Raw genomic sequence first — 72,089 nt, forward strand, 5'->3', positions numbered from 1 at the left:
CTATGGGAATTGTCGTTAAAGACTGCTTTCCTAGTAGCCTGTCAGGTCTGGGCTCAGCCCTTCCTTCTCTGAGCTGACCGTTCAGTTGTCGGGTAATTGCCAGCTCCTTTCTCTCCACAGTGACTTAGCTGTTGATGATCTGCTCGGCAGTCCTGGCTACTTATAGCGTCCAGCTCACTTCATCTCTGCCTTCGCCTTTGGTCACATCTCAGAGACTTTCTCCTGTGTTCCTGTTGAAGACTTGCTCGGCTGACGTCCCTTCTGGCTCCTGATCCTGCTTGCTGTACTACTATGTTGATCTCTGGCTCTCTGACATTGGCATTGGCTGACTACCGGATCTGGTTACTGAACTCTGGCTATGATTCGACTACGGTTACTCTGCTTACCTTTTTATTGTTATTAAACAAGTGTGATTAACTGTACTTCTGTCTCGGTCTAATTCATGGTTTCCGACATAGCCGTAGCCTCAGCTAGAAGGGTTTCTCATTTGTTGGGTATAAAGAACCCTATAAGTCCTTCCTGATGGACAGAGTTATTCTGCTCCCGATGCTGGATTCTATTCCAAAAGTGGCTTCAAGATTCCATCTAAATCAAGAAATCGTGTGCCTACTTTTCATCTGGAAGATGGACAAAAAGTCCTTTGGATGTCGGGGAGACACTGAAGACGTATATCCATGCTACCTCAACTTTCAGGGCATCAGATTGCCTGTTTGTGGTTTCCAGAGGTTCACGCAAGGGGGCCAGAGCTTCCCGCAGAGCGATTTGCTTCTTGGATTGTGAAAGTGATCTCCCTCTCATATAAGGATGGGGGTTGGCCCTTTTGGAATAAATCACGGCACTCTCCACAAGAAGCCTCACAGCCTCCTAGCCAGCCCGCCCGTAGAGACTCAATGAAGTCAATATGCAAGGCAGAAACGTGGCCATCCATACAAACCTTTATTTCTCATTAACGAATAGATCCCTCATTATTGGCAACTGTTAATTTTGGCAAAACAGTTATCTTTACAGTTAGGCCATGATTAACCGTATTTTGTTTCCTAATTAACCCACCCTGGGTAGCTAGTTCCATGTCGGCACAGGTGTGGAAATAGAGTTATGGAACGCCAGCCTTAGGACGGGAGTCAAAATGATGAGTTAGGTCCTGCAGGTGGGGGCATGGGCGGAGCATACCCAGTAGTAGGCTGACATTGAGTTCGTTGGGAAAAGAAAATTGCGGTAAGTATTTGATATTCAATTTTCCATTTTCCTCTGACTTCCTGTTTCCCCTGCGTCTACAGGACAGGAAGTGATGGTATGAGACAATATGTACCCTTGCTGTGGCTTCCCTCCACCTGCCCTGCAACGGTTTAATGCTCATTTAGAAAAACAAACAGCTACTTCAGCGTTCAAAAGACCAGTCACCAGACCAAGATGCTGCGTATTAGACATGCGCAATGCCAAAAAATGTGTTCGTTTTAGTTTCATTTGTGTTGTTTTTTGTTCTGTTTTTCGGGTCATTCATTATGATCGCAATTCGTAAATGTGAAAATCCGAAAATAAGAAAGAATATCCGAAAACTCGAAAGAATAACTAACTAACTATTAAATTAAATTATAGGTATTGGAATTTCCTTTCAAATCCGGCTGTTAGTGAGCGTAACGAATACGAATTTTACCAAAACAAATCGAAATTGGAAGGGAGGGACTTTGAAGGTGCCAATAAACTGGAAATAACGTGTAATAAAAAATATCACATTTTATTTAATACATCAGATTTAAAAAGATGAAACAAGTAAAATTTTTAAAAAAAGGGGGCATAATGATGAAAGTATTACTACTGTACATAAACATCATTCTTGACATGTTTCGCTAGATTATATAGCTTCTTCAGGAGATTTGTGGTTAACTGTACAGTATAGAAAAAATATATAAGATAGAAATACAATAACAAAAAAGCAGACATGTTCAATTAAACATCTTTATACAGACCAAGAACACAAGATCAACTTACCCCAAAAGAAAACTGCTCCTGGGTTAGTATGCAAGCATATCCGGGTCACCGGGCCGCCATTTCAAGGCATATTAGTAGGTCATAGAAGGACAACAGTGCCCATAAAAAAATCTATGGAAAAAAAAAGAGAAAAACCCACTGGGTGAACCACACAGCTAAATACTGTTTAATGGTGATAATTACCTAATATGTAAAAAAAAACTATTCCAAAGGCTGCAATTACGTTTTTTTAACCACTGGAGGGAGCCCAGTTGAAGGGCTGAAAATACAGCAGAAAGGCAATCTGTCATTGGTTGTATACCCTTTTTTTGTATTTTTACCTACAGGTAACCCTATAATAAAGCTTACCTGTAGGTAAAATGAATATCTCCTAAACCTGTACGGTTTAGGAGATATTCACTTTGCATGGAGCCGCTGACGTCAGCAGCGCATGCAATGTGAAGGTCCGGCAGACGCTGCCGGACCTTGCCGGAAAGAAGACTCCTGCGCGCATTCCCTGGAGTGACGACATCGCGGCTCTCCTTCCCGGAGCTCTAAAATGCTATACGGAGAAAGCATTCAGTACTGTTTCACAGAAGTCTCTCATAAATCTATTTTTTTTCTTAACCTCTTGCCGACCAGCGGCAGAATGGCGCGGCTGGGCGAAACTACGTTACCTTACGTCGCTTCGTGCCCGCAGCCGATGTGAGTGCCCGGCGGATCGCTCGTGACAGAGCGAGAACCGGGATCTGTGTGTGTAAACACACAGATCCCGGTTCTTTCAGGGGAGAGGAGACAGATCGTGTGTTCCTACTAAGTATGAACACCGATCTCTCTCTCCTCCCCCCCACAGTTAGAACACACAGTCAGGGAACACAATTAACCCCTTGATCGCCCCCTAGTGTTAACCCCTTCCCTGCCAGTGACATTTATAGAGTAATCAGTGCATTTGTAGCACTGAATTGCTGTATAATTGTCAATGGTCCCAAAAATGTGTCAAAAGTGTCCGATGTGTCCGCCGCAATATCGCAGTCCCAATAAAAATCGCAGATCACCGCCATTACTAGTAAAGGAAAAAAATAATAAAAATGCCATACATCTATCTCCTATTATGTAGACGCTATAACTTTTGTGCAAACCAATCAATATACGCTTATTGCGATTTTTTTAACCAAAAATATGTAGAAGAATACGTATCGGTCTAAACTGAGGAAAAAAATTGTTTTTTTTTATAAAAAATGTGGGATATTTTTTATAGCAAAAAGTAAAAGATATTGTGTTTTTTTTTTTCAAAATTGTCGTTCTTCTTTTGTTTATAGTGCAAAAAATAAAAAAGGCAGAGGTGATCACATACCACCAAAAGAAAGCTCTATTTGTGGGAAAAAAAGGACATCAATTTTGTTTAGGTGCAACGTCGCACGGCCGCGCAATTGTCAGTTAAAGCGACACAGTGCCGTATCGCAAAAAATGGCCTGGTCATTGAGCAGGCAAATCTTCCGGGGGCTGAAGTGGTTAACCACTTGACCTCCGTAACCAGGACTTTTTTTTTTTGTGATACGGCACTGCTTTATTTTAGAGAAAGTCCAAGAAGGTAACGCCTTTCCAGGTGATTCCAATGTAATGGATCCAGACAGGCTAGGTGCAAGCTAAAAAATGATCCAACGTGAATTTATTAGAACAAACTGGTATACATGACTGCCAAACCAAGACAGGATCAATGGAGAGGCGACGCGTTTCACACTGCACACTGGTTTGAAGTAGCACAATTGCAGTGTGAAACGCGTCGCCTCTCCCTTGTTCCTGTCTTGGTTTGGCAGTCGTGTATACCAGTTTGTTCTAATAAATTCACGTTGGATCTTTTTTTTTGCCGGCATGCATCTGTTTCTTCTTTTACTGCTTTATTTTACCTGACAATTGCGCGGTCCTGCAACGCTGTACCCAAATAAAATTGACGCCCTTTTTCCCCCAACAAATAGAACTTTCTTTTAGTGGTATTTGATCACCTCTGCATTTTTTTATTGTTTGCGCTATAAACAAAAAAAGACAATTAAAAAAAAAAAAAAAACAAAAACATTTTTTACTTTCTGCTATAAAACATCCAATAAAAAAATGAAAATATCAAATGTTTTCATGAATTTAGGCCAATATGTATTCTGCTACATATTTTTGGTAAAAAAAAAAAAAAAAAATCACAATAAGTGTATATTGATTGTTTTTTGCGCAAAAGTTATCTACAAAATAGGGGATATATACTGGAATTTATTTTTATTTCTTTACTAGTAATGGCTGCGATCAGCGACTTATAGCGGGACAGCGATATTGAGGCGGACAAATCGGGACACTAGCTGAAACTTCTGACACTTTGTGGGAACCAGTGACACTAATACAGTGATCAGTGCTAAAAATATGCACTGTCACTGTACTAATGACACTGGCTGGGAAAGGGGATAACATCAGGGGGCGATCAAAGGCTTAACTGTGTGCCTAGCCAGTGTTTTGTGTACTGTGGGGGAGGTGCTTTTACTAGGGGAAGACATGGATCCATGTCTCTGCTTTGCAGGAACACAGGATCCATGCCTTCCCTCCTGACAAGAACAGCGATCTGCCTTGTTTAAATAGGATGATTGCCATTCTGCCTGCATACCAAATGATTGGCGAGTGGCGGCAGACGTCAAATTTGTACCCGCAGATCAGCTCAGCTCAGAGCAGGCCACCGTTGGTGCGCATGCGCGCCCCCCTACTCAGAATTGTCGGATTGCGAACTTAAGTACATGATCCGGCGCAGCGGTGCCACCCTGCTGCCGTATAGGAAAGTTATATGGTTGGCAATAGTGGTTTAAGTGGGTGTAATCCTCGGACATGAAATATAAGACCCCTTTCACACTGAAGCGCTGCTAAAACAGCCGCTAAAGCGCCTGTAGTTTTTTGCGGTGCTTTGGTGGCTTTTCTGGCGCTAGCGGGCGTTTTTTTTTGTCACGTGACCTTAAAAGAAAAAAAAAAAGACCCGCTTTGGGGCTCTTTCGAAGCGCTTTTGTTGCCCTTATGCAGCGCTGCCCATTCATTTCAATGGGCAGGGGCGTGTTTGCAGCGCTTTTTACAGCGCTCCAAACACGCCCCAAAGATGCTGCCTGCAGGACTTTTTCTACTGCCCCGCAAGCGCACCGCCCCCCGGTGTGAAAGCATCCGTTCAAACGAATGGGAGGCAGTTTTCAGGCGCTTTTCAGTTGCTATTTTTAGCCCTAAAAATTTTTCTGACACCAAGAGATAAAAAGGTGACAGGGGAGGGAGCTCCAGCACACACCCTGTGATTGACAGCCTCAGCTTAATTGCTGTGAGAAGGGGGGAGGTGTTCTTTCCCTCCAATCAGCTCTCATTGAGCTCTACATAGTGTAAATTTGGCACCTCACCTCCTGCTTTCTGGAAGCTCAGACACGCTGCATACAATTCTGCACTTTGTAGAGGAGAGAAGGCTGCAGATAAACAGGTACAACTTATGCAGGAGGATTTGCTTCATTTCTGTCTATCGCCTGAGGGCCAGTCACTTCACTGGGGATATGTAAGGCTTTACAACCACTTTAAATATAAAATTTAATCTGGGTGGTGGTGGTAGCAGTAACGGCCTGTGGGCGCATGAGGGTCGCCCCCCCCCCCCCCCCATGCATGCGCCTGTCCCCTTTCAGGATGCCGGACGCATGGATTCCTATGGCGGAGATGGGAGGGGGTGGTACTTTTTAAGCACCTGATTAGAGCCAGAGGATCTAATAGGCTTCATAATAGGGTGGGCTCGGGGAGCATAGAGTGCGCCCTGATCCCACCCAATTGTGTGACGATAGCGAATTAATTTTCGCTATTTTCACACTAACCTTCCTCCCTGACAATCGGGAGGCAGGGCGTCAGACCTGTTTCCTGATTGGCCAAAGGGCCAGGCCATCCTATTGGATGCCTGGCGCTTAGGAAGAGGAGCGGACTCAGTGAGGGAGACACACGCTGGAGCCGAGGTCGCCGCCGTTCTGGTGCATCCCTGCACTGAGAGGAGCTGCTGCCTGGCGGTAAGTGCCAGGGGGTCTGTCAGAGATGCGAGGGAGGGGGTGCTGCCGGAGCCAAGAGGGGGGGGGGTGGTGGGCACAAGTGGCTGCATATGATGGGCACAGTGGCTGCGTTTGGGCACAATGGCTGCATATGATGGGCAAAATGGCTGCATACGATGGGCACAAGTGGCTGCATTTGATGGGCACAGTGGCTGCATATGATGGGCACAAGTGGCTGCATTTGATGGGCACAAGTGGCTGCATATGACGGGCACAAGTGGCTGCATATGACGGGCACAAGTGGCTGCATATGATGGGCACAAGTGGCTGCATATACTGGGCACAAGTGGCTGCATTTGATGGGCACAAGTGGCTGCATGTGACGGGCACAAGTGACTGCATATGATGGGCACAAGTGGCTGCATTTGATGGGCACAAATGGCTGCATATGACATGCACAAACTGCTGCATATGATGGGCACAAGTGGCTGCATATACTGGGCACAAGTGGCTGCATATGATGGGCACAAGTGGCTGCATTTCATGGCACAAGTGGCTGCATTTGATGGGCACAAGTGGCTGTATATACTGGGCACAAGTGGCTGCATTTGATGGGCACAAGTGGTTGCATTTGATGGCACAAGTGGCTGCATAAACTGGGCACAAGTGGCTGCATTTGACGGGCACAAGTGGCTGCATATGATGGGCACAAACTGCTGCATATGATGGGCACAAGTGGCTGCATATACTGGGCACAAGTGGCTGCATATGATGGGCACAAGTGACTGCATTTCATGGCACAAGTGGCTGCATATGATGGGCACAAGTGGCTGCATTTGATGGGCACAAGTGACTGCATTTGATGGACACAAGTGGCTGCATATGATGGGCACAAGTGGCTGCATATGATGGGCACAGTGGCTGTGTTTGATGGGCACAATGGCTGCATATGATGGGCACAATGGCTGCATATGATGGGCACAGTAACTGCATTTGATGGGCACAATGGCTCCATATGATGGGCACAAGTGGCTGCATATGATGGGCACAAGTGGCTGCATATGATGGGCACAAGTGGCTGCATATGATGGGCACAAGTGGCTGCATATGATGGGCACAGTGGCTGTGTTTGATGGGCACAATGGCTGCATATGATGGGCACAATGGCTCCATATGATGGGCACAATGGCTGCATATGATGGGCACAAGTGGCTGCATATGATGGGCACAAGTGGCTGCATATGATGGGCACAGTGGTTGCATTTGATGGGCACAGTTTCAGTATTTTTCAGTTTGTTTGCGCCCCCCCCAAAAAAAATGTTGAGCACCAGCCGCCACTGCATGCTAGTAAGATCAACAGTCAAGCCAGGGAGTTCTCGTGGTAACACTTGGCCTGCTCCTCCCCCTATGAGAGGACATGTCAGGCCTCAATCGCTCCTTCAATCACTTTAGCTGGCAGCTCTGTATTTTTCTTAAGTATTTAATACAATAATCGCCCCCTTTTTTTTTCAAGAAGGTGATCCGCAGCTAAAAGCCTCGGCAGAGCGGCATTCAACGTGGCTCAAAACCCGCAACACTCCAGACTAATCCACTACAAAGAGCGAGCAGGTAATAATGAGGCGGCCCTTTGTATTCCTGTCACCCTCTTCTTGTCAGATAATCCCGGGGGATGAGGAGGGTGACCCAGCCGCTTGTGTGCTCCGTGAAGAGCTGTCTTGGGTAAAGGGTTGGCGCCTCGCTGGCTGGAGGACTGCGTGCCCCGACATGCCAACTTTCATTACTGAAAAAAAAAAATGTTATGTATTTTCAGAGAGTTATTCGTGTAAAGTTCTGAAAGCGGCTTCCCGTCAGATTGTCACGGTTGCTTGCCATATTTTATTGGCATTTTATCTGTAGGCATTCCCTAATGTTTATTTATTTATTTATATATATACATACCCTCACCGGCCACTTTATTAGGTACACCTTGCTAGTAGCAGGTTGGAACGTCTTTACTAGTTACACCTTGCTAGTACTGGGTTGGACCCCCTTTTGCCTTCATTCTTGGTGGCATAGATACAACAAGGTGTTGGAAACGTTCCTCTGAGATTTTGCTCCATAGTGACATGATAACATCACACAGTTGCTGCAGATTTATCCACAGCACATCCATGTCCACCACATCCCAAAGGTGCTCTATTGGATGAGATGTGGTGAGTGTGGAGGCCATTGGAGTACAGGGACCTCATTGTCCAGTGGTGAGATGATCAGAGCTTTGTGACATGGTGCATTATCCTGCTGGAAGGAGCCATCAGAAGATGGGGACACTGTAGTCATAAAGGGATGGACATGGTCAGCAACAATACTCAGGTACCCCATCCCCCACACCATTACACCCCCACCACCAGCCTGAACCGGTGATATCCCATCCCCCACACCATTACACCCCCACCACCAGCCTGAACCGGTGATATCCCATCCCCCACACCATTACACCCCCCCCACCAGCCTGAACCCGTGATATCCCATCCCCCACACCATTACACCCCCACCACCAGCCTGAACCGGTGATATCCCATCCCCCACACCATTACACCACCACCACCAGCCTGAACCGGTGATACCCCATCCCCCGCACCATTACACCCCCCACCACCAGCCTGAACCGGTGATACCCCATCCCCCACACCATTACACCCCCACCACCAGCCTGAACCGGTAATATCCCATCCCCCACCCCATTACACCCCCACCACCAGCCTGAACCGGTGATATCCCATCCCCCACACCATTACACCCCCACCACCAGCCTGAACCTGTGATATCCCATCCCCCACACCATTACACCCCCACCACCAGCCTGAACCGGTGATACCCCATCCCCCACACCATTACACCCCCACCACCAGCCTGAACCGGTGATATCCCATCCCCCACACCATTACACCTCCACCACCAGCCTGAACCGGTGATATCCCATCCCCCACACCATTACACCCCCACCACCAGCCTGAACCGGTGATACCCCATCCCCCACACCATTACACCTCCACCACCAGCCTGAACCGGTGATACCCCATCCCCCACACCATTACACCGCCACCACCAGCCTGAACCGGTGATACCCCATCCCCCACACCATTACACCCCCACCACCAGCCTGAACCTGTGATATCCCATCCCCCACACCATTACACCCCCACCACCAGCCTGAACCGGTGATATCCCATCCCCCACACCATTACACCCCCACCACCAGCCTGAACCGGTGATACAAGGCAGGATGGATCCATGCACCAAATTCTGACCCCACCATCTGAATGTCGCAGCTGAAATCCAGACTCCTCAGACCAGGCAACGTTTTTTCCAATCTTCTATTGTCCAATTTTGGTGATCCTGTGCCAAATGTAGCCTCAGTTTCCTGTTCTTAGCTGACAGGAGTGGCACCCGGTGTGGTCTTCTGCTGCTGTAGCCCATCTGCTTCAAGGTTGGATGTGTTGTGTGTTCAGAGATGGTATTCTGCATACCTTGGATGTAACGAGTGGTTATTTGAGTTACTGTTGTCTTTCTATCACCTAGAACCAGTCTGCCCATTCTCCTCTGACATCAACAAGGCATTTTCCTCCACACAACTGCCGCTCACTGGATATTTTCTCTTTTCCCCACCATTCTCTGTAAACCCGAGAGATGGTTGTGTGTGAAAATCCCAGAAATACACAGACCAGCCCGTCTGTCACCAACCACCATGCCATGTTCAAAGTCACCCAGATCCCCTTTCTTCCCCCATTCTGATGCTCGGTTTGAACTTCAGTAAGTCGTCTTCACCACGTCTAGATGCCTTAAATGCATTGAGTTGCTGCCATGTGATTGGCTGATTGAGCAATTTGTGTTCTCAAGCCATTGAACAGGTGTACCTAATAAAGTGGCCGGTGAGTGCATACAAAAAGTGTAAACTCATTTGTATGTTCCCAATATTTGTAGCAAAATCCTACACGCTGCTGCCAATACTGACACATGGTTTCCACTCATTTCCTACTTCCCGCAGTCATTTCCTGCTGTGCTGAGTGGGAGGGGTCTGCCTGCTGGCAGTCACATGATCCGTCCCCAGCCAGCCAATCACATACCTAGGAATTTACAATCCTAAGAGGGATCTGTGCAAAGAACAGTGTATAAAGCGCCTCCATTTTTGTCATTAAAGAATATGTTAACCCGACACTTCATACTCCTGATAGGTGGCTGCTGTACCATGTACTTGTATGGAGAAGTCTCCTGTTCTCTTTGTATTGCTTCCTTTGTGTGAAATCCCTGCCAGTCCCTCTGCTTTCCTATTAAAACCTGACCACACTAAGCATGAGAGCACAGCATGGTCAGTTTTCCAGCTGTGCTGGGAACTCAGTGTGCTATAGTAGGTGAGGTTGAAAAAAGACACAAGTCCATCAAGTCCAACCTATGTGTGTGATTATATGTCAGTATTACATTGTATATCCCTGTATGTTGCGGTCATTCAGGTGATTATCTAATAGTTTCTTGAAGCTATCAATGCTCCCCGCTGAGACCCCCGCCTGTGGAAGGGAATTCCACATCCTTGCCGCTCTTACAGTAAAGAACCCTCTACGTAGTTTAAGGTTAAACCTCTTTTCTTCTAATTGTAATGAGTGGCCACGAGTCTTATTAAACTCTCTTCTGCGAAAAAGTTTTCTCCCTATTGTGGGGTCACCAGTACAGTATTTGTATATTGAAATCATATCCCCTCTCAAGCGTCTCTTCTCCAGAGAGAATAAGTTCAGTGCTCACAACCTTTCCTCATAACTAAGATCCTCCAGACCCTTTATTAGCTTTGTTGCCCTTCTTTGTACTCGCTCCATTTCCAGTACGTCCCTCCTGAGGACTGGTGCCCAGAACTGGACAGCATACTCCAGGTGCGGCCGGACCAGAGTCTTGTAGAGCGGGAGAATTATCGTTTTATCTCTGGAGTTGATCCCCCTTTTAATGCCAATATTCTGTTTGCTTTATTAGCAGCAGCTTGGCATTGCATGCCATTGCTGAGCCTATCATCTACTAGGACCCCCAGGTCCTTTTCCATCCTAGATTCCCCCAGAGGTTCTCCCCCCAGTCTATAGATTGCATTCATATTTTTGCCACCCAAATGCATTATTTTACATTTTTCTACATTGAACCTCATTTGCCATGTAGTCGCCCACCCCATTAATTTGTTCAGGTCTTTTTGCAAGATTTCCACATCCTGCGGAGAAGTTATTGCCCTGCTTAGCTTAGTATCGTCCGCAAATACAGAGATTGAACTGTTTATCCCATCCTCCAGGTCGTTTAAGAAGAAATTAAATAGGATTGGTCCCAGCACAGAACCCTGGGGAACCCCACTACCCACCCCTGACCATTCTGAGTACTCCCCATTTATCACCACCCTCTGAACTCGCCCTTGTAGCCAGTTTTCAATCCATATACTCACCCTATGGTCCATGCCAACGCACCTTATTTTGTACAGTAAACGTTTATGGGGAACTGTGTCAAATGCTTTCGCAAAATCCAGATACACCACGTCTACGGGCCTTCCTTTATCTAGATGGCAACTCACCTCCTCATAGAAGGTTAATAGATTGGTTTGGCAAGAACGATTCTTCATGAATCCATGCTGATTACTGCTAATGATACCGTTCTCATTACTAAAATCTTGTATATAGTCCCTTATCATCCCCTCCAAGAGTTTACATACTATTGATGTTAGGCTAACTGGTCTGTAATTCCCAGGGATGTTTTTTGGGCCCTTTTTAAATATTGGTGCTACATTGGCTTTTCTCCAATCAGCTGGTACCATTCCAGTCAATAGACTGTCTGTAAAAATTAGGAACAACGGTCTGGCAATCACATGACTGAGTTCCCTAAGTACCCTCGGATGCAAGCCATCTGGTCCCGGTGATTTATTAATGTTAAGTTTCTCAAGTCTAATTTTAATTCCGTCCTCTGTTAACCATGTAGGTGCTTCCTGTGTTGTGTCATGAGGATAAACACTGCAGTTTTGGTTACTGAAGCCCCCCGATTCACTCGTGAAGACTCTCCTCCAATGATCAGACTTGTCCTGACACACCTCCCCCCCAAAAGCCATTCAATGGGAAGACCAGTGTCCTGCTGTTTCTCCTCCCCCAGCTCGTATGCAGCTGAGAACAGAGGAAATGTAATCACTTATAAAAAAAAAGGGAAAACAAGGTATTTAATTTAAGGTTTTTAATTTCTATTTTAAACTGAATGGGTTGTTTTACAAGGTGAGGATTTACATACTTTTTTTTTTCAAATTTTTTATTTTTTTATTTAGTCAGAGGACATGGCTCAGAGAAACATATATATATATATATATATATATATATATATATATATATATATATATATATATATATATATATACAGTATGGTACATACTGTATACTTTAATGCCAATAAGCCATGTTTTAATTATTTTGCCCAATTTATAAACTTACAGCCGCCTGTAGACCAGTAGCGGCTGGCGCTGAAGGATTTTGGGGGTGGGGGCGTGGGTGGGCCCCTCTAGGTCCGCACTCACCTTACTGGCGGAGCCCTCCAGCAGTCCAGGCTCCCCTGGTGCCCGGCGCCACGGCTTCTGCGTTGACCCGGTCTTCAGCCTCCTGTCTCGATTGGCTGGGGCAGGAAGCCGGAATGCCAATTCGCTGGTTTTGCAGGGTGGGTGGGCCCGGGGCGCAGTGCTCTGTGCCCCAAGGACACAAGGAGGAGAACATAAAACAGGCCAATTGGCGCCATAGGCTGGGGTCACGTGCCTGTGAGGGGGTGACGGACCTGGTAGAGACCTGTTGGTCCGGCGCCCTGCACAGTGGACGGCCACACAGATGGTGCAGGTTGGGGGGGGGGGGGCAGCGCCCCTGCGCCCCTTGTGGACCGGCTGCCACTGCTGGAGACTAAAATCCGAAAGGACATTTTTAATAGCAACCCATGACAAAATTGTAGAAATTATTATATCAATAGCAAAACTGGAGTTCCATTTTAAAGGTTAAGTCCACCCAAAACTGATACGTCAGTGTCTGGTGGATGCACAGGAGTCAACCACCTAATATTTTCTCATATTTTCCAGTCATTCTGGTGGTGAGATCTCTGCGCCGAATTACCAACTCTGCACTCCTTTCATGTTCCTCGTGAAGAGGTCCCATTACCAGGTCTAAAGTTCAGTTTTCAGTGTAAGAATATAGCAGGAGGAGCGGGAACCCCCCATCGTGGGTGAGAACATGGCTAGAAAGATATGGCAGAGAGGTCTCGGCAATGTAATCCTAAGAGATTAGGCCAGTAGATAGTCCCAAAGGATAGCCAATAGGTGACTCAGCCCAGGAAACTTCACCAATAACTTGCAAATCACATTTGGGTGGACTGACCCTTGATTTACAGGTGTGATGGGAACCGCTTGGGCACCCCGATTAGGTGCTTCCTTTCCGCCAACCAGCACTTCCTGCCCTCTAAACCGCTCTGAGCAGACCGAGAGCTAATACCAGCCCTTTTTACCCCAAGCATCGTGCACAGACAAGATGTGAGGTAAAATCCAAAGGAATGACTGTTTATTGAAACTCAGACACATACTTTATACCCCACAGGAGGATATTCCCCTCCTGATCATATTACCCTAACAATACAAACTGTAAACAGGAATATAATAAACATAGCTAAACAACAGCCAACGTATACTATAAACATTGACTTAATTAAACAACTAGCCACCTGGACAATGTTGCGATTAATCGGAGATCTCACTCCAGGTCAGACTGTCCAACCCCAAGGTCACAACAAAGTAAATTACACATTATCACAAGTATAAACACCTAACATCTCACAATAGTTTGCTAGCAGACAGACAGAAACAATAGGTGACTTAACCATTTGCCGCCCGCCATATAGCAAAATGACGGCGGCAAAGTGGTTTCAATATCCTGACTGGACGTCATATGACGTCTCCAGGATATTGAGCCGCTGCGCCCCCCGGGGGGGGGGGGCCTCTCGCAGCGATTGTTGTTGCGGTGTGTCATTCTCCGATCTAGGTAAAGAGTCTCTGACGGAGACTCTTTACCACGTGATCAGCCGTGTCCAATCAGACGGGAGCAGAGGAGAGCCGATCGGCTGCTCCTCTGACGGGGGGGGGGGTCTGTGCTGATCGATTATCAGCGCAGCCCTCCTGAGGATGCCCACACTGGACCACCAGGACCACCAGGGATGTCACCACCAGGTATGCCACCCTAGACCACCAGGGATGCCAATCAGTGCCCACAATGGATGCCAATCAATGCTCACAATGGGCATCACTGATCAATCAGTGCCCACAATGGATGCCAATCAATGCTCACAATGGGCATCACTGATTGGCAGGCATTATTGTTTGGCACTGATTGGCATCCATCAGTACCATACATTACAGTACATCAGTGCCACCTATCAGTGCCCATCCATGCCGCCTATCAGAAGGACCAGGGCCGTCTTATCAGCATCATGGGCTCCTGTGCAAAGTAATGCACTGGGGCCCCTACCAGCCTGCCCCAAAGTAATGCACTGGGGCTATACCAACCTGCCCCAGAGTAATGCGCTGGGGCCCCTACCAGTTATATAGCGCCATCAATTTACACAGCTCTTTACATATACATTGTACATTCACATCAGTCCCTACCCTCAAGGAGCTTTCAACCTAAGGTCCCTAACTCACATTTATACATACTAGGGACAATTTAGACAGGATCCAATTAACCTCCCAGCATGTCTTTGGAGTGTGGGAGGAGACCGGAGTACCCGGAGGAAACCCACGCAGGCACAGGGAGAACAGGCAAACTCCAGGCAGGATCATGGTTGGGATTCGAACCAGCAACCCTTTTTACTGCTAGGCAAAAGTGCTATCCACTACACCACTGTGCCACCCCAAATTCATGAATCTGCCCCAGAAGAAGCTCATGTCAGTGGTGGAACTACCAGGGTCACAAAGGTCACATTTGTGAGGGGGCCCTGGTGTTCCGCTACTGCGTTGTGCCTAAGATGGCAGGAAAGGGGCACGCCGCAGAACATGTGAAAGTGTCCCGCTGGAGAATTGTAAGGCTCGGTTCACCCTGCTGCCAACCCCAAAGTCGTGCGACTGTTTTGCGATTTCTCTGAGACTTCCTTGCGAATTTTGTGATTTAATATTGCAGTGTATGGCACTCAAATCCCACCATGGTCACATGCCTGAAAGGGGTCCTGCATGGCTCAGAAACGTTGCTTTCTGCTGTAATAATGTGATCGCTGATTAAAGTTTTGGACTAATTTTTGGAGATCTTGGTGTGCTGGTGACATTACTCTCTCAAATTGCACCAAAGTCGCAGAAAAGTAGTGCAGGAACATTTTTTTTTTTTCGTCTCTGTGACTTGAGTCACATTGATTAAGACAGCACCCATTGAAAATGAATGTGTTTTGACTTGCCATGCGACTTTGTGTGTCATAAGTCACATGATAAGTCGCATTAGTGTGAACTGGGGCCTGTAAAGGCCCCCCTGGGATCAGTGGGAGGGGCCCTGGGCTCAGAGGGAAGGACCAGGGGACCGATGGAAAGGGCCCAGGCAGACAGGGGGGCCCTTTATGGTTTCTTGCACTAGGGCCCTGAAGGTTCTAGTTACGCCTCTGGCTCATGTACTTTTTCAAGTGACAAGCTTCAAGCGACAGTATGCTCGGGTGTTAGCTGGCGCCGCTGAACATAAAGGAAATCTTGTTGCTGAGCACTTCTGGTGAAGCTTCAAAGCACCCTTAAAATTGCAGGAAAGGTTCAGGCGGGAACAGGACCTGCATTGTTCTTAGTGATCTAACGTGATAAAATGTGGAATCCAGAAACTTCAATTTATACTGCTTATATACACATCAAATTTCAGGCAATTCCATCCACTCTTGGAAATTTGTGCATTACTGTACATTATCCCACTTTGTACAGGCTAATCTTTACACAGCCAGCAGGTGGCGATGTGGGCAAAGGCTTCTTCTACTCTTCCAGTACTGAAGAGTTGTCACAAGTGAGAGTAACTTTGTATATTTTATGTATCACCATTGCTGTGTTTTAATTCAGATGTATGAAGATGTATGTATGTATGTATTTTTTTTTTTTTTCTTCTTCTTTAACATTCTGCTTAAAAATTTGTGAATCAGTACTGCTTGGACCTTGAAGAAGGGGACATACCCCGAAAGCTTGTCCTGAAAAATTGTATGTTAGTGCAAATAAAAAAAGTATCACGGACAGTACTCAATTTTCTCTGTCACAATTGCACTAATACGGCTACAATCAAATCAAGTAATTCAGATGTATATTAGTCCTTCTCAAGGGCTGTCTTAATGCATGGGCACCCCTGGGCAGTGCCCAGGAGCCCCAGTTGCATGGGGGGCCCCATAATAATCTTGAATTATATCATACTTCCCAACTGTCCCAGATTAGCCAGGACAGTCGCGCTTTTTACCAAGCTGTCCCGGGATGTGTCCCAGAACCTGTATTGTGCCCTCCTGATCCCAATATTGTGCCCTCCTGACTCCCCCTGTACTCCACCCTTCTGCACCCCCCTTTCTTCTTCCTAGTCTTTGATGGCATGTTTTCTTACTGTTTAACCACTTCCCGCCCGGCCTATAGCAGATTGACGGCCGGGCGGTGGTTCAGTTATCCTGACTGGGCGTCATATGATGTCCAGCAGGATAACATGCCGCCGCATGCCCGTGGGGGTGCGCATCGCGGCGATCGGTGGTGTGGTGTGTCAGTCTGACACACCGCTACACCGATCTTGGTAAAGAGCCTTCGGCAGTCAGTAAATTTACTGGCGGTCGGTAACCCTGTGTTTCACACCCCTCCAGCCTGTGTCTTTGTCAGGGCTGGGCTCAGCCCTTCCTTCTCTGAGCTGGCCGCTCAGCTGTCGACTAATTGCCAGCTCCTACAGTATCTCTCCACAGTGACTCACCTGTTGATGATATCCTGCTCGTCAGTCCTGCCTACTTAAGCCGTCCAGCCCAGATGATCTCTGCCTTCGCCTTGGTCACATCTCTAGAGATGCTCTCCTGTGTTCCTGCTAAGGACTTGCTTGGCTGATATTCCTCCTGGCTCCAGATCCTGCTTGTTGTTCTACTACGCTCATCTCTGGCTCCCTGACGTTTTGGCTTGTCTGACTATCCGTTCCGGTTCCTGAACTCTGGCTATGTTTTAACTACGTTTGCTCTGTTTACCTTTTTTACTATTATTAAACAAGTGAGATTTAACTGTACTTCTGTCTCAGTCTGATTCATGGTTTCTGACAGTCTTTGAATAAGTGGGAGGTGAAGCCTTTATTATTCTACACAATCAGGAGTGCTTTTTTAAAAGGAGAGTATAGCACATTACAAGAACAGAAAATAAAAACTGTTGACATGGCATAACAAATGAGCACTTAATGCTTTCCAAAAAAAAAAAACAGAAAAAACATCCAGTACGAGTGACAGGAATATTCAAGATTCACAAACAGATGCACAGGACTGATCATTACCAGCAATACTTTTGCTAGGTAAAACTTCCTACCGGGGGAATCTAGGGTGGAAAAGGACCTGGTGGTCCTAGTAGATGATAGGCTCAGCAATGACATGCAATGCCAAGCTGCTGCTAACAAAGCAAACAGAATATTGGCATTAAAAAGGGGATCAACTCCAGAGATAAAACGATAATTCTCCCGCTCTACAAGACTCTGGTCCGGCCGCACCTGGAGTATGCTGTCCAGTTCTGGGCACCAGTCCTCAGGAAGGATGTACTGGAAATGGAGCGAGTACAAAGAAGGGCAACAAAGCTAATAAAGGGTCGGGAGGATATTAGTTATGAGGAAAGGTTGCGAGCACTGAACTTATTCTCTCTGGAGAAGAGACTCTTGAGAGGGGATATGATTTCAATATACAAATACCGTACTGGTGACCCCACAATAGGGAGAAAACTTTACGCGGAAGGGAGTTTAACAAGACTCGTGGCCACTCATTAAAATTAGAAGAAAAGAGGTTTAACCTTAAACTACGTAGAGGGTTCTTTACTGTAAGAGCGGCAAGGATGTGGAATTCCCTTCCACAGGCGGTGGCCCCAGCGGGGGGCATCGATCGTTTAAAAAACTATTAGATAAGCACCTGAACGACCGCAACATACAGGGATATACAATGTAATACTGACATATAATTACACACATAGGTTGGACTTGATGGACTTGTGTCTTTTTTCAACCTCACCTACTATGTAACTATTAACTGGGAAGTCCACAACTGCCAAACCTTATCGAACTTCCAAGGACATCCACGATTGATATATGTCAACTTATATAGGGGTAATGCCGCATCAATCATGATTTCTCTGGACGATATGGTGGGGAGATTAGGAAATGACCATTTACACAGAATTTCTTTTTTAGCATAAAATAATGGGTAAGATATCAATGACTTGCTATGATGTGATCGCTGAGCATCCTCATGTATCCCAAGCACGGCCAGTGGCCGGTGTTACAGGAACGCGGCACTTTAAGTTTAGTTGTTTTTTGTTTTTTTAATCAGCACAAGGGACAGTATTCACATTGGATGAGAAGTGTCCTTGGTGCTGGTGGCTGCCCTCTTTGTTTAACTACTTACCGACCGCCTGCCGCAGTTGTACATCGGCTGTTTGAAGAGGAATGCCGTTGTTATGGCAGTCGATAGCTGACATAACCCCGGGATTCCTCTTCATCAGCGGGTGGTCTGCTTTCAGATAAAAGTGGTCTCAGTGGAGGATTCGCCGCAAGAACACTTTTATCGGTGGTGGGAGAGGGCCCCCCCCCCTCCCGCCGTGCTCCGTCGTCTCCGCCGCTTACCGGAGCCGGCGGTATCAGCGGAGACGATTGGGTCCTCTTCACTCACAGGCTGGATGCCGAATGAGGGAAAGAATGAACCCGTTTGGCTCCATCCACACCATTGCATGGCGGAAGGGGAAATTAAAAAAAAAAAAAAAAAAAGACGTTTTTTATGTTTATTGCATTTTTGTGTAAATAGAAGATCTGAGGTCTTTTTGACCCCAGATCTCACATTAAAAAGGTCCTGTCATGTTATTTCGAGGGATGTTTACATTCTTTGTAATAGGAATAAAAGTGACCCAAAATGTTTTTTTTTTAACCACTTGCCACCCGCCATATAGCAGAATGACGGCGGCAAAGTGGTTGTGATATCCTGACCGACGTCATATGACGTGATCAGGATAACACAGCTGGCGCGCCTGTGCGCCAGTCTGACACACCGCAACTACGATCGTGGTATGAAGCCTCTGACAGAGGCTTCTTACCACGTGATCAGCTGTGACCAATCACAGCTGATCATCGTGTGAACCAGGAAGTGCCGGTAAACGGCGGATCTCCCTGTCGGGGGGGGGGGGTCTGTGTGCTGATAATTAGCACGTTGATTATCAGCACAGCTCCCATCAGAAGGTGCCCATCATCTGCCAATCAGTGCCCAACACCTGCAAGCCTGTCCCCATAATAAACGCCTGTCAGTGTCCACAACAACGCAGATCAGTGTCCACAACAGTGCCAATCAGTGCCCAGAAAAGTGCCAATCAGTGCCCCATCAGTAATGCCTGTCAGTGCCCCATCAAAATTGCCAATCAGTGCCACTCAGAAATGCCTGTCAGTAGCTCCTCATCAGTGCTGCCTATCCAGTGCTACCTATCAGTGCCCATCATTGCCCATAAGTGCCGCCTATCAGTGCCCATCAGTTTTTTTTTTTTTTCTGTGGGTCTTTTTTCGCTTATAGCGCAAAAATGAAAAACCGCAGAGGTGATCAAATACCACCAAAAGAAAGCTCTATTTGTGGGAAAAAAATGATAAAAATGTAGTTCGGGTACAGTGTTGTATGACCGCGCAATTGTCATTCAAAGTGTGACAGTGCCGAAAGCTAAAAATTGTCCTGGGCAGGAAGGGAGGAAAGTGCCCGGTATTGAAGTGGTTAAAAGGACAGTGTAAAAATAAGGAATAAAAAGTAAAATAAATAAGAAAAAAAAAAGAAAAATTTTAAGCGCCCCGTCCCGCCGAGCTCGCATGCAGAAGCGAACGCATACGTAAGTCGCGCCCGTATATGAAAACGGTGTTCAAACCACACATGTGAGGTATCACCGCAAACATTCGAGCGAGAGCAATAATTATAGAATTAGACCTCCTCTGTAACTCAGAACTGGTAACCTGTAGAAATTTTTAAACTTCGCCATGGGAGATTTTTAAGGGTAAAAGTTTGTCGCCATTCCACGAGCGGGCGCAATTTTTTTGAAGCGTAACATGTTGGGTATCAATTTACTCAGCGAAACATTATCTTTCACAATAAAAAAAAATGGGCTAACTTTACTGTTGTCTTATTTTTTATTTAAATTTTATTTTATTAAAATTACAAAAAAATAGCGCTTGTGAGACTGCTGCGCAAATACTGTGTGACATAAAGTATTGCAACAACCGCTATTTTATTCTCTAGGGTGTCTGAAAAAAAAAATATATATAATGTTTGGGGTTCTCAGTAATTTTCTAGCAAAAAAAACAACAGATTTTAACACAGAGTCTGAAAAATAGGCCCGGTCCTTAAGTAGTTAAATCTTCAGTTTCCTATCCCACAGGAGTAATCTTCCGGTGCTGCGGGTACAAATGAATGGCAATGGTGCAAATTCCTGATTAAAATCATAATGCAGGGGACTGGAAAAGATGATAGCCAAATCATAATGCAGGGGACTGGAAAAGATGATAGCCGGATGCAACTTTGGGGGGGGGGGGGGGGGGGGGGGCTGGGGATACCACCAACACAGTGGGATCTGTCAAGCTGGACATTGACTTTCATGTTAACCAAGCTCAGGATATGGGACAGATTTAATGAGACTGGAGACTTATCATCTTTGGCCCCTCACAGAGGATACCCTTGGTTCTCACCAGGGAAGGGTATGGTTTTTTTTCAGAACTTGGGGTAGAGAAGGGAAAGTGAACTGCCTTTGCATGGCCCCCTCAGGCCATATGCTCCCTTTAGACCAGTTGCGCCAACAATTCGGGAGGTTTCCAATGGACCGCTGGTGCCATCGACAACTCTCTAGACCAGTGATTCTCAGTCAAGGTTCCGTGGAACCCTAGGGTTCCTCCAGAGATTGTTAGGGGTTCCTTCAGCATTAGGCCATTTCTGCCTCTCGGATAAATTCCCACCGACGCCATTGATCTTTTTAGCTATCTGTAAGGAGGTTATTCTTCCCAATGACCACAAGTGTAAGGACCATTCTTCCCACTGACCATCACACTAATGTATCATGAGTTGTAGATCTCTAATTTTTAGCAGGGGTTCCCCGAGACTGGAGAACTATTTCAAGGGTTCCTCTGTGTTGAAAAGGTTGAGAAAGGCTGCTCTAGACTTTCTAAACAGGCTTACCCTTAAGTTGCGGCTAATAACTTCTCTTACAAAATTTGAATCCATGTGTGCCATAAATGGCAATCTCAACACCTCCTGTCGCACACGTATAAAATTCTGTTGCCTCGCAATTCGCAGCAAATCCAGTATTTTGTGAGGGAATGGAAGCAGGAACTAAGTCTGGAATTTAACCTGCCTGCAACTGTAAAAAAATGATCCAATTGTCACACATCTCTTCGGTCAGTTCCAAAACTCAGGAGATGTGTTACAAGTTTGTTCTTGCGCTATTATAGGGCCCCAGTGAGGTTGGCCAAAATATTTCCAGACATACTGGAGAGGTTGCCGCCAGTACGGCTATTTTGTGCATCTCTGGTGGTCCTGCTCCAAGATACAGAAGTTCTGGAAGGTGATATCACCTTGGATTTAAAAAAAAAAAAATGACCCTCAGGCTTATACAATGTACACCTTTCCATTACCCATTTCATGATGTCCCTTCACCTCTAAAAGCCTACAAAAAAAAAACATATCACCCTGCACCTCTTAAATGCGGCAAAAAGACTGATACCCCGGTTCTGCAGACAGGACCATTGTCCTTCTATCCAAGACTGGAAAAAAAAAATACACAGGATAATGGAATCAGAAAGATGGACCTACACGATTAGAGGCAAACAAAATAAAAATGTGAGACATCTGTATGGGCTGGATGTACAATTCCTTTGAAATTGATAAGTCTATGGGAGAGGCTCTGACCTCCTAATTGCCCTGCTACAGGATCCCACAAACCTGGAGGCACAATTTAAGATTACCAGATGGGATTCACCACGAGCAAGACTTTTTTTCCAAAGAAAATAGGTAGAGGAAACTCAACTACGACCCCTCCCCTCACACACACACAAACCCCCCAAACCACATAAAATAGCGGGTGTGGTCAAAGTTTACTAACAGTAGGAGGATCTTAAAGCGGTTGTATACCCGCTGAAATTTTTTTTTTTTACCCCTGTAAAGCAAAAGGCATAATGAGCTAGTATGCACCGCATACTAGCTCATTATGAAATACTTACCTTAGAACGAGGCGTCGGTATCTTACCTGGTCCACGCCGAGGTAGCTGACATGTAGCCTCGGCGTGTCTTCCGGGTATCGCGGCTCCAGTGCTGTGAGTGGCTGGAGCCGCGATGTCATCACTCCCGCGCATGCTTTCTTTCCCGGCAAGGTCTGGCAGTTGCCGGGACTTCAGCCGAGAATCCCCTGTGCGCATGCGCCGCTGCAGTCAGCGGCTCATAGCAAGGGAAATATCTCCTAAACCATACAGGTTTAGGAGATATTTTTTTTTACCTACAGGTAAGCCTTATTATAGGCTTTCCTGTAGGTAAAAGTTAAAAAAATGACTATACAACCGCTTTATAGGGGTACATTAAAGGAGTGCATTATGTACAGAGTGCAGAGTTTGGGGGGGGGGGGGGCTATACATAGAGTGCAGAGTTCAGAGTTGAGCTGCATACAGAGTGCAGAGTTCAGCCTTCTTCCACCGCTGCTTACCTCTTCATCCCCCATCCACCCCTCTTCAGCTCTGACCTCTGCATGCAACCCCCCCCCCCTCCATCCACTGCCCCATCTTCTCCCCACCTCCTTAAAAGCTCCACCATATTCCACAGTCGGCTCTACTTGCAGGGAAATCACCCATTGGGGCTGTCGGCATCGGCATCTGCACCCCAGGCACCTGCATCTCCTTTTATCCCCATCCTGCATTCAGGCACTCAGGAGATCAGATGTCTTGGAGCTGTTGGGATACAAGCTGTCACTTGTAAACACAGAAGCCGGACTTCTGTGTTTACAAGTGATAGTGGTGAGCCCATAGGTGTGCGCAGCCTATTGCATTAGGGTGTGCACCTCAAAGCTCCAACACATATGCGTGTGTGACATATTTACTGGGCCCCTTTCCTGCTCTCCATCCTGAAACAATGGGGGGGAAGCAAAGAAGCACACAGGGGGACCTGCGCAGCAGAAGGAAGAGAAACCGGGACAGGAGGGGTGGCGGGGTAGGCATATATTGGTACCGATCACCTGTGTTTTCCTCCGGTGGCAGATGAACGTCGGCAAGAGGGCAGCACAGTGGTGTAGTGGGTAGCACTCTCGCCTAGCAGTAAAAAGGGTCGCTGGTTTAAATCCCAACCACGACACTACCTGCCTGAAGCTTGCATGTTCTCCCTGCGCCTGCGTGGGTTTCCTCTGGTTAACTCCCACCCTTCAAAGACATGCTGGTAGGTTAATTGGCTTCTCTCTAAATTGGCCCTAGTATATGAATGTGAGTTAGGGACCTTGGATTGTAAGCTCCTTGAGGGTAGGGACTGATGTGAACGTACAATGTACTGTATATGTAAAGCGCTGTGTAAAATTGACTGCACTATATAAGTACCTTAAGTAATAATAATAATAATAATAAGAGGGAGAGGAGCCTACTTTCAGCTGCTGCAGGAGGAAATTACAGATCGGTTTCACTAAATTCCACCTCCGCCGCCTCTCCTATCCAGGTTCTGGGGGGTGGACAAATAAAGATCATGGTTTACTTGTCACCTGCCGACGATCGACAGGTAGATCGCGATTGACAGGTTGCCAGCCCCAGGATTAGGCTGTGCCCAGGCACCCCTTGCGCACGCCTATGGGTGAGCCTGAGTTCAACCAAGTTCCAGCTAAAAAAAAAGCCCTATTTCTGCTCATATTATGACATCATCATGTACAATTCTGGAAAACTTGACAGATTTTTTAGGTTCTGTAAAAATTGTCTTTATTATGTACTGTATGTGTAACATATAAATAAAATAAAAACGGATTACAAAAAATAATAATCAGCAACTACAGTCTTTTTTAGACACTGACCCTTAATTTTATCATTCCCTGCTGAAGTTCATCTTTAACTACTAGGGTGCCACCCTCCTGCAATATGACACTCCACCCCCTATTACAGTGATGGTGAACCTTGGCACCCCAGATGTCTTGGAACTTCATTTCCCATGATGCTCATGCACTCTGCAGTGTAGTTAAACATCATGGGAAATGTAGTTCCAAAACATCTGGGGTGCCAAGGTTCACCATCCCTGCCCTATTATCTCCTACTGGTTGCCTTCCTGTTCTACCATTATTGCATGCTGGAGCTACTCCATCCCAACATCCAGCTTCATTCCCAGAATCTTACAGATGCAAGAAGTGAATGGGGGAGGGGCGGGGGGTGCGAAGTGCATGCTCTGCTGTAAGTGTTCACAATACAAAACCCCGCTAAAAGCAAAAAAGAAGACGTTTTTTCGGCATAAGATCCTTTGCACCTCCCTTCTGCCAAAAAGAACTCCACCCCTTTTTTTTATATTTCGAGACTTTAGTTCTCCTTTTAAATGCTGTAGATTAGAGAGAAGCAACTTTTCTGTATTGTTCCCAATTACAGCAGCGCATAACAGGCTGCATTGTGGTTTGTGATCTTATTTTAATGGGGCCAATACCCCAGCGCCAGCGATATACAACTTATTTTCATTGCCGCGCGTTCATCTCCTGTTCCTCACCTATGGGATCTGGTAAACTCCGACCAGACAGGAAAGGCTGACATTAATGATTAATGACGCGTAAAAGACTCAAGCCCAGCGTCACAAGCCGAGGAACTGGGCCGAATCCTTCAAACATCACAATACAAAACGGCGGTTTCCTCTACCTGCTCGGCTCTCGCCAACATCTTTCTGCTTCGGCAGCCTCCAGTCTGGCCTATCACACAACACCTGGATGTCAGACCAAAGAAAACAAAGTCTAGAGGTGGGACGGCTCGTTCCTCGTCGTTTGCAGGCCTGCCGGATTTGTGAAGTGGAAGGAAGACGCTTTGGTAGTCATTAATTATGGTGTCATCTGTACAGAAGTTGTGTGTATGACTGCAGCAAAGGAAACATTGTTTAAATAATATAAAATGTTGCCAAAATGAACAATGTCTGGCAACATGACTTTTTTTTGTGGTTGAGAATCTGGTTGCTTTTTCCAAAGACCTGAAGGGGTTATGTAAAAAAAATGTTTTACGTTTTTTTTTTTCACGTTTTTCAAAAACTTGCATTTAATATGTTGGGGGGAAATATGTATGTGGTCATTTTGTTGGCGTTTCCATTGTCCAGGTCCTCCGGGACCTTCAAAAACATGATAGGTAGTTAGGAAACTAGATCTGAAATGTATTCTCCTTTAATCATTTGCCTACCGGGGCACTTCCACCCCCTTCCTGCCCAGGCCATTTTTCAGCGCCGTCGCACTTTGAAGGACAATTGCGCGGTCATGCTACACTGTACCCAAACACATTTTTTATAATTTTCTTCACACAAATAGAGCTTTCTTTTGGTGGTATTTAATCACTGCTGGATTTTTTGGGTTTTTTTTACAAAAAAAAAAAAAAAAAAAGACCAAAAATTTTGAAAAAAAATGTTTTTTACTTTTTTTTTCTGTCAGTAAATTTTGTAACTAAGTAATTTTTCGCCTTCACTGATGTGCGCTGATGAGGTGGCACTGATGGGCACTTATAGGCGGAACTGGTGGGCATTGATGAGGTGGCACTTATGGGCACTGATTAGGTGGCACTGATGAGGAGGCACTAATATGCCGCACTTATGGGCACTTATAGGTGGCACTAATGAGCACTGATAGGCGGCACTGATGGGCACTGTTAGGTGGCACTGGTGGGAACTAAAAGGCGGCATTGGTGGGCACTGATAGGCGGCACGGATAGGCGGTACTGATGGGCACTGATGGGCATTGATAGGTGGCACCGATGGGCGATACTGTTGGGCATTACTGATGGGCATTGATTGACAGCAGTGATGGGCATTGATGGGCAGCACTGATTGCCAGCACTGACTGGCATCGCTAATGGACACTGGTGGCACTTGTGGGCAGTGGTGAGCACTGATTGCTGCCACTGGTGAGCACTGATAGCTGGCATTGGTGGGCAATAGTGGGCACTGATTTGTGACACTATATTGCAATATTGTAATCAGTGCCCTGATTATATTCCTAGATGTCCCCCTGCGCGGAGATGCCCCTGATCTGCTCTCCTCGCCACACACTGTCAGTATGAGGTGAGGAGAGACGATTACCGGCACTTCCTTGTTTACATGTGACCGGCTGTGATTGGACACAGCCGATCACATGGTTAAAAAGCCATGGGCGCGGCTCTTTACAGAGATCGGGGTTGCGCCGTGCCCTAGCAACATGGCGCGGCCGCGATTGCTGCGTGCCCCAGCGGGCCCGTGATGGCGGCCGCTCTGGGACACCATCATATGAAGTTAAAGCCCAAAAGTACTTTTTGGATTTTGGAACCATTACCAATACCACCACCAAGACTTCTAGCGGTATTTCTAACACAAAGCATGGACATACATGGCTAGACTTGTCCCATTTTCTTATTGGCAGTTGGAAGTGTCCCCGATTTTGAATGTGGGTCACATAAAGATACACTATATTGCCAAAAGTATTGGGACGCCTGCCTTTACACACATGAACTTTAATGGTATCAGAGTCTTAGTCCGTAGGGTTCAATATTGAGTTGGTCCACCCTTTGTAGCTATAACAGCTTCAACTCTTCTGGGAAGGCCGTCCACAAGGTTTAGGAGTGTGTCTATGGGAATGTTTGACCATTCTTCCAGAAGAGCATTTGTGAGGTCAGGCACTGATGTTGAACGAGAAGGTCTGGCTCGCAGTCTCTGCTCTAATTTATCCCAAAGGTGTTCTGTTGGGGTGAGGTCTGTGCAGGCCAGTCAAGTTCCTCCACCCCAAACTCCACCTCATCCATGTCTTTATGGACAGTGGCACAGTGGCAGCATTTGATGGGCACAGCGGTTGCAATTGATGGGCACAGTGGCAGCGTTTGATGGGCACAGTGGCAGCGTTTGATGGGCACAGTGGCAGCAATTGATGGGCACAGTGGCTGCAATTGATGGGCACAGTGGCAGCGTTTGATGGGCACAGTGGCTGCATTTAATGGGCACAGTGGTGGCATTTGATGGCACAGTGGCTGCAATTGATGTTTTTTTTTCAGAATTTTTCAGTTTGCTTGCGCCCCCAAAAATTTTGAGCACCAGCTGCAACTGATAGAGTGTAAGCTCCTCTCGTACAGAGACTGATGTGACTGGCTCCATGTTCTCTGTACAGCACCATGGTGTATGTCAGAGCTATATAAATGTTTAACAAGCGTAATAATAGCAACACAGATATTTCCTGTCCTCCAGTTTTATCGGATATTTCTGTTATGTCATCATGCCTACAATAATTCTCCCAACATAAATGAGAATATCATATGTTTTGTACGTTTTTCCAGCTGCTGGTTCTGTGAAGTCAGTCGGGGGGGAGAAGAGGTCTAGACTACAAATGTAACAAGGAACATTTAAAAGGAAATAAAATGTATGAGTCAGGTGAGATCGGGGTGAGAGCTGCTGATTGGATTTAGGGTCATGTGATTGGTGAATAAAGAACCACAAATATTTTTACTGAAATCATCTGCTCGGCCTATAGGCTCATATCAGGGAGTCCGGGGACCATCACATCATCCTATGAGAGGGCCAAACATGTGCCTGACTCATCCATTATGTTTTACAACGAGAGCAATACCAGAGCAATTCCACTGCATACAGCACATGGAACATTTCATCACCGACACAAATCCCTATATTATCTTTCATCTAATGAAATACTCTGATCTGCTAGAGGACTCTGCTTCTAACTCTATCTACAGAGCCTTGAAAAAGTATTCACACCCCTTGAGATTTCCCACATTTTGTCATGTTACCACCAAAAACGTAAATGTATTTTATTGGGATTTTATGTGATAGACCAACACAAAGTGGCTCATAATTGTGAAGTGGAAGGAAAATGATAAATGATACAAATAAATATGTGAAAAGTGTGGTGGGGGGGGGCATTTGTACGGTGCCCCCCTTAGTCAATACTTTGTAGAACCCCCTTTCTCTGCAATTTTGAGCACCAGCCGCCACTGATTTGGCTCCATCCATCTTCCCATCAACTCTGACCAGCTTCCCTGTCCCTGCTGAAGAAAAGCATCCCCACAACATGATGCTGCCACCACCATGTTTCACGGTGGGGATGGTGTGTTCAGGGTGATGTGCAGTGTTAGTTTTCCGCCACACATAGCGTTTTGCTTTTAGGCCAAAAAGTTCAATTTTGGTCTCATCTGACCAGATCACCTTCTTCCACATGTTTGCTGTGTCCTCCACATGGCTTCTCACAAACTACAAACAGGACTTCTTATGACTTTCTTTCACCAATGTCTTTCTTCTTGTCACTCTTCCATAAAGGGCAGATTTGTGGAGAACACGACTAATAGTTGTCCTGTGGACAGATTCTCCCACCTGAGCTGTGGATCTCTGCAGCTCCTCCAGAGTTACCATGGACCTCTTGGCTCTTCTCTGATGAATGCTCTCCTTGCCCGGCCGGTCAGTTTAGGTGGACGGCCATGTCTTGGTAGGTTTGCAGTTGTGCCATACTCTTTACATTCTCGGATGATGGATTGAACAGAGCTCTGTGAGATGTTCAAAGCTTGGGAGATTTTGTTCTAACCAAAACCCTGCTTTAAACTTCTCCACAACTTTATCCCTGACCTGTCTGGTGTGTTCCTTGGCCTTCATGATGCTGTTTGTTCAATAAGGTTCTCTAACAAACCTCTCAGGGCTTCACAGAACAGCTGTATTTATACAGAGATAAAATTATACACAGCTGGACTCTATTTACTAATTAGGTGACTTCTGAAGACAATTGGTTCCACTAGATTTTAGTTAGGGGTATCAGAGTAAAGGGCAAATGCCCCCCCCCCCCACTTTTCACATATTTATTTGTAAAAAATGTGGAAAACCATTTATCATTTTCCTTCCACATCACAATTATGTGCCACTTTGTGTTGGCCCAAAGTCTCGTACACACGATCGGACTTTCCGATGGGAATTGTGTGATGACAGGCTGTTGGCGGTAAATCCGACCGTTTGTACGCTCCATCGGACAATTTTTGTCGGATTTTCCGCGGACAAATGTTGGATGGCAGGCTTATAAATTTTCCGCAGACAAATGTGTGTTGTCGGATTTTCCAATCGTGTGTACACAAGTCCGTCATGCAAAAGTCCAAAGTACAAACACGCATGCCCGGAAGCAAGGACGAGCCGGAAGCGGTCGGTCTTGTAAACTAGCGTTTGTAATGGAGAATTAACATTCGTGACGCGGCAAATTATGAAATCTGGAAATGCAGCGCATAATTCTCTTCTTCTTTAATGGGATAATAATGAAGCTGCTTTGCTGGTGATACTGATGGAGTTATTGCAAACTAATTTTCAAAGGCTTTTTTTTCTAATGAAATCAAGAATAATATTATTATGCTTGTTATTTATTTTTTTGGTGCAAGTTACCACAACACCATTATCCTGTAGTTTTTATGTTCAAAGATACAACTATGTTGGTGTCCCTTGTTAATTTTACATTGTATTTTTTAAAATGTAACTGCCAACTCCCAAACTGTCATTTGAAGTAAAACACACAGCCAAGTATTATTCTACACAATTTTTTTTATTGTGCATTAAAAAAAGAAAACAAATAAAATTAGACATGCTATCTGCCAATAGAACTTAACCAAAAAGTGCATTCTTTGCATCCAAAAATACAGAAAATATAACAAATCAAATCATTATCATTCAACCAAAAAATAAAATAAAGGCCTCATGCATGTGGTCTGCTTCTTAATATAGGGGGTCAACAATGCCAAAAGTTGGTGAAAGCAGGGGTCCGTCATCCGGAGATAATTCCGAAAATCATCCGGATTATTCTCCTGGAGCTCCCGCAGCAAAGGCATATGATATAATTGGTCACCATTAATAAAGCAACCAATTTTTGGTCACAGAAATCCTCCTCCTCCTGTTCCTGGACTGGACTTGGGTCAAAGCAAGAACTCCAAGGCCGATTCCGCAACATGGCTGGTTGACGAACAGCCGTTCAGAAACGAACTGAAAAGCGCGAACAGAAAAGCGCGAATCAACACTCATCAAACTTCTACCAACGTGAAATTAGCAGAAGGAGCCCAAAGAGTGGCTCATGACAATCGAACTTCCTCTTTATCGGCTCGTAGTACGTCTAGTACGTCACTACGTTCGTGTTTGTTGGCCGACAATTGTGTGCCGTCTGTATGGAAGACAAGTTTTTGGCCAACGCCCTTCGGACAAAAGTCCGAGGCTTTGTCTGCGGGAAAAATCCGAACTTGTTTACGAGGCTTATCACATAAAATCCCAATAAAATATATTTACGTTTTTGGGTGTAACATGACAAAATATGAAATATTTCAAGGGGTATGAATACTTTATCAAGGCACTGTAATGCCGCGTACACACGAGCGGACTTTTCGACCGGACTATCCGACGGGCTTTCCGAATGAACGGACTTGCCTACACACGATCATACCAAAGTCCGACGGATTCGTACGTGATTTCGTATGACCAGACTAAAACAAGGAAGTTCATAGCCAGTAGCCAATAGCTGCCCTTGCGTCGTTTTTTTGTCCGTTGGATTAGCATACAGACGAGCGTATTTTTCGACTGGACTCGTGTCCATCGGAAAGATTTGAAACATGTTTTATTTCTAGGTCCGTCTGACTTTTGGGGAAAAAAAAGTCCGCTGGAGCCCACACACGATCGAATTGTCCGACGGAGTCCGGTCCGCCAGACCAAGTCTGCCGGAAAGTCCGCTCGTGTGTACGCGGCATAACTCTCCTCTCCTGAAATACTTTGCTCTGCTTGAGGACTCTTCAAATAAAACCAGGGACCAGCTTGCTGGCATGGTAAAGCTACAACGGCATCATGTAAATGTTACATTTTAGCAGTTTTGATAATACCCCTCAATTCATTACAGTCAGTATCCAATAGATAGAGATACAGATACAGCATGGGGGTCTGAGATACATCATCCCCCCCCCCCCCCCCTCAGAAACCCAGCCTGTTTGCCATCAAGCCTTATGGTGGGCCTAAAAGAAATGTTCCCCTTTATTACAATGCCCCTGGCACTGGCAGTAGTTGGCATGTGCCCAATGATGTCATTGAATTCGTCCAGGATGACAGAAGTGAGCCGGGGGGGTGGCTTAGCTGGTGGGAACCTGCAAAATTCTACTTCTACCGAATCTCTGTGAATCCCCCAAGTCTTTTCACTTCCTCCTCAGAAGATGACTCTCCCTGGAGGGAATTCCTCGTCCTTTGTGACGAGTCTATTCACACCTCGGGTGTGAGAAAAACACAGGCGGGTAATGAAGATAGGGATCAGTGTCAGGTGATATTTATAGCAAGACCCTGCGGGCTCAGCATGTGAACCGAGACATATGAGACTGGAAAAGAGGACCTGTCACCCTTACATGTCAATGCCCTCCTGTCTATAACATGTCAGATAAAGATTAGTCTAATTACTGCAAAAAGATGCCAGAAAGACTCTTCTGATATGATTCCCAATTAAAAATCTAACTTACACAGGCAAAGTCTGTGGACACCTGACTATCACACTGATATGAGGTTGTTGGTCATCCCAACGAAATTTCCCAACCATGAATATGGAGTAGCCCCCCCCGTCCCCCCTCCCATGGCCAATAACCACTTACCAACCACTTACCAATACCGGGCACATTCACCCCCCTGCTGCCCAGGACAATTTTCAGCTTTCAGCGCTGTCGCACTTTGAATGACAATTGCGCGGTCATACAACACTGTACCCAAATAAAATTTTTATCATTTTTTGCACATAACTGGAGCTTTCTTTTGGTGGTATTTAATCACCGCCAGGTTTTTTATTTTTTGCTAAATAAATGAAAAAAAAAAAAATTAAATGTTTGAAAAGAAAAAAAATAGTTTTTCTTAGTTTCTGTTAGAAATAAGCAATTTTCTCCTTCACTGATGTGTGCTGATGAGGAGACACTGATGGGCACTGATGGGCACTGATAGGCTGCACTGATGGGCACTCATGAGGCAGCACTGATGGGCACTGATGGGCATTGATAGGCTCCACTAATGGGCACTTATGGGCACTGATGGGCATTGATAGGCTGCACTGATGGGCACTCATGGGGTGGCACTGATGGGCATTGATGGGCTGCACTGATGGGCACTCATGAGGTGGCACTGATGGGAATTGATGGGCTGCTCAGGTAGGCACTCATGAGGCAGCACTGATGGGCATTGATAGGCTGCACTGATGGGCACTCATGAGGTGGCACTGATGGGAACTGATGGGCTGCTCTGGTGGGCACTCATGAGGTGGCACTGATGGGCACTGATGGGAACTGATAGGCTGCACTGATGGGCACTCATGAGGCGGCACTGTGAGCTTTCTTTTGGTGGCATTTATTCACCACTGGGGTTTTTTATTTTTTGCTAAATAAACAAAAAAGGACAAAAAACTTTATCTTTAACCCTGACCTGTCTGGTGTGGCCTTCATGATGCTGTTTGTTCACTAAGGTTCTCTAACAAACCTCTGAGGACTTCACAGAACAGCTGTATTTATACTGAGATTAAATGACACACAGCTGCACTCTATTTACTAATTAGGTGACTTTTGAAGGCAATTGGTTCCACTAGATTTTAGTTAGGGGTATCAGAGTAAAGGGGGCTGAATACAAATGCCCCCCCCCCCCCACTTTTCACATATTTATTTGTATCATTTATCATTTTCCTTCCACTTCACAATTATGTGACACTTTGTGTTGGTCTATCACATAAAACCCCAATAAAATACATTTACATTTTTGGTTGGAACATGACAAAATGTGAAAAATTTCAAGGGGTGTGAATACTTTTTCCAGGCACTGTATACACAGTAAATGCTCATTATTTGTATTTGCCTTGCATTACTTCGCTGCTTCACTCCAGCAGGATCCGGTACTCTCCTTTTGCCTCTGACATTCTAAGCTGTAGGTGGTCCTCCGGCATCACTATTAGTCTCTATTTATTCTCTATTGGTCGTTCGTTGTATGTGGAGGAGGCAAACATGCGACCGTGGTCGAGAGGACCTTAGAGAGGAGGCTACAGGGACCGGTCAGAAGGAGGGAACCTGCTGCAGTAAGGTATAAGGTCATACTCCATAGTCCTCTACCCCTAGACTTAACAAGCATTCAACCCTTGAAGCGCATGGTGGAGGCACATCGCAAGGGTTTTTTGTGCCCGGGTATGAGTTATAATATATGCTAGAATCTCCATTTGAAGTTGGTTAAAGAGGTCAAGTCAGAAGGTCAATAATGGCAGCACCCCTAGAGTCCTCGTGGTTATCTCCCTTTAAATAATCATCGTGGTTCGGTAAGCTTTGGTCGGTAATTTAAGGATAACTTTTGTGCTGATCCGACACTTTAAAATGAATTAAACAATAAAGATTACAATTACGTTATGATTCACTCCGCTTGGGGGGCTGCTGAGCAATCTGTCGGCTGCGTCTTTATTAAATCACAATCCAACGAAAACATTTTTTAGGAGGATCAGCAATGAATCGAGAGCTCTGTCGCTGGTTTCCCGAGTCAGAAGATAAAGTCCCGTCCAAGGGTGGAATGACCATTGAGCCACTCGGGCACTGCCCCAGGGGCCCTGAGCCACTAGGGGGCCCCATCAGGGTTGCCAGCCTCAGTAAAACCAGGGACAGTATGTACAAATCTGTGTTTTTTTTTTTACATCTGTCTCTGAAATGTCCCTTACCGACATCCTATTGGTCTAAAAATCCCGAGATTATAGCTGCCCCACCTCTCCAGTACCTTCTCAGCCAATAGAAACATGTCTGTGTATACTGTGTGATTGTATACTGTGTGTGCGCATACTGTGTGGCCCCATAATCTCTGATTGCCTGGGGGCCCCATAATCTCCTATTGCCCGGGGGCCCCATGAGTTGTCAGTCCACCCCTGGTCCCGTCTATAAAGTAAGCCCTACAAGGGAATCGATTTGGGGGTAGCAAAGATCCCCCACGTCTCTGTCCTCCAGCCACAGAGGACTGGGCGTTACTGAGATCCTCCTTTTAGTACGGAATGATACTTTGTTACAGGTCCCAGATAGTGTTTTCTTCACAGGAAGGGAATTTGATACAGGATTAATATAGGGCGATACTGTATATCCTATTGGAATAAGATCTTTCATGAAAGATCAAAGTTCATTTACCCGCCCAAAACTTTAAAAAAAGCAGAGAACTGGACTTTCACAAACTCTCTGGCAGTGGCGGCCCGTCCATTAGGGGGCGCCGCCCCCCTCTATCCACGGCCGCCACCCCCGTGCTCTATCCACGGCCGCTATTTTCACAGGGCACCGCCACCCCCTAATTCACGGCCCAGAGCTCTGTGTTGACAATCAACACAGACGCTCTGTGCAGAGGAAACAATCTCTCTGTTTCTCATCCCTACAAAGCAGGGATGAGAAACAAAGAGATCTAGTAGTAAAAGCAGCACACTGTACACACACCACACATTGTTAGGCACACATTTTACCCATTGATCGCCCCTAGATGTTAACCCCTTCCCAGCCAGTGTCATTAGTCCAGTGACAGTGTATATTATCATCACTAATCACTGTATTAAAGGGGATCGTAAACCCTTGTGGTTTGTCACCTTCATGCATTCTGTGCATGAAGGTGAAAAACTTCCTGTGATGCAGCTGTCCCCCAGAGCCCCCCTTTTACTTACCTGAACCCAATCTTTCCAGCGACGGGGACAAGCACAGCAGCTCCAGCAGGTGTCTTGGGTCCTGATTGGATAGCTTGATAGCAGCGCAGCCATTGGCTCCCGCTGTTGTCAATAAAATCCAATGACGTGGGAGTCAGGGGGGGTGGGGGGTGGGCGGGGCCGAGTCCTGCTGTCTGTGTCAATGAACGCAGCAGCAGGACACAGGAGCGCGACCACACAAGTGCCCTGTGTGAGAGCGGCTCTCCAATAGGGCACTCGAGAAGAGGAGGAGCCAGGAGAGCAGCCGGGGGACCCCAGAAGAGGAGGATCGGGGGCAGTTGTGCAAAACCAACTGCACAGAGGAGGTCAGTATAACATGTTTGTTTAAAAGAAAAAAAAAGAAAAAAAAACCTTTAGTTATCCTTTAATGTCACTGGTGATGTCAGTGGCAGTTAGTCAGGCCCCCCCAGCGTCAATTAGTGTCAGATTGCCCACCGAGCTATCACAGTCCCATTATAAGTCGCTGATCACCGCCATTAGTTCACTTTCCACACATCAGCCACCAGGAAGCCGTTCGACAGATAACCATGTCTGAATTTCTAATAGTAAAGTCAATCAAAGCAAAACAGAAAGGCTACTCTCCATAGCGTAGAAATCCTCTAAAACATTTATTCTAGCAAAGAAATACAGTGTGTATGTAAAAGTTATTACCAAGCGGGCAAAGAAAATCAGACTTCCAGAATGCAATGACGTCAATAGTAGGCACCGCCCGACACGTTTCGCCATCAAAGGATGTCTTCTGGAGGTTTGTTCGACACTCTTGATGGGACTCTTGATGGGACTTTTTTTGGACACTTTACTAAAACCTTTATGCAATTTTTCACCCTTTTCTGTTTGTCACTTTCATTTTATAAATTGGGACTGTATGTGTTTTAACTATTATTTCTGTAACGCACTTTGTGATTATTTAGTAAGTGCAACACATCATCTTTTTAATTGGGGAAATTTCCCCTTACAATCGTGGTCAGGAGGAAGAATGCAACGCTTCCATCAGTGGTCAGAATGCCACCCTTAAAGACGGCTTAAAAGATCACTGTTGTCATGATGCTGGCTCTGTCTAGTGGTGTTGGCTCTGGAACTACACTTTATTACCAAAAGTATTGGGACGCCTGCCTTTACACATACATGCATCCCATCTTCGTCCGTAGGGATCAATATTGAGTTGGCCCACCCTTTGCAGCTATAACAGCTTCAACTCCTCTGGGAAGGCTGTCCACAAGGTTTAGGAGGGTGTCTATGGGAATGTTTGACCATTCTTCCAGAAGCGCATTTGTGGGGTCAGGCACTGATGTTGGACGAGAAGGCCTGGCTCGCAGTCTCCACTCTAATTCATCCCAAATGTGTTCTATGGGGTTGAGGTCAGGACTCTGTGCAGGCCAGTCAAGTTCCTCCACCCCAAACTTGTTCATCCATGTCTTTAGGGACCTTGCTTTGTGCACTGGTCCAAAACATTTGGTGGAGGGGGGAATATAGTGTGAGGTTGTTTTTCAGGGGTTGGGCTTGGCCCCTTAGTTGCAGTGAAGGGAACTCTTAAGGCGTCAGCATACCAAGAAATTTTGGACAATTTCAGGCTCCCAACTTTGTGGGAACAGTTTGGGGATGGCCCCTTCCTGTTCCAACATGACTGCACACCAGTGCACAAAGCAAGGTGGGCTGGGCTCTCAAGCTGGGCTCTCAAAATCCCACAAGATGTGCATCATCTTAGGAACCTTATATGTGATCTCACCCTTCCCTGCTTCATCCAAAATTAAAATATCAAACCTTTAGGTTTGGAAACACTTTAATTTATTACCATTTACAGAGGATGCAGTGGGGACTTTGGATGACCATGCCTGGCCTACTAACCATCGCCAGGGCGAGGTGAGGGGTGCTCTAGAAGTCACCAGCACTGGACAACCACCACTTATGAGGAGCGGACTGCCAAGCATTCCTCCATCACCCTTAAACAATCAAACAGGACAAGGTGTCTGCACCTATCCACTCCTCCACAATAACATTTCTCTGATGGGATCGTATTTACTGAACAAGTCGGCTGATTGGCACTCCAGGTGTTTTCGTGTTATGTCTTCGATGATTCTTTTTTTTTTTTTTTTCCCTCTGTTTGTGGAAGAGATTATGAGCGCCGGTTTCTGCGAACGACGGCGTAGGAGCCGGGCCGCCATTGGCTGACTCACCTCTGAATATCAGTGATCCTGACCACGCTGTTACTTCAAGGTCACCTTTCAACAGACGACGTGTTTTCGGGTTTCGCAATAGTTGGCTGAGGAGCGGCTGGAATCTTACAAGTGTCGCGCTTCACTACTGTTCTGTCTCCGCGTAGGGATTAGTAGGTAACGCCAAGGAAAGTCACTCTTGCCAAAGAGATTGCAAGTGATGCGGAAAGAGTTCAGGAAGAACTTCCATGTACTGTCTGCTTTGTGCCAAAACTGCCTTTCTACAGAATCGCCTGAAACTGTGCTAACAAGGAGGAGGAGGAGGACGAAGAAAAAAAAAAAAAACAATTAAAGTGGAACGCCGGCCAAATGTTTGAAAGCAAGAGAAAGAATGAAATCCTCTGTCAGGTTTATATTGTTGTCTGCTGGCAGATGGTAACTAGAAAACGTCAAGCCTCCACTTCAGTCTTGCGCAGTTGTATTGGCTCCTATCCTGAAACAACTTGGCTGCACACTGTGAGCTTCTCACAACGTGCATTAGCCTGCCTCATTTCCTGACTGCATCATCTAGCTCTTTTCTCCCTAGCCTGACTGTTCTTAGCCTGCCCCTTTCATTCATTGGATTTGGAACACACCTTAACCACTTAAGGACCATCCCATAGCACATTTACTGCTACAGGGTTGCCCTCCTGTGCAGAATCACACATATATATATATATATATATATATATATATATATATACGTGATTCTGCGCTTCCACCTAGTGGGTGCGTGCGCCGCCGGCGCGCCCTGCTTCACAGCTTTACTCACAGCAGACGCTGATCGGCGGGTGCCGGGCACTAGATGTTCACCGGCATCCGCTGATCATCAGGCAGAGACACAGAACGGAGATCTGCCTATGTAAACAAGGCTGATCTGCGTTCTGACAGGGGAGAAGTGATGGATTTTGTGTCCCTGCAAGGCAAGGAATAAAATCTAAAACTTCCCTTAATAAAAGCAGCTCACATACAGTGCCTTGCAAAAGTATTCACACCCCCCTTGGCATTTTTCGTGTTTTGTTGCCTCACAACCTGGAATTAACATGGATTGTATGAGGATTTGCGTCATTTTAATTTACAGAACATGCCCACAACTTTGAAGATGTTTTTTTTTTTTTTTTTTTTATTGTGAAGCAACAAATAGGACAAAATAACATTAAAAGTCAATGTGCATAACTATTCACCCCCCTAAAGTCAGTACTTTGTAGAGCCACCTTTTTTTTGCGGCTATCACAGCTCCAAGTCGCTTTGGGCTTGCCACATCTTACCACTGGGATTTTTGCCCATTACTCCTTTGCAAAACTGCTCCAGTTCCTTCAAGTTGGATGGTTTGCGCTTGTGAACAGCAATCTTTAAGTCTGACCACAGATTTTCTACTGGATTGAGGTCTGGGCTTTGACTAGGCCATTCCAACACATTTACATGTTTCCCCTTAAACCACTCAAGTGTTGCTTTAGCAGTGTGTTTGGGGTCATTGTCCTGCTGGAAGGTGAACCTCCGTCCTAGCCTCAAATCACACACAGAGTGCTACAGGTTTTGCTCAAGAATATCCCTGTATTTAGCACCATCCATCTTTCCCTCAACCCTGACCAGTTTCCCAGTCCACAACTGGGGATGGTGTTCTTTGGGTGATGTGATGTGTTGGGTTTGCGCCAGACATATCGTTTTCCTTGATGGCCAAAAAGTTCAGTCTCCTCAGACCAGAGCACCTTCCTCCATACATTTTGGGAGTCTCCCACATGCCTTTTCCCAAACTCAGAACGTGCCATTTTGTTTTTTGCTGAAAGTAATGGCTTTCTTCTGGCCACTCTACCATAAAGCCCAACTCTATGAAGCGTACGGCTTATTGTCATCCTATGTACAGATACTCCAGTCTCTGCTGTGGAACTCTGCAGCTCCTCCAGGGTTACCTTAGGTCTCTGTGCTCCTCTCTGATTAATGCCCTCCTTGCCCGGTCCGTGAGTTTTGGTGTGCGGCCGTCTCTTGGCAGGTTTGCTGTTCTGCCATGTTCTTTCCATTTGGTTATGATAGATTTGATGGGGCTCCTAGGGATCATCAAAGATTTAGATATTTTTAATAACCTAACCCTGACTTGTACTTCTCAACAACATTGTCCCTTACTTGTTTGGAGAGTTCCTTGGTCTTCATGGCAGTGTTTGGTTAGTGGTGCCTCTTGCTTAGGTGTTGCCGCCTCTGGGGCCATTAAAAAGAAAGAAATGCTAAAAAAACACTAACGCTGAAAAAAACACTAAACAGACGCTAAAAAACGCTATTGCAAAAACTTTTAAAAACTTACTGCAAAGCTTCTGGCGTTTTTATAACGTTAATATAACATCCAGTGTGCATGAGGCCTTAATGTCACTGGTGATGTCAATGGCAGTCAGTCAGGACCCCCCCCGCGTCAGTTAGTGTCAGATCGCCCGTCGTACTATCGCAGTCCCCATTATAAGTCGATCAACAGATAACCATGTCTGAATTTCCAATAGTAAAGTCAATCAAAGCAAACAGAAAGGCGAATCTCCATAGCGCGGAAATCCTCTAAAACATTTATTCTAGTGCATAATTTAGCACTGATCGGTGTATTCGTGTCAATGGTTCCCATAAAGTGTCAAAAGTGTCAGTGTACTGTCCGACTGTCTGCCGCAATATCTCAGTCCCGATATAAGTCGCTGATTGCTGCCATTACTAGTATAAAAAATAAATAAAAATCCCAGTAGTAGTAGTAGTAGTAGTAGTAGTAGTAGTAGTTTGTAGACGCTATAACTTTTTGGCAAACGCTTACTGGGATTTTTTTTTACCAAAAACATGTAGCAGAATACATATTAGCCTAACTTGATGGAGACATTTTATTTTTATTATTTTTTGTATTGGATATGTTTTTATAGCAGAAAGTAAAAATATTGTTGTTCTTTTTTTTTCTTTTGTTGTTTATACCGCAATAACTATTTTCTCAGGTAAGTACTGTATATAGGGAGGTGGGGGCAATATAAAAACTGGGACATTTTTTACCTTAATGCAGGGAATACATTAAGGTAAAAAATGCCCTGGCTTTAGAACCACCAAGAAGAGTTGGGCAAAATTCCATACCACTACTAGAAAGCATCTGAATCTTGCCTGACCAGAATGGCCAGGCTCTCAGGATGTACTTGGGCTTACAGGGGAACAAATGCCCATGGAGGATCTCATTATTGTGGTAATGTTCAGTGGTGGTATGGTAGCAGAGGCGTAACTAGAACCTTCTGAGCCCTGGTGCAAGCAACCATGAAAGCCCCCCCCCTGATGTAAAGGCCCTTTCCATCAGTCCTGGGTGCCCTTCCCACTGATCCCAGGGTCCTTTACTCCCATCGTTGAGTGCCATAGACTGCAATCTTAAATCCCAAAAGACACACCCAAGTTGCAAGGAAGTGGCAATAAAGTCGCAAGTAAGTCACAAAGTGTCAGGAACCATGAATCAGACTGAGACAGAAATGCAGTAAAAATCACACTATTTAATAAAATGGTTAAATGGCATAAACAGAGCAAACGTAGTCAAAATATAGCCAGAGTTCGGTAACCAAGACAGAACAAGCCAGAGAAACAGGAGTCCAGAAATCAGCGAAGTCGGGTGCAGCAAACAGGATCAGGAACCAGAAGGGAAGTCAGCCAAGAAAAAGTCTTTCACAGGAAAACACAGCAGAGAGAGTCCGGATATGTTGACCAAGGCAAAGGCACAGAAGATCTGATCCAAGGAGTTTATATAACCAGCAGCTCTAGCTAACGAGCAGGAAATGAAGACCAGGTGAGTCACTGTGGAAGAAAGAGTCTATGGCAATTAACCGTCAGCTGAGCACAGAGCTCTGAGAACGAAGGGCTGAGCCCAGCCCTGACACAAAGAAGTCACAAGGAAGTTCCGTAGACTGCATTGTTAAATCACAAAAGTTGCAAGCAAGTAGCAAAGAAGTGGCAATGAAATCTCAAGCAAGTCACAAGGAAATGGCAATGAAATCTCAAGCAAGCCACAAGGAAGAGGCAAGGAAATATCAAGCAAGTCACAAGGAAGTGGCAATGAAATCTCAAGCAAGTCACAAGGAAGTGGCAATGAAATCTCAAGCAAGTAGCAAGGAAGTGGCAAAGAAATCTCAAGCAAGTCACAAGGAAGTGGCAATGAAATCTCAAGCAAGTCACAAGGAAGTGGCAATGAAATCTCAAGCAAATCACAAGGAAGTGGCAAGGAAATCTAAAGCAAGTCACAAGGAAGTAGCAATGAAATCTCAAGCAAGTCACAAGGATGTGGCAATGAAATCGGAAAGTCACAAGGAAGTGGGAATGAAATCTCAAGCAAGTCACAAGGAAGTGGCAAGGAAATTTCAAGCAAGTCACAAGGAAGCGGCAATGAAATCTCAAGCAAGTCACAAGGAAGTGGCAATGAAATCTCAAGCAAGTCACAAGAAAGTGGCAATGAAATCTCAAGCAAGTAGCAAGGAAGTGGCAAGGAAATCTCAAGCAAGTCACAATGAAGAGGCAATGAAATCTCAAGCAAGTCACAAGGAAGTGGCAAGGAAATCTCAAGCAAGTCACAAGGAACTGCCAAGGAATCTCAAGCAAGTCACAAGGAAATGGCAATGAAATCTCAAGCAAGTCACAAGGAAGTGGCAATGAAATCTCAAGCAAGTAGCAAGGAAGTGGCAAAGAAATCTCAAGCAAGTCACAAGGAAGTGGCAATGAAATCTCAAGCAAGTCACAAGGAAGTGGCAAGGAAATCTAAAGCAAGTCACAAGGAAGTAGCAATGAAATCTCAAGCAAGTCACAAGGAAGTAGGCAATGAAATCAGAAAGTCACAAGGAAGTGGCAATGAAATCTCAAGCAAGTCACAAGGAAGTGGCAAGGAAATTTCAAGCAAGTCACAAGGAAGTGGCAATGAAATCTCAAGCAAGTCACAAGGAAGTGGCAATGAAATCTCAAGCAAGTCACAATAAAGTGGCAATGAAATCTCAAGCAAGTAGCAAGGAAGTGGCAAGGAAATCTCAAGCAAATCACAAGGAAGAGGCAATGAAATCTCAAGCAAGTCACAAGGAAGTGGCAAGGAAATCTCAAGCAAGTCACAGGGAAGTGGCAAGGAAATCTCAAGCAAGTCACAAGGAAATGGCAATGAAATCTCAAGCAAGTCACAAGGAAGTGGCAATGAAATCTCAAGCAAGTAGCAAGGAAGTGGCAAAGAAATCTCAAGCAAGTCACAAGGAAGTGGCAATGAAATTTCAAGCAAGTCACAAGGAAGTGGCAATGAAATCTCAAGCAAGTCACAAGGAAGTGGCAAGGAAATCTAAAGCAAGTCACAAGGAAGTGGCAAATAAATCTCAAGCAAGTCACAAGGAAGTGGCAATGAAATCTCAAGCAGGTCACAAGAAAGTGGTAATGAAATCTCAAGCAAGTAGCAAGGAAGTGGCAAGGAAATCTCAAGCAAGTCACAATGAAGAGGCAATGAAATCTCAAGCAAGTCACAAGGAAGTGGCAAGGAAATCTCAAGCAAGTCACAAGGAACTGCCAAGGAATCTCAAGCAAGTCACAAGGAAATGGCAATGAAATCTCAAGCAAGTCACAAGGAAGTGGCAATGAAATCTCAAGCAAGTAGCAAGGAAGTGTCAAAGAAATCTCAAGCAAGTCACAAGGAAGTGGCAATGAAATCTCAAGCAAGTCACAAGGAAGTGGCAAGGAAATCTAAAGCAAGTCACAAGGAAGTAGCAATGAAATCTCAAGCAAGTCACAAGGAAGTGGCAATGAAATCAGAAAGTCACAAGGAAATGGCAATGAAATCTCAAGCAAGTCACAAGGAAGTGGCAAGGAAATTTCAAGCAAGTCACAAGGAAGTGGCAATGAAATCTCAAGCAAGTCACAAGGAAGTGGCAATGAAATCTCAAGCAAGTCACAAGAAAGTGGCAATGAAATCTCAAGCAAGTCACAAGAAAGTGGCAATGAAATCTCAAGCAAGTAGCAAGGAAGTGGCAAGGAAATCTCAAGCAAATCACAAGGAAGAGGCAATGAAATCTCAAGCAAGTCACAAGGAAGTGGCAAGGAAATCTCAAGCAAGTCACAGGGAAGTGGCAAGGAAATCTCAAGCAAGTCACAAGGAAATGGCAATGAAATCTCAAGCAAGTCACAAGGAAGTGGCAATGAAATCTCAAGCAAGTAGCAAGGAAGTGGCAAAGAAATCTCAAGCAAGTCACAAGGAAGTGGCAATGAAATTTCAAGCAAGTCACAAGGAAGTGGCAATGAAATCTCAAGCAAGTCACAAGGAAGTGGCAAGGAAATCTAAAGCAAGTCACAAGGAAGTGGCAAATAAATCTCAAGCAAGTCACAAGGAAGTGGCAAAGAAATCTCAAGTCACAAGGAAGTGGCAATGAAATCTCAAGCAAGTCACAAGGAAGTGGCAATGAAATCTCAAGCAAGTCACAAAGAAGTGGCAATGAAATCTCAAGCAAGTCACAAGTAAGTGGCAATGAAATCTCAAGCAAGTCACAAGGAAGTGGGAAGGAAATCTCAAGAAAGTCACAAGGAAGAGGCAAGGAAATCTCAAGCAAGTCACTAGGAAGTGGTAATGAAATCTCAAGCAAGTCACAAGGAAGTGGAAATGAAATCTCCAGCAAGTCACACGGAAGTGGCAATGAAATCCCAAGCAAGTAGCAAGGAATTGGCAATGAAATCTCAGGCAAGTCACAAGGAAGAGGCAAGGAAATCTCAAGAAAGTCACAAGGAAGTGGCAATGAAATCTCAAGCAAGTCACAAGGAAGTAGCAAGGAAATTGCAAGCAAGTTGCAAGGAAGTCACAAGCAAGTAGCAAGACTTTGGGGTCGCAGGAGTGTGAACCAAGTCGGACCCTTTCGCATGTTCTACAGTGGGCCCCCTTCCTGCCATCTTGGGGGCTCCCTCATGGGGACAGAACGCCAGGGCCTAGTTGCAAGTGTGACATTTGCGACCCTGGTAGTTCCACCACTGGGTGGTAGCCATACACCACAACAGGGTTGGGCAGACCACAGCATTCTGTGCTTTATTTCACAAATCCTTTGGTGGGTTAAACTGTGCATTTAGCTTTTTTTGGCTGGAGCTATCCTCTAAGTGAGCATGTCCGTCTAATCCCCCCCCCCCCCCTTGCTCTATAAACTCTGACAATGGAACTCCATTATCCCCGGGAAGAGTGCGCCAGGTTCAGACTTGCACATGGACCGGTGAAAGCTTGGCGTCCTTTTTCCCTCAGTTAATTCCTCTTCATTTCTAGATCACCGAAAAGAACGTCAAGCTCCTTATGAGTTCTGCGGTTGATATTTTTTTTTTTAGTAAATTTTTTTTTTTTTTGCAGATTAGCCTAACCCTCGTATTAAAAAATCCGCTCATGGTATTTAAACTCCAGTCTCCCCACTCCCAGGAATGTGCCATTAAGAGGTCCATTGCAAAAACGATTAGTTCTGACCGGATTTGTGCAGCCGCGGCCTCGTCTATGGTCCTTGACAGCTCATGTGTTTGACTTGGGTCAGGCTGGAAAGTTTTGATGAAGTTTAATCTCCTGACCTGTGTTTACTTTGGCTGAGTAAGAGCCATAACACGGACCGCTTCCTACTTTTCCTAATCTTTCCTCTGCAGTACCGGGGAGAGAGGCTGCAAGAGCCGAGCCTGAGAAAAAAATTAAAAAAAACAAGCCAATGAGCTGTTCGGCAGATGAATGACGAAAATTTCTAGCATTTAGGGAGGTTGCTGAAAGCTGAAGGTGTAACTGCCAGTCATGACAGCTCATGCAGCTGCTATGGGGGGGGGGGGGGGGGGGGCAGGGGGCCCAAAACACCAAGACAATCAAGCTTGCCTGTTGTATAAAGGTTTATCAATGGCTCCCTATGGCCTGCCTTACAATTATTTTATAGCCACTGTGAGGTGTGCATTATCCGGATCATGACCCGCTCTCTACATTCTGTCAGTATTTTATTGGGTATTTACGTGTCGTCCAAGACTGTGACAAGTGTATGGAATTATCTGTGAAATTTCCTACTCAACTCGGCAGGTAATACTGTAGGTAATAGGAAACAATAGAGGCTGCTGGTTTATTTATCTACCACATGCATGTTGTCATCGGCTTTTTGCATGCTAACACGTGTTACACTAAAGCACTGGTCTCCAAACTGTGGCCCGGGGGGCCGAATGTGGCCCTTTGCTTGTTTTCATCTGGCCCTTGCGGCACTATTCCTCCCACTGACACCAATGATGGGGCACTATTCCTCTCGCTAACACCAATGATGGGACACTATTCCTCCCTCTGATACCAATGATGGGGCACTATTCCTTCTACTGACACCAAAGATGGGACACTATTCCTCCCACTGACACCAATGATGGGACTCTATTCCTCTCACTTATACCAATGATGGGGCACTATTCCTTCCACAGATACCAATTATGGGGCACTATTGCTCCCATTGACACCAATGATGGGGCACTATTCCTCCCACTGACACCAATAATGGGGCACTATTCCTTTCACTGATACCAGTGATGGGGCACTATTCCACCTACTGATACCAGTGATGGGGCACTATTCCTTTCACTGATACCAGTGATGGGGCACTATTCCTCCCACTGATACCAATGATGGGGCACTATTCCTCCCACTGATACCAAAGATAGGTTACTATTCCTTCCACAGATACCAATGATGGGGCACCATTTCTTCCACTGACACCAATGATGGGGCACTATTCCTCCCACTGATACCAAAGATAGGTCACTATTGATCTTTTATTGAAAAGAATCAAGCAACCAATTTTATACAAAAGTAAAAAACAAAAACCATAGTACAAAACTTCAACAGAAATCAAAGGAATACACATCCATGTTCAGAATATATACAATATATACATAGTCCACTATCAAAACATTTTTAGAAAACTATTTACATAAAGCAGCAGAGAGGGCCTAAGAGGCACAACCCATCACCTATGTACGCAGCCATTTATCAAAAATGAATCAAAAAAATAATATCTATCTAGGGTGATAAGAGACAGACAGCCACACCTGGGAAAGAGACTCCTGGCAGTCAGAGAGGCTTGAAACCCCTCCACGCCTTCAACCAAGCCCCCCGACTCCGCTTGTCTCTCTCAAGCACCCGAATCTTCCCCACCTCGTGCAAAATGTCATACACCACCACCTGAACAGGAAGGATTTTATGCCGAATGCTGACCTGACACCGTGCGTTCCAGGTGAAATAACGGACTACTAGGCTAACTAACACAAAGTGTATCCAAACAAAAAACCCCACCAGTATTGAATGCTCCGTACACCCACTCAGCATAACCCAGCCTGGAGAGGAAAGGAACACCGAGGGCCCGCCCCACCTGTTTGTACACCTCTATGTTAAAAGGGCAATGAACCAGAACATTTTCCATAGTCTCCTCCTCATCTGCACACTCCTCCCGAGGACAAGGAAGATCCATCTCACTGCGGAATTTCAAATTACTCCAAACATAGAGCCTCCCATGGAAGCACAAGCAGGCCAGATCCCTAAATTTAAGGGGGACTCTATCCAAATTAATCAGTCTTAACCCTGCCCTCAAAACTGGGCCTGGGCAATCCCTTAAGGCCAGTGGGTCATGAAAAACTTTGCTCAAGACTCGACTCATGAGGACTTTCCTCTGAACCTATCTGAGATCTTCAGCTGACAATCGCCACTGCCGCAGTAACTTCAGGCACAGAGCGACATAGGCTGGTATCTGACCACGGTGACCCCTGAGATTCTTCACTTGGCCACCTTCTTCCCAAAGTCGTAGAAAAGGCCTAAACTAAGATCTAAATATACCTACCCATCCAGGAAGTTCCACTGCAAGCATATTACCAATGTTAAACTTGAGAAAAAGCAGCAAAAAGAAAAGAACTAGGTTGACCATACCTAAGCCACCCTCCCTCCTGGATAGATAGGTGATATTCCTCTTGATGGGGTTCAGTCTGTTCCCCCACAGCATCTGGAAGAACACACTACTGACCCTAGCATAGAGAGACACTGGCAAGATGCAGACAAAGCTGACATACGAGAAGATCGGAATCAGGTAAGTCTTAATCAGATCTACCCTTTCCCTCAGAGATAAATTCCATCTCTTCCAGTTGACCACCTTAGTATTGGCAATTTCCAGTCTGCCTTCCCAGTTTTTGAGGCCATAATCACCGGGTCCAAATTCAATTCCTAATATCTTAATTTTTTCTTGGGACACTGGAAAGGTGTCCGGGAGATCAAACCCCTCACCTTCCTTTCCCATCCAGAAAACTTCACTCTTTTCCTGACTGATCTTGGAGCCTGATGCTTCAGAGTAATGTGATGTCAGAGAGACCACCTCCTCCGCTTCATCCATCCCAGTGACAATCACAGACACATCGTCTGCATAGGCCTCAATGGCAGCTCACCCAGGAGCCCCACTGGTACCCCACACAAAATGCCGCTCTCTAGCACCTGAAGAAGGGGTTGATTGCAAACACATAGAGCAAGGGACTCAAGGGACAACCCTGGCGCACCCCAGAGCCAACCTCAAAGGACTGCCCAACCCAACCATTAACAAGAGGAAAGCTTTCTGCCCCCTTATACAAGACTTTCAACCCATCGACAAAACCACCCGGCAGACCATACTTATGTAGCGCCCTGCTCCTGTTGACCAGGCACTCGTATGTAAATTTAGTGGGTTTCTGTTCTGTATATAGTTCAGATTCAATGTTACGGCTAAATTAGCTTCTATTCCAGCATTGGCTGTGTTGCATGCAGTTCCACACTGTCGTCTGTAGGTGTCGTTATTACCACAGGCCAGTGATGGAAGGGCAACAGGCTAAGGTGTATTGAATATCTTTTTCCCAGAAACAGCCCAGTGGGAGTGTTCACCGCTGTGTCTTCTGGGAAGGGATATTTAAGAACAGACAACATTTTTTTCTCTCTCTCACCTCCTGGCCTAAGGTATGTGACAACTCCTTTTCTGTCTGGGGGCCCTGCTGGCCCGAGGCTATGTGATTGCAAGTAGGCCCAGAAGTTATCTGGGGCCTACTGGTTCATAGGTGATCCTGTGCTGTCTGTCCTGCGGAAAGAAGCTGAGCAATTGAAAGATCCGGGGGAAGACTCATCTTGGAGAGGACCGAGCGAAAGTCTGGTATCTCAAGAGGAGCCTGGTGACTCAATTGGAGGATGCATCCTAACCAAACCTACCTCATAGTACTGCCGGATGGCTTAAAGGAATTATTGGTACTGTGTTGCTGTGTTCAACTAGTACTAAATCCTGTGGCAAAGGATCGTTCAAGTAATACTAAATCCTGTGGCACAGGATTGTTCAACTAATACTACATCCTGTGGCAGAGGATTGTTCAACCATTATTGTTCTTATTAAGTCTGTGGCAGAGACTTTTGTCCATGCATCATTCCAGCTAGGTCAGTGAGAGAGGCCTATCCGGGTGAGCAAGATCCGTTGACTGAAGGAGTACTTGTCTACGGGATCTAAAAGTTCCTCAGTGATCTGCACAAGGTATCTGAGTTTCCCATCCCTCTACTGCTTAAGTTGTTTAATTAAAAAAATGCATTGGAAAAAGAACCAAGTGACTGGTGCATATATCGGTGGGTGCAAAGCCCAGACTCTAAGTTTCTGGTATGGTGAACTGTAAATAAGGGGTAATGGCAAAGACCCAAAATAACAACCAGCAGCTCCTTTGGGGGTCAGTGCTACACTTACTAAGGAGCAACCACAGGTACTGCTTGGTAAACTCGATCAAAAGCCTTTGCCTGATCCAATGTCAGAAAATACTTTCCCCAGCCTGCAGCCCTGCATCTCTCCAAGGCCTCCCAGACAGCTAAAACCATTATGAGGGTGCTCCTACCCTGGACTGAACAGTGCTGATAGCGAGAAAGCAAAGACTCTGCCACTGACGATAGGCGCTAGAAAAATATCTTTGCCAGCACCTTTCTATCGACATTGGGAAGGCTGATGGGGCGCCAATTCTCAATCATCGAATGATCTTTACCTTTTGAAAGAAGAATCACAGCCGAGTGCCTCTTGGAAGGGGAAAGCATCTAATTGGCTGAACAAAAAGAAGGCCAAAAAACAAGCTCTTACTGACTTAATGCTGGCGACATTTATTGTCACCACTTGTAACGGAGGGGGAACCGTCATTTGGGTTATTTGGTGGATTGTTTCTTAGCTCCCCTCTGCTGCTCATCACCAGAAGCCTCTCTCTTTTTTAAGGCCGCCTCCAACTCTATTTCTGAATCTGAACTTTGCTCCAAAGAAGCCCCAGATGAGGAAATATCTAACTTAGAGGACCTATGACAGTTGGAGACAGGCACTGGAGCTTCCTGTCGCCGTTCCGTCCTCACCGCCTGCCTCTTCCGCCGCCCGACCTTCCTTCTCTCCTCCAGGTAACTGCAGGTCAGCTTCAGAGATGCCCTCATCTCTTACTTTTTTTTTAAGTCTTCACAGAAGACTTCTTTACAGAGGAAGAAGCAGCACCCTTTTTGATACTCGCTACCAGTCCTGGTGGGGGTGCTTCCTTTAAGTCAGACTTAGGAGGGGGACACTCATGGGGGCTCACTGACTCGGGGGCCACAGACTTGGAGGGTTCTGACACAAGAGGAGTGGGTACAATAGCCTGGGGGGACACAGAGGCAGATACAGAAGGAATACTTACAGACACAGGAGGGGTGGCCACAGGAATTTGGGAGGGATCCTGAACAGGACCAGGGGAGTCGGTCACCGCAGAGAAGGATGGTACACCAGGGGCCTCACCCTCCATCCTGTCCAGCCTCAACAGGTCATCTATTTATCTATCTATCTTTTGCCATATTGTGCCAGGCCTCAGGACATCGGCCGTAGGGGTGACCAAGGAACTGGCACAGGTTGCACCATATCATCTTGGTGCAGTCTTTAGCCACATTACTCTGACCCCGAGACATTGAACATATCAAGGCTGAACAGGAGGAGCTCAAATGCCCCTTTTCTTCACAGCAGTGACACAGCTTTGGCTGACCAGGGTAGAAAACAATCATCTTATCCCTCCCTATAAAAGCTGAGGAGGGCAGGTTACGGACAACATTCCCATCCCTGGCCAACCTGACTGTTACTGACCAACCCCCAGTCCAGATGTTACGTTCATCAAGGATTTTATTGGGCTTAGTCAAAACCTCACCATAATTCTTTAACCAGACCTCTAGATCCGAGCAGGAACACTCTCATTAGTGAGAATAATTGTGATCTTTTTCACTGTTGACCTCTTGGAAACTGAAACTGGGGCCAGACCTTCCCATTCGGGTCTTGACTTGCACTGAGCCTCATATCGCTCCCAGAACAGGTCAAGACCCTCTGGCCTGGTGAAGTATCAGTCATGCACACATTCAATTTCCCATCAGGAATAGTCACAGTTTCTGCTGCAATACCGGCTGTCACCTGAAGCTGTGCTGTAGAGACTTCAGTAACTGTGGGGCAAACAGCTTTGGACTCAGCTAAAGGAGGGTTAATTGGTTGGGCTGAGACTTGTAGTTCCTCTACAGAAATGACATTTTTTTAAATGTAACTTTTGCTGCACTGCAGCATCAGCAGGCACAGCATTTCTGCACATAGCATTAGCAACTTGATTGTCACTGGGCACACTTTCAGCATTACTCTTGGTGTTAAATGGTACAAAAACAGTTTTATCCCCTGCTTGGGGCAAACTGATTCCCCCGCATAGGAGACTCCATTGCCTGGATGGCCCTCAGCATGCCTCCTGAGTCCTGGGAAGGCATGGGGCTGCTTACCTGTCCCTGAGGGCAGAGGAGGTTAGAACACGGGGTATCCATTTCCACAATAACCTTTGCCATCGCTGCAAACCTTTGATCATTGCTAAACTTCTTCTTGAAAGGCCCATCTCTTCCTTCCATCATGGGCATAATGGTCTCCTGGTGTTCCACCCGGACTTTAGCCAGTTGAATGTACGAATCTATTGATCTGCGGTTCCGGTTATGCATGCCCTCGCCCTGCCTTCGCAAACACTTTAGCTCTGCTCTCAGTTTGTGAGGCCAGACTTCTTATGGCTTTCTTCTTGTCACTCTTCCATAAAGAGCACGACTAATAGTTGTCCTGTGGACAGATTCTCCCACCTGAGCTGTGGATCTCTGCAGATCCTCCAGAGTTACCATGGACCTCTTGGCTCTTCTCTGATGAATGCTCTCCTTGCCCGGCCGGTCAGTTTAAGTGGACGGCCATGTCTTGGTAGGTTTGCAGTTGTGCCATACTCTTTCCATTTTCCGATGATGGATTGAACAGAGCTCCGTGAGATGTTCAAAGCTTGGGATATTTTTTTATAACCTAACCCTGCTTTATACTTCTCCACAACTTTATCCCTGGCCTGTCTGGTGTGTTCCTTGGGCTTCATGATGCTGTTTGTTCACTAAGGTTCTCTAACAAACCTCTGAGGGCTTCACAGAACAGCTGTATTTATACTGAGATTAAATGACACACAGGTGGACTCTATTTACTAATTAGGTGACTTCTGAAGGCAATTGGTTCCTCTAGATTTTAGTTAGGGGTATCAGAGTAAAGGGGACTGAATACAATGCCCCCCCCCCCCCCACACACACACACACACACACACACACACTTTTCACATATTTATTTGTAACAAATGTTGAAAACCATTTTCCTTCCACTTCACAATTATGTGCCACTTTGTGTTGGTCTATCACATAACATCCCAAAAATGTGAAAAATTTCAAGGGGTATGAATACTTTTTCAAGGCACTGTACAACATCCACCAAACTATGGATACAGTATATTATTTGGTAGGTGTTATGTCGTGAAATATTGTTACTATTAAAAATAAATAGAAAAAGCACACATTATATATCTCTCTCTCTTTATAAATATAGTATATAGTATCTATATCTATCTATATACAGTATATATACAGTATCTCACAAAAGTGAGTACACCCCTCACATTTTTGTAAATATTTTATTATATCTTTTCATGTGACAACACTGAAGAAATGACACTTTGCTACAATGTAAAGTAGTGAGTGTACAGCTTGTATAACAGTGTAAATTTGGTGTCCCCTCAAAATAACTCAACACACAGCCATTAATGTCTAAACCGCTGGCAACAAAAGTCAGTACACCCCTAAGTGAAAATCTCCAAATTGGGACCAAAGTGTCAATATTTTCTGTGGCCACTATTATTTTCCAGCACTGCCTTAACCCTCTTGGGCATGGAGTTCACCAGAGCTTCACAGGTTGTCACTGGAGTCCTCTTCCCCTCCTCCATGATGACATCACGGAGCTGGTGGATGTTAGAGACCTTGCGCTCCTCCACCTTCTGTTTGAGGATGTCCCACAGATGATCAATAGGGTTAGCTCAGTTTGGCCAGGTGGCCCGCCCTAGGAAGAGTTCTGGTGGTTCCAAACGTCTTCCATTTACTGATGATGGAGGCCACTGTGCTCACTAGGACCTTCAATGCTGCAGAAATGTTTATGTGCCCTTCCCAAGATCTGTGTCTTCATACAATCCTGTCTAATGCCATGTACATACGAGCGGAATGTCCGACAGAAAAAGTCAGACGGGAGCTTTTCATCGTATATTCCGATCGTGTGTATGCCTCGTGGGACTTTTTATGTCGAAAATTCTGACGGACCTAGAAAGAGAACATGTTCTAAATTTTTCCGACGGAACCAATTCCTATCGGGAAAAACGCTCGTCTGTATGCTGTTCCGACGTACCAAAAACAGCGCATGCTCTGAAGCAAGTACGAAAAGGAAGCTATTGGCTACTGGCTATTGAACTTCCGTTTTCTAGTCCCGTCGTACGTGTTGTACGTCACCGCGTTCTGGACGGTCGAAATTTGGTGTGACCGCGTGTATGCAAGACAGCTTGAGCGGAATTCCGTCGGAACTCCGTTGGAAAAACCTTCAGAATTTATTCAGGACATTAGAGGTCTACAGACAATTCCTTGGACTTCATGGCTTGGTTTGTGCTCTGACATGCACTGTTACCTGTGGGACCTTCTATAGACAGGTGTGTGCCTTTCCAAATCATGTCCAATCAAATGGATGTAACACAGGTGGACTCCAATCAAGTTGTAGAAACATCTGAAGGATGATCAGTGGAAACAGGAGGCACCTGAGCTCAATTCTGAGTGTCATGGCAAAGGCTGTGATACTTATGTACTGTACATGGTATTTTTTTGGTATTTTAATTTGAATAAATTTGCAAAGATTTCAAACAAACTTCTTTCACGTTGTCAATTTTCAGAAAAATAATGAATCTAATCCATTTTGGAATAAGACTGTGACATAACAAAATGTGGAAAAAGTGAATACTTTTCGGGTGCACTGTATAAATATATATATATGTCACAGAACATAAAATAACAAATGATTTGAATCTTCAAAGGGGACTTGTAAGTCACGAGAACAATGCGTCATGTGTTATACGAAGGGGCAATATGGGCCCTGGCTCATTATCTCAGCCACTTAGTGAAGCTATTGAAACCACAATCAGAGGGGGATGAAATTTGAGGTCGCTTTCAGTGGACTGATCGCAGAGAGGAAAGTGTCGCTCTTAAAAGGCGAAGAGCCTTTTGCCTTGATATCTTCCTCTTTACCGCGGCTGATAAAATATTACCTTTCCTGCACATCAAAAGGAAGCGGGACAGATTAATGGTCTATTAGTTCTTGCACTTGTTACAAGGCGAGCGGGACTCAGACAGCGCCATCTGTTTTCCGCGCCGCCACAAAACATTTTGCTGAAAGATTTGAAAAGAATGGGGGAAAACAGGCCACTGGCCAACGGCTAAGTATTTCAAGTAATATTCATGGGAGTAAGGCAATCTGCCTAGGAGAGGTGTGCTTCCGTAACTCTGTTTCTGGAACGTGCTGGGAGAAGGTTCTAAAGACTACAAGGATCAGTCGATGGCTGACTGGTACTATAGGGAACCATTCCCTAAAACCCCACGGCACAACTGGACGATAACTAGGCAGCCCCATGCATTGCAAGGTCTAGTTGGTTTCAAAGAAGAGATTTAATAATATTTATGCATAGATATATTTCAGTAGGGTACAATGGTGGCTAAGTGGTGAGACCCTTAGCTTTGCAGTACTGGAGTTGTGGATTCATGTTCTCCAATCTCCAACCTCCATTATGTTATTTGTAAATGTATATATTCTCTGTGTTTCTGTAGATCTCTTCTGAGAGCTCTGGTTTCCATTGTTTGGCAGAGTGGACACATGAGGTTATCCTAGCAGTGTTGTTATACAATTGTATTATAATGATATTATTCAGGGGTCTCCAAAGTTTCTAAACAAATGTCCTATCTTTGGTATCAGAGGAATTATTAGTTGGTGTCAGTGAGAGGAATAGTGCCCCATCATTGGTGTCAGTGAGAGGAATAGTGCCCCATCATTGGTGTCAGTGAGAGGAATAGTGCCCCATCATTGGTGTCAGTGAGAGGAATAGTGCCCCATCATTGGTGTCAGTGGAAGGAAGTGTCCCATCATTGTTGTCAGTGGGAGGAATAGTGCCCCATCATTGTTATCAGTGGAAGGAATAGTGCCCCATCATTGGTGTCAGTGGGAGGAATTGAGCCCCATCATTGATATCAGTAGAAGGAATAGTGCCCTATTGTTGGTGTCAGTGGGAGGAATGGTGCTTCATCATTGGTATCAGTAGGAGGAATACTGCCCCATCATTGGTGTCAGTGGTAGTAATAGTGCTCCATCATTGGTGTCAGTGGGATGAATAGTGCCCCATCATTGGTGTCAGTGGGAGGAATAGTGCCCCATCATTTGTATCTGTGGCAGGAATAGTGCCCATCATTGGTATCTGTGGAAGGAATAGTGCTCCATCGTTGGTGTCAGTGGGAGGAATAGCGCCCTATTGTTGGTGTCAGTGGGAGGAGTAGTGCCCCAAGGGCCAGATAAAGGCAAGCAAAGGGCCACATTTGGCCCCCGGGGCACAGTTTGGAGACTAGTGATATTGATACATATGATATGGTTACTGGGCAGACAGTTTCTAAACACGCGCCCTTCATCCATCACTCTCCACTTAGACAGTTTCTAAACCCCAGATGATCTCAATAGTTTCCTTGGTCTGTGGTGCAAGACAGCAAGGATAAAAATGTAAGTGGCGCAGCAATGTCCAATAGTCCAGACACAATTACTTTCCAGTAAGGGTCAGAGGGACAATCAAAACAGAAGCCAGTACGTTTCAGTTGCCAAACCAGCTGCTGATGAGACTTGTGCAGAAGATCACGTTGGATAAAATATGATACAAATTTCAGTCAATGTTCAGACTTTATACATTGCTTCCAATTGCCTGCCCTGATGAAGGGGGTGTTTTTGGACCCACAGAATGCATTGGAAACAGTGACGTCTCCAGCTTTCATATTTAGGGGGGGCACATGGGGGGACAGGGACAAAAGTAGGGGGGCAACTATAAAATGCAATTTTATATATATATATATATATATATATATATATCTCCTGGCGCCCTTTACTACGATCCCACAATGGCCCTTTCACATGTTCTGCAGTGAGCTCCCTTCCTACTGTATTGGGGCCCCCAGGGTGGCAGAAAACAAGAGATATATGTCACCAGCATACCAAGAAAATATAACTGTCCAAAACAGCGGGAGAACTATCAGGTTTACAAAGGTTGTCTTGCCACCGGGCCCTGGTGTTCTGCCACTGTGGGGTTCCCCAGCCTCCTCTTGCTGTCCTGCCCCTGCTATTGACAGCGCTGGTCTGGCATCTCTTGGAATTTACAGGCTGGTTCTCCTGTCCTAAGGACGGGAGAAATCATTCTGTTTTTTTCAGTAACTGAGAGTCCTGGTAGAGTCCTTCCTGCATCTCGCTCTTCTCCCTGCCAATGAGGATGCAGGGGAAGGAGCAGATCGGGCGGCCGTGGTTGTGTGAGCGCTCCCAATATTCAGTGTCAGCGAGCAGAGGGAGGGGGAGGTATCACCCGCAGGAGCTGACTGGGGACACTCTCCCTCTTAGACATTGCATTTTTGTTAAAAAAAAAAAATTAATTGGGGGGGCACATGGTGGGGCACAGCATAATGTTGGGGGGGTTAGGGCCCCCTCTGGCCCCCCTAGTGATGCCATTGATTGGAAATGCTTTTAAATGTCCCATTGAACCTTACTGGAATAAAACTGTGTCTAGATCAGCCTTTCTCAGCCTTTTCAACACAGGGGAATACTTGAAATAACTTTACGGCGTCAATGAACCCCTGCTAAAAATGACTATCTACAACTTAGGATAAATTAGTGTGATGGTCACTGGGAAGAATGCTTCTTGTGGTCATAAGGAAAAATTACCCCCTTACACATATATAAAAATATCAATGGTTTCATTGGAAACGTATCTGAGAGGCAGACATTTCTCATTGCTCAAGGAGCCCCAAGCAACCTCTGGAGGAACCCTAGGGTTCTATGGAACCCTGGTGGAGAAAACCCTGGTCTAGAAAGTGATGGCGAACCTTGGCACCCCAGATGTTTTGGAAGTACATTTCCCATGATGCTCAGCTACACTGCAAAGTGCATGAGCATCATGGGAAGCGTAGTTCCAAAACATCTTGGATGCCAAGGTTCGCCATCACTGGTCTAGACTATTGTGCAGTGGTGTGGCGCTTTAATGCTTATTGGGTTTCCACTGGAACTGAAACACTGGGAAAGCCAGTTTGGATAGCAAAAAGGTGCAATGGGGGGCAAATATCAAAACTGGAGAAGACAGAATCTGGAGCAGCTGTGCATGGTGACCAATCAACTTCTCTCTTTCATTTTGAAACTTGAAGCGGAACTTTATCTATAACAACTTGATAAAAAAAAATGTTCTTTAGCAAGAAACATACTTTCCACATTAGTAATTTTGCTACTGACAAGTGCAGATTTCACTAGAGAAGTCTGGTCAGAAGTGGTCTTCATGGAAGAATTGTGGCCAAAAAGCCACCATACCTCCGACAAGGCTAAGCGACTCAACCATACAGGAAAATATAGGAACTGAAGTGCAGAAAATGGCAACAGGTGCTCTGGACTGAAGAGTCAAAATGTGAAATATTTGGCTGTGGCAGTTGTTGGCGAAGGGCTGGAGAGCAGTACAATAATGAGTGTCTGCAGCCAACTGTAAAGCATGGTGGAGGTTCCTTGCAAGTTTGGGGCTGCATTTCTACAAATGGAGTTGGAGATTTAGTCAGGATCAATGGTGTCCTCAATGCTGAGAAATACAAGCAGATACTTCTCTATCATGCCATACCATCAGGCCCCAACCACCCCAAACATACAGCCAATGTCATTAAGAACTATCTTCAGCACAAGGAGTCCTAAAAGTGATAGTTTGGCCCCCCCAGAACCCTGATCTCAACAACTTTGAGTCTGTCTGGGATGACATGAAGAGACAGAGGAATTTGAGGCAGCCGACATCCACAGAAGATCTGTGCTTAGTTCTCCAACTATGTACATAGAACAACCTACCTGCCGAGTTCCTTCAACAACTGTGTGCAAGTCTACCTAGAAGACGGCAAAGCGTGGTGGTGGTGGTGGGGGGGGAATCATCCCAAACATTGATTGGATTTGGATTTCTCTTCTCTTCATTTACATTCTATTTTAATTGATAAAAATATACTATTAACACTTCTATTTCTGAAAGCATTCTTCATTTACAGCATTAACATCACACCTGCCTAAAACGTTTGCATAGTAGTGTATACCTATATATCTCATATAATATATGTGGCAGGATTGTCAGAAGAACGGGTCCCAGAGGACCTGTTGTCACAATGGAGTGATGGCTTTGGAAAAACCTGAACCCCCCCTTCCCCCCCAGAGTCTTTCAGTGCTGCACTTGTTAAAATAAATGACTATGAAGAAAAATAAACAATCGGAGGCTGTAATGACAAAGTGGGAAGACCTATTAGCTTTTAATTAGGACGATAAGATGCAGCTGTTCTTGCCTTAGTGCCTAAACCATTACTGAGCTATACGCTAAGAGAGGAGGGAAGTTATATGAATCACATTTGTGGTATACCAGTTACATCGGGATGTACCAAGCCGAGATTCCTTCACTCTCATAAATGCTGTCATAATGCCGCGTACACACGATCGGACTTTACGGCATACTTGGTCCGGCGTACCTGATTTCGTCGGACAATTCGATCGTGTGTGGGCTCCAGCGGACTTTGTTTTATCAAAAGTTTGACGGACTTAGATTTCTATCTGACGGACTCGAGTCCGGTCAAAAAGTCCGCTCGTCTGTATGCTAGTCTGACGGACAAAAACCGAGGCTAGGGCAGCTATTGGCTACTGGCTATCAACTTCCTTGTTTTAGTCCGGAGTACGTCATCACGTACGAATTCGTCGGACTTTGGTTGATTGTGTGTAGGCAAGTCTGTTCATTCAGAAAGTCCGTCGTAAAGTCTGTCGAAAAGTCTGCCGGGCAAAGTATGCCGTAAAGTCCGGTCGTGTGTAGGCAGCATTAGTCTTTATTAGATGCATTTCATCTCTTATGGCAGGAAAAATAAGAGGAGCAAAAATTACTGAGAACATTTTTGGCTTAAAGTGGACCTTTTCATTAATTTACAAGCCTGAATGAATAGCATCCTGATATGTCATTATGTACAGAAACCATATAATTTCTCAGAAAAACTCCACCTTCCATTTATTAATGATTTAAAAGCCATTCTTCCTCTCCAGTCAGTGACTTCGCCTAACTTTGTAACATTGTAACTTTGTAGAGAGTCACAAGGTGAGAGGCTACAACATTGTAACTTTGTAGAGAGTCACAAGGTGAGAGGCTACAACATTGTAACTTTGTAGAGAGTCACAAGGTGAGAGGCTGCAACATTGTAACTTTGTATCCAGTCACAAGGTGAGAGGCTGCAACATTGTAACTTTGTAGAGAGTCACAAGGTGAGAGGCTACAACATTGTAACTTTGTAGAGAGTCACAAGGTGAGAGGCTGCAACATTGTAACTTTGTAGAGAGTCACAAGGTGAGAGGCTGCAACATTGTAACTTTGTAGGGAGTCACAAGGTGAGAGGCTGCAGCAGGGTCTGAACATTTTTGGGAAATCATCACAGACCAGGTAGGGGTTCCTGGCCCCGGATGATGACTGGGCTTTTGTCAGGTGTTTACTGCTGTCTATGTCCCCATAGAAAAAAAAATCCTGACAGAGGTCTAAATAGTCTTTTCATTGCTAGAAAATGTTTTGCCTGTGACCCTGCCAATGGAGATCTCTCTTTCAATGACATAAAAGGTAGATACTGTATACCCTTTCCTCACTTTATTCAAAACTTAAAGCACAATTTAGGGTATGGATAGTTTTGCTTAGTTACATTGTTTCAGCTTGGACCAATGTAAGCATGTATGTGCCATACCTGTGGAATCCCTGTGGAATCACTGTAATAAGCACCATTACCACTGTGAACCCACTATCTTCCAGGCCCCTGCCCTACTGCTTAGTAAACAAAGGGGATTGACCGCTTGGCACAAGTGGCATATAGAGAACACTTTTCTTAATGTGTGCAAAGTGTTCTCTGATTGGCTGAGTTAAAGATTGCAACGTCACTGTCCTACTTACCCTCACCACAATCCAGCGCTGTTCCCAGCAGTCCTCCTCTTTGGGCAGAATGACAGTTATGTTAAAAGATACCAGGTGGTCTGGGGGGGGGGGGGGGTAGCTACATTCCAGAATTTTGCTACAAAGTAGAATTAAAAACCCCAACAGTGGGCCATACCTTTGTAATGTATGTTGAAAAGGCCACTTGTAGCCTCCATCAGTGTGACAACATAGGACCAGGTACAGTGTGTTGTCACCCTATCCTTTACCAATAATCAGTACCAGGACAAGGTCATCCAGAGCCCGGGGCAGGCATGCCAAACTGCGCCCCCCCTCAAGATGTATTAACATTATTCAGTACAAATATGCCCCCATGCTGAAATCCCCTCCCAGCACAAATCTTTGCCCCCATCCTCCAAATCCCCCCCCCTCGCCAGAAAAAGTCACTCCTCCTAGCACATATCCTCTACCCCTCACATTTCCCCTCTAAATACACATCCTCTCCTCTCCCACTCCAAATCCCCCTCCTAGCACAAATCCACCCTCTAAATTTCCCCTCCTACCACAAATGCCCCCTCCCCAAACAAAAATGTCCCCTCCTAGCACAATTCTCCTCCCCACCCCTTTACCATATCACAGCACAGATCCCCCCCTCCTAGCACAAATCCTCTTCCTCCACCCCCCCTCCCAAAACACAAAATTCCCCTAAACCCCCACTCCTTACCCCCGCTACCTGCCCAAATTGTTTCTCTGAACACAAATCCCCTACCCCTCCATCTCCTCGCAGCACCCCCCCCCAACATCACATGAAACCACAGTGCCCAGGGCAGCCGCCCCTCCTGCCCACCCTTTGTCCCGGCCCTGCCAATGATTTTCAAAGAACCAAGGATTATTTTAATATAAGCTGCAGGTTTAAAAAAGAATGAAAAATAATTTTGATAAAGATCATTTGAGATTCTAGTGGTCGGCGTTACGTTTACAGTTTTCTTAGGCAGGATGGCAATCTATACTTCCTATTGTACAGATGACCACTAGAGGGCGAGACTACAATTCTACATATAAAATACCATCATAAAAATGTGAAACAGCAACATTGTAAATGTATTGCAGTGTCATCAAAATTTTTTTTCCAGGTAAACAATATCATAACATCTCAGAATGTGATCTCACAGAGAACAGTCTCCCTCTGTAAGGAAATTGCAGAGTTGCGAACTGATACATTCTAAACAATGAGATAAATCTACAATTTCCACAACTGATAATTGCTACATCTTACCGGCTTCCACAAAATGTACAAAGTAGAAAATTAAATTAAATGTACCAGGTCAACAATTCTATTTTTCCTGGCACCAAATCACACTGCCAGCAGAAAAAATCCTTCCCCTCCCCCCCCCCCCCCTTCTTCTTGGATTTGGTCATTTTGGGTTGTTAAATTCTTCTAAATCTCCTGCTGGATGGGATCATAAATATCTTGATTGTGTTGTGTTGATTGACAGGGTTGGGAAGGATTAAGGACGGATTAGAGCATGCAAGGCTCGCAATGCCCTTACTCGGTCACTAACTGCACACTTATGATCCACATTAACTGCATAATCAAATTAGTGGCGCTGGTTAATGCGTGCGTTTTTTCGAGGCTGATCTCAGAGTGTTTCAGAAAACGTGGAATTCTACAAATGGACCCACTCCTAGCGTTTGCTCCGAGCGCCTGCCAACAAAAACACATCATTTTCGTTGACAGCGTAATAGAGCTGGGCAAAAGTAAACATTCGCAAAGAACTTAATATCCCTTTCCATCGTTTTACTGCTAAGTTCAATATTCCCCCCATGTTCAGCCACCAAAGTGACATGTGTGATGTGTTCTGTACCCAATCCTAGCGCTCTCTGCTTTCACTTTCAACTCTCAATTAGTTCTGAATGCTTAATTCACCATTTATCTTGTGTGTGTTTGTGTGCAATGCTCTTTTTTGTGTTGTGTTTTTATTATAATTGATATGGAGATGTACAGTATCTCACTTCATGATGCTGTTTGTTCACGAAGACCCCATTCACACAGGGACGACTTGTCAGGCGACCTAGTCGCCTGACAAGTCGCCTCCCGTTCTGTACTATGGAGCCGTTCTAAGGGGAGCGACGCAAGTCGCTCCGACTTAGAAAAAGGTTCCTGTACGACTTCGGGGGCGACTTGGGGCGACTTGCATAGACTTCTATGCAGAAGTCGTTTTGCAAGTCGCCCGGCCATTCATTTGCAGGTCGCCTCGCTGAGGCGACCGGCAAGTCGTGTTGCCCCTGTGTGAATGGGGTGTGAGGTTCTCTAAAAAACCTCTGAGGGCTTCACAGAACAGCTGTATTTATACTGAGATAAATTACACACAGGTGGACTCTATTTACTAATTAGGTGACTTCTGAAGGCAATTGGTTCCACTAGATTTTAGTTAGGAGTATCAGAGTAAAGGGGGGCTGAATACAAATGCCCCCCCACACTTTTCATATATTTATTTGTAACAAATGTTGAAAACCATTTATCATTTTCCTTCCACTTCACAATTATGGGCCACTTTGTGTTGGTCTATCACATAAAATTCCAATAAAATACATTTAGGTTTTTGGTTGTAACATGACAAAATGTGGATATATATATACAGTATCTCACAAAAGTGAGTACACCTTTTCACATTTCTGTAAATATTTTCTTGTATCTTTTCATGTGACAACACTGAAGAAATGACACTTTGCTACAATGTAAAGTAGTGAGTGTACAGCTTGTGTAAATTTACTGTCCCCTCAAAATAACTCAACATACAGCCATTAATGTCTAAACCGCTGGCAACAAAAGTCAGTACACCCCTAAGTGAAAATCTCCAAATTGGGACCTCACAAATGCTCTTCTGGAAGAATGGTCAAACATTCCCATAGACACACTCCTAAACCTTGTGGACAGCCTTCCCAGAAGAGTTGAAGCTGTTATAGCTGCAAAGGGTGGGCCAACTCAATATGGAACCCTAAGGATGAAGATTGGGAAGTCATTAAAGTTCATGTGTGTGTAAAGGCAGGCGTCCCAATACTTTTGGTAATATAGTGTATTTAAAACGAAAACATCCCATATATGCTTTCACAGATCGTGTAACCAAGGGAAATGCCACTGTACACTTTTGTTTTTGGCAACTGATTATGTCAATGACTTATCTCAATACTTGTTTTATTATATACACATAAGCTGTATGATGTTTTCTTTGTAGTGTTTATTAAAATGTAACGCTTATTTTTGGAAAATAAAGGAATTACAAAAAAAAAAAAAAAAAAACGAAAACATTGAATCGATCTGAATTCATTGTGAAAAATAGTTGGTTCTATTTAATTCAAAATTCGAATTTCGATAGACAGCTATATTCTTTTTATTTTATTCTATTCGAAATTTAAATTGCAAGATTCGAATTTCAGGAAGACAGCTATATTCTTTCTATTTTATTCTTGTTTTATTCTATTCAATTCTTTTCTATTATTTGTTTTCTATTCTATTCCTTTTTTTTTATTCTTTTCAATTCTTTTATTTTCCATTCTATTCCTTTATTTTTAGTTATTTTATTTTCTATTCTGTTTTATTCTATTTTATTCTTTTAGAAATTCAAATTTTGGAAGACGGCTATATTCTAATACACACAGTCTTTGAAGTAAATCTGCAATAGTCAGCCATATATTTACATTTCAAATCTGTTTTCAAATTAGGATAATTCGTTATTTTGGACAAAATTTTGATTCGTTTTTTCAGATTCATTTAAAGTCATTACTATTGTAACTTGGAAATTTGGATACATCCGAATATCCACATAACAAACATTTTGTGCAATCATTATTTACCAGGTACTCCGTTGCAGGAATTTGGATCCCAGGTGGCGCCCCCTAGGCTCACTCTGCTCCAACACCATGAATCATGAGTCTGGAAGACACCAGGAAATAAGTCTAGAGCAAAGATGTGAACTGCAGGTATCAATGTAGTGCAATACGTCATTTGGTAAGAGTCCAATGGTCAGGACCAACTGCAAATATTGATAACCAGGAATAAGTCAGATGTCAGGGAACACAGCAGATGGGGTTGGCCAGGAACAAGCTAGAGGTCAGGGTAGGCAATAGAAATGGATAACCAAGGATAAGCCAGAGGTCAGGGCAGGCAGCAGACATGGATAACAGGGAACAAGCCAGAGGTCAGAGCAGGCAGCAGACATGGATAACCAGGAATAAGCCAGAGGTCAGAGCAGGCAGCAGACATGGATAACCAGGAATAAGCCAGGGGTCAAAGCAGGAAGCAGAAATGGATAACAAGGAACAAGCCAGAGGCCAGGGCAGGCAGCAGACATGGATATCCAAGAACATGCAGAGGTTAGGGCAGGCAGCAGACTAGGATAACCAGGAACAAACCAAAGGTCACGGCAGGCAGCAGACATGGATAACCATGAATAAGCCAGAGGTCAGGGCAGGCAGCGGACAAGGATAACCAGGAAAAAGCCAGAGGTCAGGGCAGGCATTGGACAAAGATAACCAGGAACAAGCCAGAGGTCAGGGCAGACAGTGGACAAGAATAATCAAGAACAAGACAGAGGTCAGGGCAGGCAACAGACATGGATAACCAGGGACAGGCCAGAGTTTAGGGCAGGATACAGAAATGGATAATCAGGAATTAGCCAGAGGTCAGGGCAGGCAACAGACAGGTAACAGACATGGATAACCAGGGACAGGCCAGAGGTCAGGGCAGGATACAGACATGGATAATCAGGATTTAGCCAGAGGTCAGGGAAGGCAGCAGACATAGATAATTGGAATAAGCCAGAGGTCAGGGAAGGCAGCAGACACAGGTAACAGGAATAAGCCAGAGGTTAGGGCAGACAGCAGACATGGATAACCAGGAAACAAAACCAGAGGTCAGCTTTAATGGACAGGGATGCAGGGTGGATATCAGGAAGCTCCCCAATGGCATGGCAGCTAGCTAGTGATAGCGTTGCTCAGGCAGCAAGTCAGGAGCTGCAAAAAGTTGAAATGTGTTGGGAAGAGGGATAGGTCACCCCATTGGCTGCTTAACAGGAAGAATACTGCTCTGACTACAATGTAGTTGCAGCCGACACTACCCTCAGATACTGGAAACAGGCATGGCTGTGACACTCTGGGTAAAACCTAAAAGTGTGCATGGCTTGGACAAGAAGGCCTGGCTTGCAGTCTCCGCTCTAAATTATGTCAATTATGGTGTTCTGTCGGTTGAGGTCATGACTCTGTGCAGGCCAGTCAAGTTCCTCAACCCCAAACTCGCTCATCCATTTTTTTTATGGAACTTGCTTTGTGCACTGGTCCAAATCATTTGGTGGAGGGGGGGGGGATTATGGTGTGGGGGTTGTTTTTCAGGGGTTGGGCTTGGCCCCCTTAGTTCCAGTGAAGGGAACTCTTAAGGCGTCAGCATACCAAGACGTTTTGGACAATTTCATGCCCCCAACTTCATGGGAACAGTTTGGGGATGGCCCCAGCTCCCTTTAAAATGGAACACATATGAGTAATATCGGTTATGTGGCTATTAGATTAATTTAACGCCATAACTGCATTTAATCAGCCGCAGAGCCTAAGTAATTCTTACATGTTGGGTTATAGAAGGACGAGGTGGCATCCTTCTATTTTGTCATGGCACATACACACACAGAGGCACCTTAGAATCTTCCAGGAGGAGTTATTCGAGGTAACATAAGGAGGATACTGAATGTTTGCGCACGAGATCTGGCAGTTGCCTGTATGGCTAGACGCAGGGAGGCCATGCCTCTGTTATCTTACATAACAGCCTCAGGAGATTCCATCCCATGGAGGCCTTGTCTGCTGCGCTCCAGCTCATCCCACAACAACACAAACTCCATCAAGTTCATCGGTGTGTCTATGCAGAGGTCACTGACAAAACTGTTATTGTATGGAGAGCCCAGCAAACAATAACATCCTCGTGTATCATTAATCATTCTCAGGAAACAGCAGATATGCTTGAGAAGACAAAGGGCTGCATGCAGCGTAATGGCTTTCCTGGGCAGCACTGTATCATGTCCCAATAAGATGATTAATGAACTGCAGGAAACTGTATCTTCCTACCTGAGAGCAAACCATGATATTATCTTCCAATCGAATCCAGCCATACACTGTGCTGCCACCGCAAAACCATGACACAAGTTCATCCTCATTAACAATCATCTGGGCAGTGAAGAAGTCCAAAGGAATTTGTATACAGATGTATATATGGCTTATGAAACATCACATACTGTACATCAGAGGTGTTACTAGAACCTTCAGGGCGCCAGTACAAGATACCATGAAGGGCCCCCTAACCCCCAGCCGGGGCCCCTACCACTGATCCGGGGCTCTTTAATCCCATTGTAGGACCCTTTAATACTGTGCCGCAGCAGGCCCCCCTCCTGCCACCTTGGGGGTCCCCCCACGGTGGCGGAATGCCAGGGCACGGTCGCTAGTGCAACTTTTGTAACCCCGGTAGTTCCGCCACTGGTGTCAGTAGTTTTTTATTTTTGTTATTTTTTTTTTTTTACCATTTTAAAAAAAAATTTTTAAGCCTAACTCCACAAAAAATATTCCACTCTGGGTGATCTCTGTACACTGCAAGGATTATAACAAACTTTGTTGCAGATTCCTACCTTTTTTTTATTCTGAAGAAATCCTTGTGTGTTTGTCTCTGCCTCTGTTCTGAGTGGGTCTAATGCCGTGTACACACGACCGGACTTTTCGACAGCAAAGGTCCGACGGAACGAATCTGCCGGACAATTCGATCGTGTGTGTGGGCTTCATCGGATCTTTGCTCTCGAAAAATCAGACGCACTTTAGAAATAAAACGTTTCAAATCTTTCCGACGGACTTGAGTCTGGTCGCAAAATCCGTTCGTTAGTATGCTAGTCTGACGGACAAACAACGACGCAAGGGCAGCTATTGGCTACTGGCTATGAACTTCCTTTATTCTAGTCCGGTCGTACGTCATCACGTTCAAATCAGTCGGACCCTTTAGATGTGTTCCTATTGAAAGTATCTCTCCAAAAATGACATTTTTGTTGCAGGGGATGCCTGAAATCTGACTTGTTTCTTAGTGCAGACTTCTGGGAAAATTGGTGAGCCAATCACACAAGCAGGAAATGATGTTTCTGGGGGGGGGGGGTGGCTGTAGATTGAAAAGGAAAGGTAATTTTTTAATAACATTCAATCACAATATGATTAGTGTCACAATTATATGTGCTTTATTATTTTTTCTTTATTTGCTTTTTTTTTCCCATACGAAAGTGGAGTTACAATTTAACAATTTTTTAAAATGGTTTTTAATTTTTTTTTTTTTTTTTTTTTTTTAGGCTTCCATTGAGGGGGCTTTGGTGAGATTTTAGGGGACTAACATCACAGACCTGTGATGTTTCACCTTTGAAGGACACAGCCCTCAATCTCTATCTCTGCAGCCTCAGCTGCACTGAGTGAATGAAGAGGAATAATTCTATACAGAACACGGTTTACTATGCTTCAGTGATGAATTGACACAGTGAATGATTGGTACCGATTGCTCACTGTGTTCATTCAGGAAAGGAAGGGGCCAGTAAATGACATATTTTCTAACCCCTTCCTCTGCTCTCCATACTGAAACATCCCCCTGTGTGCCTGCAGCAGCTGCCTGTCAGAGAGGAAAGGAGGGAAGCCAGCAGCACTGCGGGGGGAAAGGGGCACACAGGGGGGCCCGGACAGCAGATGGAAGAGACGCATGTGCTAGAACCAATCCCTCTGCAGTGCAGCCAGAGGGGAAAAGAAGAGGAGACGCTGGGAGTGCTGCGGGGGGGGGGCAGAAGAGGATCGGTGTCTGCAAAAAGATAGTACAGCCGGACCTCCTTCTCAGCAGGTGCCTGGGCCCCCCTTTTGAACTGAAGGGGCCCGGGCTCAGTACAGGAGGGCCGGCTGTACTGCCTTATGAGCAGCGGCCCTGCATTTCAGGGTAACTTTATCCTGTCTTTGGGCATATTCACAAAGTGAGTCTTCAGAGACTGGGTCACATCAGAGGCTGTGGAGATAATAATCACTCTGCGGCTAATACACACATTACACAAAGTTCTGGAAAGTACTTTGTGTACTGAAGGTCATTCCTGAAGGTCACATTACATGGTGACTTCATCCTGTCTGTGGGCATTGGTCACAAAGTGAATCTTCAGAGATAGGGTCAAACCAACGTCTATGCCATGGATCTGGACATGGAGTGTGCTTTTCGGCTGACAACCACAGTACACATAAGTATGGAAACCGCCACAATGACAAAAGGCTACAATCTCGGTCCAGGGTATTGTCAGGGCTGGGCTCAGCCCTTCCTTCTCTGAGCTGGCCGATCAGCTGTCGGCTAATTGCCAGCTCCTATCTCTCTCCACAGTTACTCATCTGTTGATGATCCTGCTCGTCAGTCCTGCCTACTTAAGCCATCCAGTCCAGAGGATCTCTGCCTTCGCCTTGGTCAACATCACAGAAACTATCTCCTGCGATCCTGTTCAAGACTTGCTTTGCTGACATCCCTTCTGGCTCCAGATCCTGCTTGCTGTTCCACTACATTGATCCCTGACTTCTGGCTTGGCTGACTATCCGTTTCGGTTACTGAACTTTGGCTATGTTTTGACTACGTTTGTTCTTTTTACTTTTATTATTAAACAAGTGTGATCTAACTGTACTTCTCTCTCGGTCTGATTTCATGGTTTCTGACAGGTATGACCTCTAAAGCAAATGCTGGAGAATACAATGATCTTGGCAGCTTTGAAAAGAGCTGAACTCAGCAGAACGCAGATGAAGTCCTGATTGATGCACTAAGATCCCAAGCAAAAAAATAAAATGACTAATAAAAGTAGGTTAACATTTCCCAGTAGAGTAAAGACATTCATACTCCTAGGACACTAGCAAAAAAATGGTCAATGTTTTTTTTGGTTGACTGTGGCCAATTCTTCCTGTAGGTGGCAGTATAAGCCAAATGGCTCCCTTGAAGAAAAAGAAAAGCATGTGCCATGTTAAAAAAAAAAAAAAATTAAGGAGCCAATCAGAATATTCTTCTTTTGGAATAAAGAAGGAATCATACTCCTAACCCCTATGTGAGGGTAGCATCATATGAACATGCAGAGAGATTTCGCCATATTTGGCTGTCTTATTGTGTCGTAAGATTAGGTTTGTAAAAAAGCATTTCAGTGACTGCTGCGCATCGTCGTTTATTTCACGCAGGCCGTCACATCATCGGCCTGGAGCCGAGCCCAAGAGCCATCGATACAGAGCCAAGATCCCAGAGACTTATCTTGTGTTATCTGGAATAGGGATGACCTGCCAACACAATCCAGTATATTTTCATTATATGTCTGAAATGTTGCCAGGTCTGTACAGCACTTATCTATCTGGAGTAGATATCTGGAGTTGCCTTGAAATATACTGAGATGGCAAGTGTTGCTTATTTTGCTGTATTATCAACCTTGTAAGACCAAACATCAGAAGTACCTGTTCAATGGCATGACTTGTCAGTAAATCTTCAGACAATAGCTGATCCATTATATTTTTCTCTATAAGAAAAGAGTCAGTTCACCACTTCTGCACTGCGGCCCTTCATTACCAGTTACAGGGAGCTGTGTACCAGGGGCGGCCGGTCCATAAGGGCGCAGGGGCTCCGCCCCCCCTAGTTTGCATGCGGGGATGCACGCGGGGTGCCGGACTCATAGGTTTCTATGAGGTTTATTTTTTTTTCAAGCCACATGATTAGAGCCTGAGGCTCTAATTGGCTTGAAAAAGCTGGGTGTCAGGGAAGGTTCCACCCTCTGATGACACTGTCTGACATTTGGCATGCAGTACTGTGGTCCACCAGCAGGTGTCATCTGGCAGTCTTGAACTGCCAGGGGAGCTTTCCCCTGTTGGTGGTATTATGTGATCTTTGGGCCGCAGTACTGGCGTCCACCAGTGGTTGCTGGCAGTGTGGGGCCGACATCATCTCCTGCAATCAGGCAACCTTAGTCTGATTGCAGGAGATGTGTATAAATACCCGGCAGACACACTTATACCTTGCCTTGGTATCTTTCCTTGCGCCCTGACCCCTGACCCTGACAAGCTCTGTACCTGATCCTGTTCCTGTCTGTTACCTGAACCCTGAGCCTTGTACCTGTACCCGTCCCTCCTGTGAGCCATCCATCCTCTCTTTGTTCTGTTTATTTCCCTTTCCCCAGCTGCTGACCCCCATTGAGGACCCTGGCCTGGCCCTGTTTATGATTCCGGTATTCCCCATTACTTGTATATATTTGTCTGTTAATGTTATTATTTGTGGGTTTCTGTTGGTGGTTGGTTGATTGCACACTGTATTGTATTGGAGGTGGTTGTATTTATTCACTCATCCTAATAAATCATTATATTTCACTTATACACACTTTGGTCTCCTCTGTTGCAGTTCACACAGTTCTGGTCTTTTCTGATACATGACAGTCGGGCTTAAATCAACATTCACTATTGTTTACCAGCTTCTCCTCCCAGCCAATCAGGACAGGAGGCGGATCGGGTTGGCCGGGAGGAGAAGCCGAGGAAGTCACGACACTGCGACCATAGAGGGGGTGAGTGCGGACCTGGGGGTGGGGGGGGTATGTTTGCCGCATTTGGATTGGCTGAACTACCTATTGAGACCTGGAATGAGCATACATTGTTGTTTGCATGCTTCTTCGCAGGTTTACAATAACTTTACAGGAAGACGATTCTGTCTGTAAAGGAAAATGTTGACCACAGGATCACAATTTTTCTCGGATCCAAAAAAAACCCAAAAAACCTTGAAACATTTTAGATTTGATTCTGTAATTGCTATTTAAGTAGACCATTCAGCTTTCATTAAAATAATCACTTGTGATCCTGCCATAAAAGTCTATTCTCAGGCACTTCTTGGTATAGGGTGACGACACTCTGTCCCTGTTTCCTAGATGTGCTGCTTTGTGTCAGAAACCACAAAATCAGACTGAGACAGAAGTACAGTTAAATCACACTTGTTTAATAATAAAAATAAATAGAACAAACATAGTCAAAACATAGCCCAAGTTCAGGAACTGGAACGGATAGTCAGACAAGCCAAATGTCAGGGAGCCGGAGATGAGCATAGTAAAACAGCAAGCAGGATCTGGAGCCAGAAGGGATGTCAGCCAAGCAAGTTTTAGCAGGAATGCAGGAGAGCGTCTCTGTGATGTTGACCAAGGCGAAGGCCGAGATCATCTTGGCTGGATGGCTTAAGTAGGCAGGACTGACGAGCAGGATATCATCAACAGGTGAGTCACTGTGGAGAGATGGGAGCAGGTAATTAACTGATAGCTGAGCGGCAAGCTCAGAGAAGGAAGAGTTGTGCCCAGCCCTGACACTTTGTCACCGTGTCACATGGTGGAGACTCCCTTGGTGGGGACTACAAGCAGACATGCCCACAGGCATGGTCCATTGTCACCCACAGCAATGATGTGCAGCCTGATGCTGGAGCCATTACATGTAGCATGGCCGTGGCAAATTCTGCTAACAAGGGGAGCGGCTCAAAACCTGAGCCAACTCTTTGTGTACAAAGTGTGTCTAAAAAGTTTGGTGAATGGTCCGATATCTCCATGGCAACATGGGCCAGGTGCACGCGCATGCACATGGCTATCCAGAGACACATCGAGAAGTGCCTCCTAGCGTGGAGGACATGTGACCAGCAGGGTAAAACTGCTGTGGGCAGTCAAACGTAGTCAGTGTGAGAGGTAGGGTCACAATGCAAATGGAGCAATGAGTGAACATCAAATTCTGCTACAAGTTGGGGAAACCGGCGACGCATGAAATGTTGGTGCAAGTGTATGGGATGGAAGCTGCAAGCAAAAAATGTGTTTCTGCCAATCATTGTCACAGGGGATGACGTTCACCGTCTTCCCTGCGACCCAAAAAGAGTCACCATCAAAAGTCCAAGGTCAAAACAATGTTGATCACCTTCTTCGACAACGATGGTGGCAAACCAAGAACGTGTGACCGGTTCTGCGATCGATTCCTAAAGAGGCCTTTGACAGTTTCCAGAAGCTTTATGAACGTTGCCAAAAGTATGTTATGAAGGATGGCGATTCGTTTGAAGGGCAATAAAGGTAATTTGTTTGTATCTTCTGTTTTGTTTGTTTTCTGATACCATTCACCAAACTTTTTATACACACCTCGTATAGCAAAGCAGTCTGTGATTGT

Source organism: Aquarana catesbeiana, linkage group LG12 (assembly GCF_042186555.1).
Source record: "Aquarana catesbeiana isolate 2022-GZ linkage group LG12, ASM4218655v1, whole genome shotgun sequence".
Classification (NCBI taxonomy): domain Eukaryota; kingdom Metazoa; phylum Chordata; class Amphibia; order Anura; family Ranidae; genus Aquarana; species Aquarana catesbeiana.